Source organism: Herpailurus yagouaroundi, unplaced genomic scaffold (assembly GCF_014898765.1).
Source record: "Herpailurus yagouaroundi ecotype Mexico unplaced genomic scaffold, PumYag 163, whole genome shotgun sequence".
In the NCBI taxonomy this organism is placed as follows: Eukaryota; Metazoa; Chordata; class Mammalia; order Carnivora; family Felidae; genus Herpailurus; species Herpailurus yagouaroundi.
Genome location: NW_024412404.1, coordinates 48,238,030 through 48,310,118, shown reverse-complemented (window position 1 = coordinate 48,310,118; position 72,089 = coordinate 48,238,030). Strand labels below are relative to the sequence as shown.

The 72,089-nt window shown below is 39.2% G+C and overlaps 1 protein-coding gene across 2 annotated transcripts; it reads right to left on the bottom strand.

Moving 5' to 3' along the window:
- Nucleotides 1–20,053: 20,053 nt before the first annotated feature.
- Nucleotides 20,054–63,581, bottom strand: SMC3 (structural maintenance of chromosomes 3). 2 transcript variants are annotated; one of them, XM_040486403.1, is made up of 29 exons: nt 63,433–63,581; nt 62,357–62,432; nt 56,053–56,091; nt 54,364–54,431; nt 52,421–52,492; nt 51,965–52,044; nt 51,618–51,696; nt 48,176–48,293; nt 46,462–46,637; nt 39,791–39,871; nt 39,147–39,311; nt 38,120–38,241; nt 36,896–37,109; nt 33,886–33,989; nt 33,478–33,577; nt 32,894–33,054; nt 32,430–32,571; nt 30,962–31,112; nt 28,717–28,869; nt 27,162–27,313; nt 26,415–26,573; nt 25,073–25,180; nt 24,457–24,565; nt 23,444–23,691; nt 23,147–23,359; nt 22,624–22,815; nt 22,289–22,466; nt 21,063–21,169; nt 20,054–20,466 (listed from the first exon to the last, which is right to left on the bottom strand). In XM_040486403.1, exons 1-29 carry the CDS (start codon nt 63,445–63,447, stop codon nt 20,395–20,397), a joined length of 3,654 nt encoding a protein of 1,217 aa, XP_040342337.1. In that variant the 5' UTR covers nt 63,448–63,581; the 3' UTR covers nt 20,054–20,394. The 2 variants fall into 2 exon arrangements, with proteins under 2 accessions (XP_040342337.1, XP_040342338.1); XM_040486404.1 differs by lacking the exons at nt 51,618–51,696; nt 51,965–52,044; nt 52,421–52,492; ... (2 more) ...; nt 62,357–62,432; nt 63,433–63,581 and adding an exon at nt 49,581–49,605 and having other exon boundaries at nt 20,058–20,466.
- Between the last annotated feature and the right edge of the window lie 8,508 nt (nt 63,582–72,089).

Below are 72,089 nucleotides of genomic sequence, written 5' to 3'. Positions count from 1 at the left end.
CACACAGAAATTAGATTAAGGGGCCACTCCTACTTAATGTAAACAGTCACATGTATTTGGAGTCCTTTTGTTTTAAAAGTCCAGCAGCCTCCTTTGCACCTGTTGGCAGAGTATCAACTTGCTTTATGTCATTCACACTGCATGGGAGAGTCAATCAAAGCTTCAGTTACAAAGTCAACAACATTTGGGAAGCCCTGACAGGCACTTTCACTTAATCCTCACAAAAACTCTGCAAGAGAGGTGTTATTATGCCCCCCCCCCTTTTTTTAAACAAGAGAACTCGGTCTGAGAGAAATTCAGAAACCTGAACATGGAAGAGCTAGGATTCAAAAATGGGGCTCTGGCCTGCTTAGAGCCTGGCTCTTTCTACTACGCCAGAATTTAGACACAAAATGTTGGCCTTTATTTCATTTTTTCTTTTTCTTTTCTTTCTTTCTTTTTTTTTTTTTTCAAGTAAGCTCTATGCCCAACATGGGGCTTGAACTCACGACCCCAAGATCAAGAGTCTTATGCTCCACTGACTGAACCAGGCAGGTGCCCCAAGAATGTTGGATTTTAAGTGATTGCTTTATAAATTCAATACTTCTAAGGCACCGCTGCTTCTCCAAGCACATTAGAATAGATAAAATATTTTAAAAATTAATCTGCTCAAAAGCACAATGAACATCTCCATGGACTACACAAAATGAGTCTGAAAACCAGCATTTTAAGCGCATGAAAATATCTAACCCTAAGAAAGAAAGCTAATAAAATCAAAGAATAGGGGGGAAATTTTAGGACAGAATAAATTAAAATAATGGGATCGTCTGACATAAATTTTTAAATGACATGTTTAGATGGCATTTTTTCTCATTGTATCGGATCCAGGGGTGCATGATTTCAATTTGTCCCATTCACAGTGATGTTCATTTTGATCACTTGATTAAGATGGCATCCGGCAGTCTTCTCTATGGTACATCACTAACTATGTAACTAAGAAGAATTTTGAGGGGAAGCCACTGGGATGCCTTCTGCATTTGTGCAGATGAGAGTCAATGGTGGCTTCAACGGGGATAATGGCAAAATGGCAGAGGAGGGGGCATATGTCATAAAACTCAGCAAGGAAAGTCATATCTAAGCCCTGGAAGTTGCTTGGATCTGAGGAATGAGAAAGGGAGAAGCTAATCACTATAAACATTCCGATCTGATCTATGGCGCATAGGACAGAGAGCAGGCAGGAAAGATGGCAAGTTCAGTCTTTGTGTAGGTTCTTATTTCCAACTTGAGAGTCATTATTCTTATTTTAAATTTATTCTTTATTTTTGAATAGGTAATATATTGGTGTCATAGGAAAACATTAAGAATATACAGAGTATTTAGGGGTGCCTGGGTGGCTCAGTTGGTCAAGTGTCTGACTCTTGATTTCAGCTAAGGTCATGATCTCACCATTCGTGAATTTGGGCCCCTGCATCAGGCTCTGTGCTGACAGAGCAGAGCCTGCTTGGGATTCTCTGTCTCTCTCCTCCTCTATGCCCCTCCCCCACTTGTGGGTCCTCTCTCCTTGAAAATAAATAAATAAACTTAAAAAAAAAGAATAGACAGAGTATTTAGGAAAACAATAACAACACGGACACTTCTAAATAATCCATGAGTCAAAGTATAAATCACAAGGGAAATTAGAATATATTTAGACCTGAATGAAAATAAAAGTACCACACATCAAAATTTGTGGGATGCCGTTAAAGTGGTGCTTAGAGGGATATTTATAACTTTAAGTGCTCGTGTTAGGAAAAAAAGAAATATCTAAAATCAGTTATTTAAGCTTCCATCTTAAGAACCTACTAAAAAAAGAGCAAATTAAATTCAAGGTAAATAAATAGAAGGAAGGAAATAATAAAGAGCAAAAATCAAATAAGAAATGGACAAATGGATAAAATTCAATTAAGCCAAAAACTACTACTATGAAAGGTTCAGTAAAATTGATAAAACTCTAGCTAGAAAAATAGAGAGGATACAAATGATCAATGTTAGAAATGAAAGAGAAGATGTCACTACAGAAGTACAGACACTAAAAGGGTAACAAAAAAACATCGCTGGTGACAGATGGTGACCATAACTATCATGGGGAGCACTGAATAATGCACACTGTTGAAACACGATGTTGTACATCTGAAACTAATATTTTCTGTCAACCATACTTCAAAAAATTTAAAAAACACATTGTAAACAATGTAACGATTTATGACAATAAATTGACAATATGGATGAAAATAGATGAATTTCATTAAAGACACAAATTACTGACTCAAGAAGAAATAGAATATGTAAATAATCCTATATCTATTAAAGAATTTGAATTCATAATGAGACATCTTCCACAAAAGAAACTCCAAGTTAAGATGGCTTTACTGGTTAATTCTAGCAAACATTTAAGAAAGAAATAATATGCAAGCACTTTCAGAAAACAAAGACTAAAGAGATATGTCCAAGCTCATATTATGAGGCTAACATTATTACTCTGATGCCAAAGTTAGACAGAGACATTCCAAGAAAAGAAGACTACAAACATCCCTCATGAATATGGATGCAAACACCCTTAACCATGTCCTGAAAGAAAAAGAAAGGCATAGAAATTGGAAATAAAAAAAAGTAAAATTATTCAAGGGGAATGTGATTGTGTGTTTAGAAAATCATAAATAATCTACACAAAAGCTTCTAGAAGTAATGACCACAGGATACAGGTTAATATACAAAAATAAATTATATTTATATATGCCAGCAAAAAAAATTAGAAAATGGAATTCCAGGGGCTGCTGGCTGGCTCAGTCAGAAGAGCGTGTGACTCTTGGTTTAGGGGTCATGAGTTGAGCCCATGTTGGGTGTAGAGATTACTAAATAAATAAATAAATAAATACATAAATAAATGAAATTCTAAAAATAACATTTGCAATAGTATTGAAAACACAATATACTTAGTGATAAATTTAATAAAATATGTGCAAGACTGGTACATGGATTACTTGTAAAGATTGATGAGAAAAATTAAAGATCTAAATAAATGAAGAGATATACAAAATTCATGGATCAGAAGAACTCAGTATCATTTTTTTAATTAAAAAAATTTTTTAACATTTATTCATTTTTGAGAGACAGAGACAGAGCCTGAGTGGGGGAGGGGCAGAGAGAGAGGGAGACACAGAATCCCAAGCAGGCTCCAGGCTCCGAGCTGTCAGCACAGAACCCAACTTGGGCCTTGAAATCAGGATTGGGAGATCATGACCTGAGCTGAAGTTGGACGCTTAACCAACTGAGCCACCCAAGTGCCCCAGATCAATATTCTTTTTTTAAAAGTATGTATTTATTTTGAGAGAGAGAGAGCACGGGTGCTCTCACACATGAGTTGGAGAGGGGCAGAAAGTGAGGGAGAGAGAGAATCCCAAGCAGGCTCCATGCTGTCAGCATGGGGACTGGAGATCAACACAGGGCTCCATCCCATGAACCGTGAGAGCATGACCTGAGTCAAAATCAAGTGTTGGACACTTAACTGACTGAGCCACCCAGGTGCCCCAAAGACTCAATAGTCTTAAGATGTCAATTATCCCCAAACTGATCCATAGGTTCAATGCAATTCCAATGAAATTTCTAGCAGATTTTTTTGTAGAAATTTCCATTCGGATTGTAAGTTGTATCTAGAAATTAAAAGGACTCAGAATAGACAAAAACAATTTTGACAAAGGAACATATTTGGAGGACCAACACTATAGATTTCAAGAGCTACTGTTTAGTGGCAATAACCATGACGAGGTGTTGGTGTAAGGATAGATACATAGATCAACGGATGAGAACAGAGATAGGCTCATACATCTATGGTCAATGATTTCAGTGGTGTCAAGGTAACTCAGTGAAGGGAAAATACAGTATTTTTAATACACGGTGCTGGATCAACAGGAGGCCGTATGAAAAAAACAAACCTTGACCTTCACTTCATATCCTATGTAAAAATTAATTCAAAATGAGTCACATACCTAAGTGCAATTGCTGACTATAAAACTTCAAGTGGAAAATATGGGGAAAATCTGTACAAATTTTAAAAATTGGTAAATTAGAATTCATTAAAATGAAAACCTCAGCTTTGCTTCAAAAGAAACCATTAAGAGGGGCACCTGGCTGCCTCAGTCGGTACAGCATGTGACTCTTGATCTCTCGGGATTGGTAAGTTTGAGCCCCACGTTGGGTGTAGAGATCACTTAAAAATAAAATCCTAAAAGAAAAAAATTAAAAAAAAAAAAAAAGAATTCTGGAAGAGGCAAATCTAATTTATAGTGACAGAAAGCAGATCGGTGATTCCCTGGGGCTAGGGTTTAGAGGACTGACTACAAAAGGGCATTGGAGAATTCTCTGGAGATGATAAAAATATATTCATTTCTCTGAGGTATAGAACTATGAGTAGAACTGCCAACCATAGGGTGGTTCCTGTTTTAGTTTTATGAGATCATGGGGCCTTTTTCCAGAATGGTGATGCCAGTTACACTTCCACCAGCAACGTGGGAGAATCTCAGCTGTGATCCGTTGTCACCGACACTGGGTATTGTGAATCTTTTGCATTTTAGCCATACTAAAATGGGCGTGCAGTGGTAACTCCTTAAATGATTTTAATGTTACATTTTCTGCAGACTTTGCAGTGTTGTATTGGCTCTGAATATAATAAAAAAAGACTGTTGAAGTCTTTTGCCTGGTTTAAAAACTAAATTTGGGTTGTGTGTCTTTTCTTCTGATTATATTATAGAATTTCTTTGTATATTGGAATTGAGCCATTTCTTGAACATAAGTATCAGTATATCTTCCCTTGCTGAGCCACTCACTAAATATCAATATATCTTAAATTTGTATTATTCCTTTTGTAAGTGAAGTTGAACCCCTTTTCATATGCTTAGGATCTGTTTGTACTTATTTTTTTCTGAGAATAGTTTTCATCGCTTGCCCATTCTAAAATCAGGTTTTGGTCTTTTTCTTATAAATGACTAATTTATTTTTATTTTTAATGCAATTGAATTTTTGTTTTAATGTAGTTGCTTTGGGTGGGTTTTTTTTTTCTTTCTTTTTTTAAGCTTATTTATTTATTTGGCAGGAGGAGGAGGGGGAAGAGAATCCCAAGCTCCCAGGCAGGCTCTGTGTGGTCAGCACAGAGACCGATGTGGGGCTGAAACTCACAAACCATAAGATCATGACCCGAGCCAAAATCAAGAGTCGAATGCTTAGCCGACTGAGCCACCAGGCCCCCCATAATGCAACTGAATTTATCGATCTTTTCTTTTATGATGTGTAGTCGTTTTTAAGTCCAATTTCCCCATTAGATACCAAGGGAAAAAATGATTTTAGACAAGGTCTAGCCATGTTGGACTAAGCCTAAGAAGGGCCTGAGCTAGTGGGGAGGGTTCAAGCCCCTTCTCTGCTACTTATTAGCTGTGGATTCTGGGGCAAGTTACCCTACCTCGCCTTGGCTCAGTCAGTTCTTTCGCCTGCAAACTGGAGATAATGAGGCCTAGTTTAAAGAGTTGTTGTCAGTATGATGCGAGATAGTGTATGAAAAGCACCTGGCACGTGCCTAGCACAAACCTTCCCTGCAGGGTTCTTCTGTCTCTCCAAATGCATGTACCCAGAGGTGTAGGTGTGTGTGTGTGTGTGTGTGTGTGTGTATAACAGGTGTACATATATATGTGTATTTGTGAGTGGGAAGAGGCAGGGCCCAGGGCCGCCTGTGGGATTCAGCAAACAGCTCAATTACTCATGGCCTCAAAATAAAAAAGCTGCTCCAAGGCCCCAGGATGATTATAAATCCCACAGCCCTGGCCCCGGGCCAGAACACTTCTTGCCCACCCTCCGTAACCGCCTCTGCTGATGTCCAGAGCCCTGCTGCCTGACTCTTTCTCCAGGATGGCCTGCACCGTGGATGTCTAAGCGCTAGTAAGCCCCAGAGCATCAAGGGCTCCAGGATGGTCCCGAAGGGTCAGGGGCAGAGGGAGACCACCCTCACCTCTGGGCTGCTTGCCTACTCTGGGGACCTTTTTGGATAAGGAGATTGATCTAGAATCACCGCGTAGATGCACAGCCTGCCTCAGCCACGGGTGCAAATCTCAAGTCCCTCCCACACTGGAGCTCACAGAGCAGTGGGGTACACTTCAGGCCTCAGCTTTTCCGAGAAGGGCCTGGGAATCCCCGTTTTTGCGCACCCATTCCTGTCCTTACACTTGGGGTCTCCACTTTTACAAATCCATTTCCAAACAGACCAGCCACCTCCTCCCTATTGAGGTCCGTAAAGCTGTTTTTCCGTGGCTCTGCTAAAGGTGAGCGGTACACAGACACCTCTGGAGGCCGGCACGAGGCCAGGCAGGTCTCAGTTTCCCCAGCAGTGCCAGTCAGCCCCGCAGGATGTTGATCCCTGGAAAAGATGCCATGGCACCAAGCGCAACCCCCTTCTCACCCCACTGACCAGGAAAGTGGGGTGCTGAGAAGGGAGGTGACTTGCCTGACATCACCCACTTGAGGGGCAGGTCGGGCTGAGGTCTAGAACCCAAAACTACTCTCTTCCTATCTCTGTATTCCTGACATCAGAGCTTAGGCCTTGGCAGTAATAGGAGCTCCAAGGATGGGGGACTGGACTCAAACCCAGGTTTCCTGGTCGTCAGCCCTGGGCTCTTTCCACTCCCCCAAAGTGCCACTGGAAGAGCTTTACACAAATAAATACTTTGTAAGGTCCTATTTTTTAATGTTTATTTATTTTTGAGAGACAGAGACAGAGAGAGAGAGAGAGAGAGAGAGTGCATGTGTGTGTGTGCGTGTGCACACACAAATGGGGGAGGGGAAGAGAGAGAGAGGGAGAGACAGAATCTGAAGCAGGCTCCAGGCTCCCAGCTGTCAGCACGGAGCCCAACGTGGGACTAGAACTCACAAACGAGGAGATCATGACCTGAGCTGAAGTCTGACGCTTAACTGACTGAGCCACCCAGGCGCCCCGGCAAGGTCCTATTTGAGGGTGTCTGTCGAAAAATTGTGGCTCTTCCTTCCGTGGAGAGCTGGGGGCCAGGTCCCTTCACCTTGGAACTGGGCCAGGCTTCATGACTTGCTTGACAAACTGAGTAATATGGCCAGGACTCTCAGGGCTAGTTTCCCCTAACAGCACACCAGAAGCGGGTGCAGGAGTGAAGCCACCTTGGACCCTCCAGGTCAGCCCGTCTGCCAGGTAAATCCCACTTAGGGGACTGCCACTGATACCACATCGGGGCAAAGAATCAGGTAGCTGAATCCCGCTCGAATTCCTGACCCACAAAATCATGAGATATAATAAAACGGTGGCGATTTTAATCTACTGAGTTTTGGTGTCCTTTGTTACACAGTAGTAGATAACTGTGCAATAACTTTGCATCTCAAACGTACCAGCGAAGATCGCAGGTGGCTATTGAGTCCTTCCTAAAAGCAAGTACACACACTCCTGAATTTTACACACTTTGTAAGCATGGATTGCTCTCAAGCTTTTCTTAAGGCTGTTTCTGGCCCCAAATATTACAAATATAACTTGGATGCCAACTGACATAAAAAAAATAAACCTAATTCTTACAGAGAAAGCACTATGTGCAAGGCACTTGGTTCTCCCTTAATTCTAGAACCACTTTTTAAGATAGTTTCATGTGGTGTTTCCATTTTACTGAACAAGAAACGGAGACAGAGGTTAACAAACTTGCCCATGACCACACCACTAGAGAATGGTAGGGCTGGGATTCAAAACCCCTGCTCCTTTCCAGAGCCTACATGCAATGTCTCCCTCGGCAGATGAAGCTTCCCTGGGACCCTCCCCACATGAGACAACATGCCTGGGCTGCCTTGGTGGCACTAGGGACTCTGGGGTCGATGCTGGAGTGAGGGTCCCAGCACCCCGGGGAGCGCTGCCTCCAGGATGATGAATGAGCACAAACCCCCGGCCCAGCCTTCCTCCATCTGCCCAAGCCCCCTCCTCAGGCCCCTGCCGCAGCTGTCACCATCACAGCCCCGATCCGATTACAGACCCCAGAGCCCCTGGCTGCCTCCTCCTCCCCTTGCCAGTGCGCACGAGGGCAGGGTCCCATCCTGCCTGGGAACAATGCTGACGTCGGAGGACGAATCTGTCAATGGCACTGCCAGCTGCAGTCGTCCCTGTGGCCCCCTCCCTCTGAGCTCATTCCCAGAGGTCTTAGGCGGCTGGTGCTGAAGAGGGAAAGGAATGAGGGCCCTGCAGTGGGGATGTGTGGAATCCCGCAGTTGGCTTTGTTTAGACGTGTAAAACCGCACCAGGCCTGGGATCTGCACCTGCTGCTAAAGGAAGTCACCTCCTACCTCCCACCCAGTTCACATGTGCATGTGCGCGCACACACGCACAGAGGAAGTCACCTCTACCTCCCACCCAGTGACCTCCCACACACTTGCGGCTCAGGAGACCCAGGCATGGATTAACTCTGGGCTTCACCAGGCCCCCAGGCCTGTTCCTAACCCAAGCTTCAGTTTCCTCATCTGTAAAACGTCTCATCAGAGCACCTAGGTCATAGGTTTTCATATACCAGGTCCTTACCAGACGCCTGTTGAGAGAAACCTGTCATCGTCCGAATCCATCTATTCATTGCAGGACCGGACTCCCGCTCTCCTCCACCCTCCGCTCTCCTCCAACCACGGGCTCAACTGGGCTTGACCAGAGCTGCTTTTTGTTAGGCCTCCCTTTTTTTTTTTTTTTTTTTAATTTATTTTTGGGACAGAGAGAGACAGAGCATGAACGGGGGAGGGGCAGAGAGAGAGGGAGACACAGAATCGGAAACAGGCTCCAGGCTCCGAGCCATCAGCCCAGAGCCTGACGCGGGGCTCGAACTCACGGACCGCGAGATCGTGACCTGGCTGAAGTCGGACGCTTAACCGACTGCGCCACCCAGGCGCCCCTAGGCCTCCCTTTTTAACCCTGAGAGCCACGTTCCTCGAGGTCACGCTTCTGAGGACTGGGGTGGACGTTCAGAGAGGCTTCGAGTGTTTAGAAAAATGCATCCAATCCTTGGAAATAAAGCAACAAACCTACTGGATGCTTTTTCAAAGCCACATTGGAGCCCTTGGGTCCCCGAAGGGTCATCTGACTCTCTAAGGGCAGGTCACCCATTATTTTCTACTGATTAGGACCCAGACTTGGTAAAATTAGATGCTAACTTACAAAGAAAGAGACGACTGGGAAGTTAGAAATGATTCATGTGGTCAGAAAGATAACCCCGAAGGTTATGGTTTAACTGACCTATAGAAGTCTGGGTGTCCTACTGGTTCCCTCACTAATGAGATAAATAAATCTCTAATACACGCTTGCTTACCTGTGTGTGAGAATCATGTTTCCAGCTTCTCAAAAATCTATGCTTCAACACAGATCTCGTGTTCTGGGATGCGGCCAGAGTCGGGGTGGAAGCACCCGAGGGTGGAAATTGGGAAGAAGGCTGAAGCCACCGTGGACGATGACAGGCCACAGGATGGAGAGGAAGGCTGAGCTAAAGGCAGAGCACCTGTGTCCTGAGTAGCGGGAGTGATTGCAGGACGATAGTGCTGGGGCCAGGAGTTCAGTGGTCCCTCTTCCTAAACCTGAGAGAGGAGGTAAGTGAGAAAATGTGTTCTTCATCAAAAGGATTTCAAGGGTGAAAGATCTCAGAGGAAATCATCAGGGGGTAAAAGGAAGTTTCAGGTGTTATGATTGAGGTTGAAGTTTCTGGAAGGCTTGGTGATAAAAGAGGTTTTTGGAGGAGGTGGGGCAAGTATGGAAGATGAGTTGAGGAATGAGGAGACGGGACGCCCTCTGGACAGGAAGTAGAGCCATAACAAGGTCTGTGACAGACTGGATGGGCCTAAGGGCTTCCTACCAGAACAGAACAGAGCCTGGTATGGATTCAGAGGTCAGGCATGCTCAGGTCTGGATTCTGGCTGCCAGGCATGAGCCAGGAGGAAGGGAGGGGCAGTTCTCAGTGGCCAGACCCACACTGGCTAGGCTAAAGACTATCACTGAACTGGTCCCTTCATCCTGGGTCCTGGCTCTCAGCTTTCAACAAACCCCCAAACCTACCAGTATACAAGGGAGACATCAGGGCGGCGGGGAGTTGTAAGGTCCTCCAGCTCACGTCCTGTAACCCCAGAGCTGCAATTATCCCCCGAATCCCAGAATCCCACGCTCAGAACTGCCGGCAGGCATCAGCCCTCCGCAAGGAGCCTGGAGGTCCCTTCTTAAGGAGGCCGATGAGTCAAGCTGGCTAAGTTTGTAACGACTCTCCCCTCAAGATAGAAATTCCCTAAAGTCCCCAAGTAAAACGGGGGAGGTGGCTCACATGGGGGTGGTGGGTCAGGGTGGAGGCGACTCTGGTTTATTGTCTCTGTTGCCGCAGCCCTCTAGTTTGGAGGCCTTTCTGTCTAAAGTTCTGCCAGTTTCAGGAACTCCTCCCCCCCCCCCCCCGCCCCAACCCCAACCTCCCACATCCAGAGGCTGTACGCTATTTACCTTAGTTCCGATTAAGTTTCATTTTCTGTTTTGGATAAAAATAAAGCCCTCTCAAAAATAAATAAAACGTTTAAAAAAATTTTTAAAGGGGTGCCCGGGTGGCTCAGTCAGTTGAGCATCTGATTTTCGCTCAGGTCACGATCTCACAGTTTGTGGGCTCGAGCCCTGCGTTGGGCTCCTTGCTGACCGCTCAGAGCCTGGAGCCTGCTTCGGATTCTGTGTCTCCCTCTCTCTCTGCCCCTCTCCTGCTCACATTCTGTCTGTCTCTCTCAAAAAAAAAAAAAAAAAAAAAAAAATTAAAAAAATATTTTAAAATACATAAATAAAACCAAAAACCATCTGGTGCTTTCCTTTGCATAGATGCCTCAGGAAGATCTCCCCGATTCACAGACCATCCTTTGTTTCAAAGGTCAAAGGTTTCAACAGGTCTGACCTTTGAGATCCCTGGCTAACAGGTATCACCTGTGGCCCTCCTGGGCCCTGCCCCAGACCTGCTGATGTGGGTTCTCCGCGGGGGATGTCGAGGGAAGGCTGGAGAATGTGCATCTTCAACAACCACCCCAGGTGAATCTGACGGTGAGGTAACAGTTCAGATTGAAGCACGGTTTGCTCATGAGATAGCATACGGGGCCTGCATACATGTCTAGACAAAGTTCCGGTGAAATTATTCTAGATTCTTACCTAGCCACTGTGTTTATCCCGAGGGTAGGGAAAGCAGGCCCCGGGACACACAGCTTCTCTCGAACACCCACCGCTACGGGGAGAACCTCGTCAGAGAGAACGGCGGTGAAGATAGAAATAGAGTCCGTGGGAGAAGTCGCTGAGGGCCAGTGTGGGCTGTGGCAGGAAACGGCCCCTGGCAGGTGGCAGGCTTAGTGACGGGGAGTGACCACGTCGCTGTGGACCCAAGAGGAGGAAGGCCCGCTGGGGCCCAGCTGCCACCACTCAGGGATGAGAGGCCATGTGTGGGCAAACAGCTTCTTTGAGGCTCGGTGGCTTTCTTTGGAAAACCAGGGCAACAGCTTTTCTCTCGGGGTCGTAAGGTTTCAAGGTTCGTCTGCCGTAATGAATATAAATCACTCAGCACAAAACCTGGCGTATAGGAAGCACTCAGTAAGTGCCAGCTGTGTATGTCATCAATCATTCACTCAACAAACATTCACTGGATAAAAATGACAACAAAACAAAAGACAGACATGGTCCCAAGGCTCATGGCTCTTACAGAGTAAAAGGTCTTGAATAGATTTCACTTTAAGATAAATAAAAGTTTTCGTTTTGAACGTGACAGGGGGAAAAGAAACAATGGGCAAGAGCACAGCTTTCAGAGGACAGAGTTCTCTGCTTTAGATTCAGTCTGTTGGAGCAAGAATGGACTGTAGAGGTTCCCAAAAAGGGGATGTGACTTCCTGAGACCCCAGAGCTTTCAGCCTTGTAGAACAGACTCGTCACCTTCTCCACCTGCCCCTGCACTACTGTATTTAACAACTTGGTGACCTGGAACTATATTCTTAGTTCTAACAACTTCCATATCCTTCTCTACCTCAAATGTCTCAAGTTTCTGCCTAAAACCCCTCCTACATCTGCAAACCACAAAGTGAGGAATAATTAAATGGATTTGAGGACCAAAAGAGAAAAGGGATGGTGTGGTGGGGGTTAAGGGGTCAGTATCACAGTTCTGCTCTTCAGAACTGGAGGGTGAGAACTGAACCCAGGCTCTTCTTTGGGAAAGCTGAGCTCTAAGCAGCATGGTCAGGGAAGGGGGGTGAGGTAGTGGCATCATTCAATGTGCAACCTTTGCCTTTTAGAAATTGGGAGCAGAGGATAGGGTTGTGGGAGGTGAGAGGAGTTAAAGGTTAATGCTAGAGAATTCCAGAATCAAAAGCCCTCAACCAGCAGCATACTCTGTAAAAATGCACGTGGGTCATGCAGAGTGAGAGGAATAAGGGGGCACCTGGTTTGGGATTTGCAAATTTGGGTACCACCTGGAAGAGCCTGCATGGCCCAGGATCTTGTTGCAATAAAGCCTTCTGCTTTTACAGCCTGGCATTTCTGGGGGGCAGAGTGGGATGGAGGTTGGGGGGGGGGCTGCAGGAAAGGACAAATACTCCACAAATACTCCTCAGACTTGTAGACAGCTCTGAAACCAACTGGTTAAGAGGTGACTCTCACTCTGTATTGTGGCTGGTCAAGCTGCAAGTTTTGGCATCAAATTCATTTTGAGTTTTTCCTCTTTCAAGTAGGCTCCACACCCAACATGTGGCTTGAACTCATGACCTCGAGATTGAAAGTCACCGACTGAGCCAGCCAGGAACCCCCTCATTTTGAGTTTTAAAAAGGAAGCCAGAGAGATCTGGTGGACCCTGGATAGACCAGGGTTCCTATTCTGAGCTCCACCACTTTGTAACTGGAATTTTTAGGCAAGTTACTTCACCCTCACGAAAGCTCAATATCCTCTTCTGGAGGTTGGGGTTAACGCCACCCACCTCTGTCCTTAAGCGAGATGATAAAAGGGCCTGTTGGGTACTTAGTAGGTAACTAGTAACTATTAAGTCACACAAACAAGATTAGCTTGTATAAATCAATATGCAGCAAAGACACAGTCTCTGAAAGACTGTGATCTTCATGCTTCTGCTCAAGGGATCAAGACTGCCACCTGAAATCAAACGTCTCAGCTAAAGGCAGGGGTTAGACAGACACCCCAGGAGCATGTCCACAGGAAAAAGAGAACAAAGGGTCATAGGAAAGGCCTCTTTGGCATCCACGTCAGTAGTTTCACTATCTTGGAGGTTCCTCAGAACCTTCCTCAGAACTCTCCTTCTCAGAACTGAAACACCACGCTGCATATTTATCTACTTGTACCTTAAACTCCCATCCATCATAAGGCCATCCATGCTCAGTGCCAGTATTCACAGCAAGGGCAGAAAGTCAGCATCATGCGGGATAAGATTTAGGCCACTGTGCGACCCCAGGTGAGAAACAGAAGGCAGGGCTGTATGTGCACATTGTGCTCCTGAACACCGTTCGTAAGTGGTATAGAAACTGAACTTCTGGAACAATCCTAAAGATAGGATTTTCTCCCGGGCTACAGGGGTTCTAATAAGACTTCTAACAAGAAACCAAATCAGCAAGTATTCCCTCTGTGAGTCACTCTGTGAGCAAATTAACAGACCCTAATTCGGACTCAGTCTTGTCAGGAGAGGATTCAGAAATGGTAAAATGAAAAGCAACATAATAAGTGAAGCCGTTTCAATTCAGGGATGCCAGGTGAGTCAGAAACAGTATGTAAGGAACACTAAGACGATCTCTTTTGGGTGTATATGAGATTCAGAAGGAATGGGCGGAAAAAGTGCTGTTCTGAGAAACAAAGAGGGACTGTTGAAGAAAGGGTTGCCATTTTGTTAGAAGGTCCCGTTAAACAGCTGCTGCATACCTTTCAAAAATAGCAATACAACCTGTTGTAAGTGCTAGGTACCTTGGCTAAAACATCCAATTTATGACTGAGCTGCAAGCAGTTATCACTTAGCTCATAAACTCCTGTAATAGAGAAATCTCGGGAATATCACATCTCGACCCTCTCATTGCTCCTGGAACTCTACTAATGAGGAATCAGAGAGGAAACTGGTTTGAAAACTAGACTGAGAAAGGCCAAGGAGGGGCTGGCATGTGTCAAGGGCCCCCTCTAGCGGTGCTGGAAATAAATGAAGTAACTCGGGATTCGAGACCTTCGAGAAGAAAATAGCAGCATAGACCACACTGACAAAGCCTCAACCTCACCAAACTTTGCAGTCCTCGTTCTACTTCTGAGGTGGTCTGACAGATTCCTGTTGGGAAATTCTCTCCTAGCAAAGGCTTCTGCCTTAGAGGTGGCATGGTCCTTTACAATGTTACAGATGGTCTCTGTGAACTTCGTCCCAAATGATTTGGCCTTAAACCCATGTCCTTCAATTTTCCTTTTCTTCTCTTTCACCTGTATGTACACTTCTGTTAGCCATCTTTCTAACCATCATTGTTAACGACTGAGTAATTTCAGACTTTAATTTCGAGGCTAAGGCTGGACTTGGTATCACTGCACACTTGAAACGTTTGTGTATTACATAATCAACATACCAGGCACTGGCCTGAAACCACATGGAATCCATAAAAGAACACTCAAATGCTAATAATGTTCTCTTTGCAATAGACGTTACCAACCAATGTGATGACTGGAGTAAATATATCCACGTTCCCTTTGCAAACCTAATCTCTGTGCTGCCTCGTATCCCTGTGTGGTTTACTGGCTGCCACAAGGGCTCTTACACCCAGGAGACTCTCTGTCTCTAGGAAGGGGAGACTGAGTGCCACATGGTGGCAGATTTATGGAGCAACACTGGCATCTTCCATGCAGAAGACTGGCAGCTAGGAGTAATCCAGTCCCCCTAGGACATTAAGTGAGACAAATGATCAGACTCCACCTAAATAGGTGAAGTCTAAAGAAAAAGGGAGGAGGGTATGGAGGGAAAGGGTAAAGAAAATAAAAGAAGGTGGTGACTCACTCACCCTTAGAATCTGTTACTCTGTATAACGTAGAGGATCAATCAGCACTGTACAAATGTGATACTTCATTTTCATAGTTAACTAGGGAGAACTAAGTACTCACTTACCGGAAAGTCTGCTCTACCGAGGCAGGCAAGTCAGCTGTTGTGTGTCTTCAGTCCTTTGGGCCCCACTTACCTGGGTGTTAACCTGGGCTTCAAATTTTCTCATCTACAAAATTAAAAAATCAGACTAAAAATAAAAAATCTTGTGTCTTTTATGTCTAAATAATATATCCTATGTGCAAGGTCCTGGTATTTTTGGCTGAAAGTGTTGACAAAAAAAGCTATATTTAAGGCCAAATGCTTTACAAAATCTTCAGCTCCTGCCATACTCAATATCCCTTCTAGAAATGTTAACTGAATCAATCTACTTTGTTGAAAATTTCTTCACATGACCAGAACAAAGGCCATAACACATTTGTAGGCAAAAGACCAATGAAATAGATCCCACCATTTTTCCCAGAGGGAAAGGAAAGCTACTGTTTTCTCCCCAAAAAGTATGAAACCTAGGGAACAAGGCAATCACTATTGCTTAATCTTCACACAAAACTAGAGGATAATTTCTAGCTGATTTACATACAATTAAAAATAAAAAAGGAGAGATCCTCAAACAGGGAAAGAAAAACCTATTTCCTAGGCATTGGGTTAACAGTGTGTTGTCACCAATTTTAATTGCATCGGTTTTAATGCATCGGTTTTCCATTTAGCCTTCCCCTGCTTTATTAACAGGGCAGACTCAGCAGAAACACACAAACTTGGGTTGTTTGTGTTCCAGGATAAGAACTTATGCCTGAGTAAAAGGTAAAGATGAAGAATCCTTAAGACAGAGCATACTTTCCACACCTTTGTGGCAAGCCTCCCAGCAATGCCATGCTGCTCCCTGTGCAAGGAGACCATCTGCTGGTGACAGTGAAATCTTAATACTGTTCTCTTTTCCTCAACACTGGTATTCTCCCTTTGTCAGAAGCTGACAGTCCTCTATCCAGTTAGGAGAGAAACTCCTTTTAAAAATTAACCAAATGTGGTTTTTTTTATTTGTTTCAAGTTTTTATTTAAATTCCAGTTAATACATAGTGTAATATCAGAATTAACCAAATGTTTTTTTTTTTTTTTAATTTTTTTTTTCAACGTTTATTTATTTTTGGGACAGAGAGAGACAGAGCATGAACGGGGGAGGGGCAGAGAGAGAGGGAGACACAGAATCGGAAACAGGCTCCAGGCTCTGAGCCATCAGCCCAGAGCCCGATGCGGGGCTCGAACTCACGGACCGCGAGATCGTGACCTGGCTGAAGTCGGACGCTTAACCGACTGCGCCACCCAGGCGCCCCCCAAATGTTTTTAAAAAGTTATTACTTGGTTGAAAAAAAGAAATCCTTCAAAACTCATCTTTCATCTTTTCTATACTTCTATTATAAAACATTATTCAAAGTAAACTCAGCTTCTATAAATTCCATCATTTTCTTAGAAAATCAGTATTTTCCCACATTTTTCTATTCGTTAGAATTAGTGGTTTCTATTCATTAGAATCTTATGTCATCACTAAGATTTAGCAAAGAATATGGATTTTAAAAATATTTACATTCTATGTTCCATTGTTTAGGTACTTATTGTTACAAACTCACTGGAGTTTCATTATATATTGGATATCCTTGGGGAGATGCTTAAGAACATTAAGTTCTAGAATGATGCTATACATGTAACATCCCTTGCCAAAATCTGTATTATGGAGGTTTCCCATATCAAAGAACAAAGCTATATATCATAAACTATACACCAACCATTTCAACCTCTATATGTAGTGACTCATAATGAATATAACTGGGGAGATGGCTAAGGAACATTTTAGGAATATTGGAAAGATACTATGCCTACATAACCCTTTAAAAAAATGTTTATTTTTGAGAGAAAGAGAACACACACAGGTTTGCACATGAGTAGGGGAGGGTCAAAGAGAGGGAGAGAGAGAATCCCAAGCAGGCTCTGGGACGGAGAGCCCGATATGGGGCTCGATCTCATAAACCATGAGATCATGACCTGAGCTGAAATCAAGAGTCCAACACCTAATGGACTGAGCCACCCATGTGCCCCTTACATAACCCTTTGAATGGGGACCTACACAGAATATTTCTTACACCCAATTCTGTCAAGGAAGATCAATTATATCATAGCAAAACTATAAACAATATACTCAACATTTAAACTCTAGATTAAGCTAGTCAAAATGAAAACTCAAAGTGAATGTAGATTTTTAATTTAAATTCACAAAACTACTTCCTCATTTTAAAAATGCCTCTTTAGGGGGCACCTGAGTGGCTCAGTTGGTTAAGTGTCTGACTTTGGCTCAGGCCATGATCTCACGGTTTGTGTGTTTGAGCCCCGCATCAGGCTTTGTGCTGCCAGTTCAGAGCCCGGAGCTTGCTTTGGATTCTGTATCTCTCTCTGTCTCTGCCCCTCCCCGCTCACACTCTGTCTGTCTCCCAAAAAATGAATAAACGTTAAAAAAAAAAAATTAAAAATGCCTCTTTAGGGATTTCTGGCTTCCACTAATGGGAGGAGTAGCTCCTAACAAACCAACCCTCCTGCAGATGACTATAAACTCTAAGGGGAAAAAAAATCAGCAAGGAAAAATACAAGGTATATATATTGAAGAAGAAGAACTAAAACTGTCTCTATTTACTGATAACATGATTTGTCCATGTAGAAAACCCCAAAGAATCTACCAAAAAAACTCTACTAGAATAATGGGAGATTTTCAAGGTCATAGGAATAGCCTTGACCGAACTCGAGCGGGGCAGGAGCAGAGAGAGAAGGAGACAAAGAATCTGAAGCAGGCTCCAGGCTCTGAGCTGTCAGCACAGAGCCTGAGGCAGGGCTCGAACTCATGAACCATGAGATCATGACTTGAGCCGAAGTTGGATACTTAACTGACTGAGCCACCCAGGTGACCCTCAAGGTCATAGGAATATCCTAATGTGGACTGCACTTAGTGAATTGCTTCCAAAGAATAGAGTTAAATAGAAAAAAGAAATGTGACTTTACAGGGAAGAAACTGACACATGATCTTAGGAAGGTGATTAAGGTAAACATCAAGGTAAAACATGTTAATAATAGGCACCACTGATATGATGTGTTGGGAACACTTCACCCCTGTTGTATTATTTAACACCAGTCTATCTAGGAGAAAAATAATCACAGAAATCCCAAATGGGAGACATTCTATAAAACACATGAAAAGTACTCCTGAAAACTGTCAAGATGGGAAAAACAGACTGAGAAACTGTCACAGACCAGAGGAGATATGACAACTAAATGTAATGTACTGTAAATCCCCCTGAGGAATCAGAGAAAAAGGGCATTAGTGGAAAAACTGGCGCAATCTGAATATAATCTGGAGCTTAGATGATAAACTAAATGCACCCATGCTGAGTGACAAATGTACCATGGTAATTGTTATGGGCTGAACTGTGCCCACCCCCCCTCCATTCATATGTTTAAGTCCTAACCCCCAGTACCGCTGAACTAATGGATGGATAAAACATGGCATATATTCCTAAATGCGATTTCACTCAGCAATAAAAAGGAACAAACTATGGATATGTGCTACAACATGGATGAACCTTAAAAACACGCTAAGTGATGAGGCACCTGGGTGGCTCAGTTAGTTAAGTGACCAACTTTAGCTCAGGTCATGATCTTGCCGTTTGTGAGTTCGAGCCCCGCACCGGGCTCTGTGCTGACAGCTCAGAGCCTGGAGCCTGCTTTGGATTCTGTGTCTCCCTCTCTCTCTTCCCCTTCTGTCTCACAGTCTCTCTCTCAAAAATAAATAAACCTGTAAAAACAAAACAAAAACACATGCTAAGTAAAACAAGTCAGTCACAAAAAGGCCCCACGCTATAGGATTCTATTTATATGAAATGCCCAAAACAGGCAAATCCATAGTATCAGACAGAAACTCGATTTATGGTTGCCAGGGAATGCAGGCAGGGGGAGGTACAGAGTGAGTACTAATACGTACAGTTTCTTTTTAGGGTAATGAAAATGTTCTAAAATTAGACTGTAGAGATGGGTGCACAATTTTGTGAATATACTAAGAAGTATTCAATCACACAATTTTAACAGGTGGACTTTATAATGTATGAATCTTAGCTCAACAAAGCAGTTTAAAAAACATAATAAAAAAAAAAAAGACCTCATCTGAAGGGGGGAAAAAAAAGTTTCAAAAATAAAGTTTCCCAAACTTTTACTTAATCAGTAAAACAAGAAATTTTATGGCTCAATGTTTTGGCTTTAGTGTTCTTAGCTACTCTTAAAACTATGTTCCCCTGGGTCGCCTGGGTGGCGCAGTCGGTTAAGCGTCCAACTTCAGCCAGGTCACAATCTCGTGGTCCGTGAGTTCGAGCCCCGCGTCGGGCTCTGGGCTGATGGCTCGGAGCCTGGAGCCTGTTTCCGATTCTGTGTCTCCCTCTCTCTCTGCCCCTCCCCCGTTCATGCTCTGTCTCTCTCTGTCCCACAAATAAACATTGAAAAAACAAACAAAAAAAAACTATGTTCCCAAATTCTAGTAAATACATTTTCCTCTTAATTTAAAATAATTTTTAAAGGACTGTTACAATGAGTTAAAGCAACTGTTCTAATCCTCACCAAAGGTCATAATCACCTCGGAGAACTTTAGAACCAACAATGACCAGAACCCCACTCCATAAAGATTTCGATTCAACTGGTCTAGGGAAAGATGTCAGTCAGCAGTGTTACTCCAGCAGTTTAAAGCTCTCCCATGGATTTAAGCATGCAGCCAGGATTGGGAATCGCCGATGTATTTTATTTTAACAGAATATGAAGCCGTGTTTAAAAAATCTTTTAGGTGAAGGCAGACCTTTTCTTAGGCAAAATAAAAAGCAGATATTTAAGAAAAATTTGTTTCTAGTCACACAACTATAAATAAGAAGCCACATAAAATACTAAATTAGTCATAAAACCAATTTAATTGAAGCTATAAAAAAAGAGGCAATATAATTGATAAAATAATTAGCAAAGAATATTTAGCATGTTTCAAAAGATTTAAAACGGGAGCAAGACACTTTACAAAAAGTTGTGTGGGAAATAAAATTCTTAAACTATAAGTAGAAATGTAACATTACAGAGTATCTTATAAAATACAAGGACAGAAATATAAAAGGGCTGTATATGCTCTAAATCTGAAAACTATTAATAGTGACTAGATATTTAGGTTTAAATGTACAGTTCCTGGGAATCAGAATCATATTACTATACACATCTTCCAAACCAGTAGGCAATATTTTCCAATTAACCATGAGTAGTATCATCTTCTACAAAGTCTTTGGCCATCTCTGCTGTGATCACATCAATATGACTAACCTGAAGAATAAATGTTAAAAACAAAGTCTGTTAAATCTTCAAGACAAAAATCAATGTTCTCACTGTATAGAGTAATATTTAAAACACATGGCCTATCACCTATAAATTTTATAAATCTAGACAAATGATTCTAAAACACTGACGGTAAGACTTTTTATAATGGTGTTTGTTCAGTACATTAGTTTATAAAATATTCTTCATTTTAATACTCTGAAGATCCAGGTAAGTACTAAGTACTACTGAGCCACATTTTTTCAGTTTTTACTATTTTGCTATTTCAAAGAATCTTGAGGCTGAAGAGATCAAGAAGAGCTACATGGGCAAAATACAAAGGAGTGTATCTAACTGTAAAAAGCTGTGCACTAAATAGACAAGACAGGAAGATACTGTCTCTTAATGCCAATGAAAATAAAATCAATGTAATGAATGCTATAAAACTAATTGCTAAACTTCGTAGGCATTTGAAGGAAAAGCTTTTTCTTTACAAACTCACTGTAAGAGAAGCAACAACCTTCTAGGTTTTCTTTCATGATTTAAGTAACGTAAAACAAGAATTTGACAAATATGAACTTAAATTTCATGTAAAAAAAATTTACCTTATTTCTAAACTTTACACCATAGAATTTGTCAGCTGACTCAAGCAGTTCAGGCCTAAAAGTAGTTGTAATAAATTGTGCATGTACGGCAAGTTCCATAATCATATCTGTAAAAAAGAAATAGTAACTTAATAAAACCCTTTTCTCAGTAGATCTGAACATTTAAATATTATTTGATTTTATTTTACGAAAGAGAGAGAGAGAGAGAGAGAGAGAGGGAGGGAGGGAGGGAGGGAAAGGGTAGGAGCACATGCGTAAGGGGGGAAGGGGGGCAGAGGGAGAGAGAGGGAGAGAATCCCAAACAGGCTCTATGCTCAGCGTTGATCTTGATGCTTGGATCATGACCTGAACCAAAATCAAGAGTTGGATGCTCAATCCACTAAGCCATCCAGGTGGCCTTAAGCAGATCTGAACATTTAAAAAACAACTATCTTTACTCTTTACCTAAAATCCAAAACAGCCTGTGATTTTATTTTTCATGCATACATCTGCAAACATTACCAACTTAATCTTTTAAATTAGGGGTAAATCTTTAGTCCACGAACTTACAGAATATGAAGTAGCAGCTACTTACCAACACAGTATTAAAAACATCAGAGCAAAACAAGCTTTCTCACAAAAAAAGAACAACCAGGGCACCTGCGTGGCTCAGTCCGTTGGGTATCTGACTTTGGCTCAGGTCGTGATCTCGTGGCTTGTGAGTTTAAGCCCAGAGACGGGCTCTGTGATGACAGCTTGGAGCCTGGAGCCTGGAGCCTGCTTTGGATTCTGTCTCACTCTCTCTGCCCCTCCCCTGCTCATGCACTGTCTCTAACATGAACAACAATAACAACAACAACAACCAAAGAACAACCTTCCCCTGCTGCCCACTTCTCCAAAGAGGTTTTGAGTTTACTAAAGATTAAATTTAGGTTTTTAAAATACAGAATCAACACTTTATGCCAGGGGCTATTCAAACATTAAGAAAAGCAAGTTTTAATATAAGAGACTTCTGTGTAAAGTTTAACTGAAGTTAGGATTTTCAACAGACTCCAAGAAACACGTTGGCTTTTCACAAAACTAAGCTTTGTAAAGTAGTCTAAAACTAAATTTTTAAAAACTTTTAAAAGAAATTTTATTTACTGAATATATACCCTGTCTAGTCCCAAGTATGTTAGGCAACAAGAAGTCACAATCAAAAGAGGCAAGCTATCATTAAGTTCTCGTCCAGTATAACCCAAAATTACCTGACACAGCCTTTCTGTGCTGGGCATCCAGAGCCTGGTCAATCTCATCAAACAGGTAAAAAGGAGCTGGGTCACATTTCTGAATGGCAAAAATCAGAGCAAGAGCTACCAAGGATTTCTGTCCACCGGAAAGCTGTTGCATTTCTCTCATTTCGCCTTGTTTTCCTGTAAATGATACCTAAAAAAAACCATTTAATTAGTAACCAAAAGGGGTAAAATCATAATCACCTCCTAAAATTAGGTCACATACAACAATGCACCAATTTAATCTATAAAACATTCTACAAATCCCACTATGGTAGTACTGAGGGAAACTGGATATAAAGGTTTGTTACCCTAATTCCAACTCCAGTGAACTGGTCGACTGATGGGACACTGCTTTGTGACCCAGAACCCCTCTCACTTTCACCGCTTCCTTCTCCTTCATCCTGAGACTGACTGCCCTCCACGTCTCCTTTCTTCATCACCAAAGTAGCTTTGCCACCAGGTACCAACTTCTGGAATACTTCACTGAAGTTCTTAGATACCTTAAAATGAAGGAATGAATAAGTGTCAATTCAAATATAAATTCTGCTTAGGTGGAACTGCACGTATTATTTCTTAAAGCAAAGACAAATATTTAAAAACAATCATAAATACTGTTTAATCTTAAAAACAAGAGTAACAAACTAAATTCTTTTAAGAGCTGCAGGATATTCTAGTTACTATGTCAGAAAACTGTATGCGGGGATTTGTTCATGTGTATTAGATCCACCTATCAGTGGAAAAAAAACCTTTAAAACCTTTGCAAACCGAATAATAAACTAAAAGCTGAAGTTTTTGTCTTGTGTACATATTAATTACAAAATAGAAACATACCTGTTTGAAAGTTAACTGAATAGCTTCATATTTTCGAAGTTCAAGTACATTCATCAGTTCCATGATTGATTTGTATCCCCTATCCAATTCTTCTTGTCGTTTTATTAACTTTTCTTTTTGCTCAGAGAAATTTACAAACTGATCTAAAGCTTTTTTGTTAACATGGCTGTACTTCTTCAATTCTGTGTTGCACTGTTCAAGTTTTCGAAACAGCTATAAAGAGGAAAAATGTATAAATAAATTCACATGCAGAGAAATCTGCAACAAGACTTCAAATTTAAAACCAAGAAGATTTACCTGTTTGAGGCTCAGCGTCTGGTACTTTTCAAATGCTTCCTGGGGAAGTGACCCAAGTTCACGAATTTTCTTCATGCACTCTTCTTTCTTCTTCAGCAGCATGCCTTGTCTATTTGTCATCTTTTCCAGTTCCTTAGTATCATGATTTATAGCATCCATGTGTTCTTTTTCCATATTTTTCCAGCGTTCCATACTCTTCTGAAGCTCCTTAATTCCAGCTTCTGTTTTATCAATGGAATTGTCCAAATCTAAAATGGGGGAAAAAAACAAATTAGGCCATAATACCTATTTTAAAGCTAGACTGTTATTTAACCAAAGATTTTAATGGCCAAATTTATCAAAATAAGTAGATTTTAGTTTTTCATAACGTTTGTTTAAATTTTACTGTGTAAATCTATGAAACACTTAATTCAGGACAAAATAGGAGTATACATTAGTCACTCAAGTATATTATTTCACATTATTGAATGTTTATAAAAAACTAAAAAAATAATTTTCTTCTCAGAAACTAGGTGATAAGAAACTAGTTCGGCTATTTCACACTTCTGGCAATAAAATTAATAATTACAGTCTCTCATAAAATTGTCACAAACATTTTCCAACAAAACAGAGATTATGATTTATAACCAACCCACTAAATTCCATCCACTATAAATTATTTATGCTGATGGAAAACAGAAAAAATATTAGTATATGCTTTTGCCTATTTGGGTATTTCATTGTGTAGTAAACAATTTTATCAAATAATCTAAATTTAACAAACTACAAAAAATTTTAATTTTTTAAAATGTTTATTTATTTTGAGAAAGAGCATGTAAGCAGGAAGGGGCAGAGAGAGAGAGGAAGAGAGAGAATCTGAAGCAGGCTATGTGCTGTCAGTGCAGAGCCCGACAAGGGGCTCAAACTCACGAACCATGAGATCATGACCTGAGCTGAAATCAAGAGCTGGATGCTTAACCAGCTGAACCACCCAGGCACCCCCCCAAAAATCTTTCTACTAAATAAAAATTCACCTTCTGATCGTGCCATAGTATCTTTTACTCTTTTATTGATTGCTTCAAGTTCTGAAGTTGTAGCAGTGAGAACAGTACCCCCTTCTGTCTCTCTCAGTTCATTAAGTTCCTGTAACATAAAAGGAACTTAAAACCATTAAACCACAAAATATGAATTCTGTTAGTTTCAAAATGTTATGACTTCAACAGTTTCTGATAGCGGTTATGTTGAATAAACATTCAAGAGAACTAGAAAGTACACTCTGTATAACTACAAATATTTACAATATCCATTAAAAGGGGGAAAAAAGTAATATAATTAGAAAATTTCTCAGCATGGGACTACTACTGAGAAAGCATTAATAACTAACATTTACTGATCACCTAGAATGTACCAGGATAATCATACACAACAGGCATTACTGTTATGCTTATTTTTCACGAGAGGAAACTGAGGCTTAGTAATATTAAAGTACTTGCTTGCACAAGATCATACATTAGATGGCAGTGCTAGAACTCCAACCCAGGGTAGGGGGGTCTTTCTGTCCCCAAAACACATGCTCTCAATCAGAGCCACTTGTGTGTAAGTACTTTCAAAAGGTTACAGTCATCAAAGAACCCTCAAAAAAGAATATACCTGTTCCACTTGGTCCAAGCGTTTTCTCAAATTCTCATTCAGGTATGTCTCCACTCGAGTAATAATACCTTCTAATTTAATTCTTTCATTCAGCAACTGTCTGTTTTCCTAGAAAAAAAAAAGTATTATTTGTCTACATAGGAATTCACATTTCCCACACAGGAATGCTGTTTATTTGCTGTCCTCTCCATTACTTGTGTTCAAATGAGCTGCAATCGAGTTTTACATCCTTCTAAAAAGCCCTATATTTTCTTCATTTTTCTCTCTTATCTATTCAGAATACTAAGGTTGTGTGCTTGGTTCTTTTTTCTTTTCTTTTTAAAGATTTTATTTTTAAGTTATCTTTATACCTAACATGGATTGAACTCACAACTCCAAGATCAAGAGTTATATGCTCTACTGACTGAGCCACTCAGGCACCCCAGCTTGGTTCTTTTTATAAGACATCTGCAAAAAATACTTTACCTACTTTTCATTTTTTGGACTTAGTGTTTACATCTCCATATTCAAAAATCAAATGCTATTAAAATGTTTAATCAAAACAATATTATTACATGTGTAGAAGTGGTCACATCAATAAGGACAGCAAAACTAACAAGTCAATCTTACTAATAATAACTGTACATTAAATAAGATGGAAGAGGGGGCGCCTGGGTGGCGCAGTCGGTTAAGCGTCCGACTTCAGCCAGGTCACGATCTCGCGGTCCGTGAGTTCGAGCCCCGCGTCAGGCTCTGGGCTGATGGCTCGGAGCCTGGAGCCTGTTTCCGATTCTGTGTCTCCCTCTCTCTCTGCCCCTCCCCCGTTCATGCTCTGTCTCTCTCTGTCCCCAAAAAAATAAATAAACGTTGAAAAACAAACAAACAAACAAACAAACAAACAAATAAATAAATAAATAAATAAGATGGAAGAAAATGAAGATTTCTTGCATAATCCTAACATATCCAGAATGCTTCAGAAAAACCTATTTACTCTTATGGATATTAGAAGTCCAAGTCTCACATACCTATCTTCTCAAGGTTCCTTTTTTTACAATCCCTTAGTAGCAAGAAACTTTCACAATAGCCAATTATTTTTTTTTTAATTTTTTTTTTTTTTAATGTTTATTTATTTTTGGGACAGAGAGAGACAGAGCATGAACGGGGGAGGGGCAGAGAGAGAGGGAGACACAGAATCGGAAACAGGCTCCAGGCTCTGAGCCATCAGCCCAGAGCCTGACGCGGGGCTCGAACCCACAGACCGCGAGATCGTGACCTGGCTGAAGTCGGACGCTTAACCGACTGCGCCACCCAGGCGCCCCCACAATAGCCAATTATTAATTAAAATTTCGTCAGTTGTACTTGCCTGCTGAAGTTGACGAATTTCATCATTGAGTGCGTCTACTCTCTTCTGATCTTCCAGACTAAGTTGAGAAAGCAAGTCCGTTCCTAGTTCTGCTTTCAATGATTCTCTGGTGGACTCCATAGCATGCAAACTTGCCTCCAAACTTTGTAAGCTACGTTGCTATGTGACAGATCATACATTTATTAATAATGGTATTAGTCCGTATTACTTACAATAGTGAAAAACTGAGAACAATCTATATTTGATGTTAAAGTGAACTAAATCATATCAACTCAAGTAACTATTAGGTATCCATTAAATTTGAATAGAACTAAATAGCAGTAAGAAAAATATTTATCATACAATACTATCAGGGTATGTGGAATAAATCATATTCCATGACCAAATTGTATAAAAATCTTCTTGAATATTAATAAGAACAAAAAGAAAAGACTGCTAGAATGTGTTAGGGTGGTATTGCTGGAAAAATTTTTTAAAAAACTGTTTAGTACTATTGATCATCTGAGCAGTTTTTGTCAAAACTGCTACAAGTTTCTGAGACATACATATTATCACTTGTAATTCAACAGTAATAGTTTAGTTTCTACCCTGTTTTAATATAATCTGGATAAAATGCAACCACATATTCAACTTCATAAGCAGTGCTTAATAGACAAAAATGATTACTGACGGGACAACCAATATAACACGTGGTCCACCCCAATTTTAAATAATTAAATCTGTAGTGAATGGGACATACTTACGAACCTTTGGCATAAAGGTTTTCTCTGACTGCTGCCTCTTCTCTTTGAGCATCTTCATTTCTGATAATATGCTATCTCGAGATGCTTTAAATTTCCTTTGCTGGGTCTCTATCTGCTGCATTTGGTTCATCAACTGATCAATTTCATTATTAATCCATATACAAGGCTAAGGAAAATGCGCTCTAAAAACATCTCTTAAAAACACTGTATCCCCTTCCTTTTCTTTACCTCCAAATAAAAGTTATTTCCTCAGATTTACGGACCATAACAATGCTGAATTAAATACTACACCAAACGTGTTTAATCATAAAGAAGCTTAAAACATTTCACCCCATGATTTCTCTCTCAAAATAACTTAGGTTTTCCTTAAAGTTACATATAAAATATATATATAAATATATACAAATTTATATATAATTTTACTTACATAATGTTTATAAATTTTATATATTACATATATGTATTTTATATATATTTCATATATATATTATATATGTTACATATATACAATAAATATATAAATTCTTGGGAAATCCGAGGAGAATCTAAATATTATCTTTTACATCTTTCATTCAAAAAATATTTACTGTGTCATCTATTATGTTTAAATCACCACATAAGGTAGTTATGTATGAAGAGGAGGCCTTGCCCAATGTAGACAAATAATACCACCTCACTGGATTATTAAATACAGAAGGTAGTGGATGTATGCTGTCAATATCCTCCTTTCTTAGTGTTTCCCCATGTTTTCTTTGTGCCAACATCTTACCAAATTTGGGCAGTTCTAAAGATGCTCTACAGACCCTTGGAGAGTCCAGACTAACATGTTTATTTACCTTTTTCTCTGTGCTGCTGCTTGCACTGATGACACAGAAGCTATAAAATCACTTAAAAAAACTGCCAGTTTCATTGAAGAATATCCCAATGATTCACTCACTCAGTAAAAATGATTGTTCTTGATGCTGGAATACCTATATACATATTTTTAAGTAATCTCTGCACTCAATGTGGGTCTTGCTGTTATGGAACAGCAGCTTTATTTAAAAGAACGGAAAATACTGTTTACTAAGACTTGGACTTTGACAGCCATTTCCTCCACTAATACTAAATCTGTATCAAATGATTCTGAAGTAGTAAAATCGAATGCACATTTTCAACCCCTATATTTAACTTCTTTGCAGTATAATGGTATTACTGATGCCCCCAACCCTTCTTCTTTGAAGCAATAACCTGGTTTTCCTTCTACAATTCTGATTGATCTTCTTCAGTTTCCTCTGTCCCCTTAAATTTTAGTGTACCTCAGGTTCTTTGCTCTCATAAACAGACTCACTGCTATTACCTATTTAATAGCTAATCAAAGAATCAATGTTAAAATAGTTTTTTCCCCGTCTTCAGGAGTTAGTAAGTTTTGACAAACAAGCTTCTATGCTTAAAGAAAAGTCAAATATGAAGAATCTTTTTCTCACTGTATGTATGTAAGAAAACACACCTAACATGCAAAAGATTATATATTCTAACCCAAACACAGTTCTCCATAGCAACACAGGACAAAAAGATATTTTCAATATTTCTGCGAAGGTTTTCATTGAGCTTTGCTTCAAGCTCACCTAGTTCTTCTTCTGCTTTTCTAACATCTTTCTGCAATTCAAGTCTAGATTTCCTTGTGTCGTAATAACCTCCAGTGAGAGCACCCCGATGACTAACTTGGTCACCTACAAACAAAGCATAAGAAAGGTAGATATTCTGTACAACAACTTCTTTATTCAATGATAAATTGATTTATAATCAAACAACTATTCTAAAGCTTTGTTTATTTAATGAAAATTAGAAGGGATTTAAGTCAGCCTGAAAAACTTTTCCTTTCCAACTGTTAAAATCTTTGTTTAAAAAATGTGCCTTCTAGGGGCACCTGGGTGGCTCAGTTGGTTAAGCATCTGACTTCAGCTCAGGTCATTATCTGTAGGCAGTTCAAGGATGTAGGCCCTGTCTCCGGTTCTGGGCTGACAGCTTAGAGCCTTGGGCCTGCTTCTAATTCTGTGTCTCCTTCTCTCTCTGCCCTTCCCCCACTCATGCTCTGTTTTTCTCTCTCTCTCAAAAATAAACATTAAAAAAAAAAAAGTGTGCCTTTTAGATGAGTCTGAACATCTGCCAGAAAGGAAAGAAGTGCTAATAAAAACTAATGGGGACATGTCAACAGGACACAGGACTTGGGAGCTTGGAATTCCTACTGGCCATATTTGGGAAAATTTGAACATCAAACAATAATGGCAATGCAGTAACACAATTAAAAAAAAAAAAGTCACGAATCACAGTGCTACTTAAAAAATAAAAAAAAAAAAAAGGGAAGGGGTTCTTCTTTACAGAAGAGTGACAGTTAGTAAATACAGAAACCTTGACGGAATTTAAGAATCCCCATTTGGAATCCCCTGGTGTATTAACTGAGTCAGGCAAGGGCTAGCAAAGGAAGCTAAACCATTAGAAAAAAAGTTGTCAAGGAACCTGATATTCATGTTTTCTTAAAGGATAGTCCCATATATCACTTACTAATTATGAAGAAGAAATGGTACCTTTATAACTCAGAGATTGCTACTGGTCAAACTTAGCATGATTAACAGTGGGACATTGTGTGATGCAAGAAGTATACACCTTGAATGTTTAAATTGAATCTAATGATGAGGAAGCAATAAGACAAATCCAGAAAATGGAAGATTCTATGAAAAAGTCAATTTCCTGAGGGTATGAGAGAACAGGAGGAGCTGTCCTATATTGAAAGAATCCAAACAGAAGACATTCCATGCATCCTTGATTAGATCCTGGACAGAAAAATATTTTGGGACAACTGGGGAAAATTTTACTGTAGATACTTTTTAGAGGATATTATTGGGTTAATGTTAAATTTCTTAGGTGTAACAGTTACGATACCTGTGGTCATTAAGGAGAATATCCTTACTCTTAGAAGATACACATACTTAACTTTAGAAATAAAGTATCATAACTGTATTTATTTTAAAACTTATTCTCAGAGGTAGTTCAAAATGAAAAAAATTGTCTATAGAGATAAAGCGGGGGGGGGGGGTTACTTTCTTTCATTAACATATAAATTATAAAGAGAAGGAAAAAAATTAAAAAATGAAGGCAGGTAAACTTATACACCAGAGGTTCGTAACCTAGACCCTAGACTTCATGGATAAAATTCAGGAAATCCATGACTTGGTAGGAAAAAAAAATTTACTTCTTTATTTTTATACTAACTTCAAAATGAAATTTACCAATTCCCTCTGTAACAAGAACTATAGTGCTAGTATCAGTACTTGTAACTTTGTTACCAGGAGAAATAACAGCTATTTTCTATATAACAGCTATAAGATTATACTTGCTGGAAATCTCAAAATATTGTTTACATGTATCAGTACTTCAAAATTAGATTCACTCACTGCTAAATCTTGTTTTTGAATACCTTCAAGAATAAATTACTATGTCATATTTGAAAAAATACTGTGATTACCATGCCAATACAGTTTCTTTAGTGATCCAAAGTATTTTATGCACTTAAAAACATTTTGAGAAAGGGTTCACAGACTTTACTCAAGAGCCAAAGAAGTCCACAGTGCAAAAAAGGTTAAGAACCCCTACTATAGACCAAATGATTACACTTAAGACAGACATCAACTAAATAAAATTGTGGAAACTGTTTGGACTCTGACTTAAACCAACTATTTAAAAATGACAAAGGCACATGATTTTGAAATACTTAAAACTAAAACTGAATTTATTTGTTCAAAGCCAAGAATTACTATTACAAACCTTCCAGGGTAATGCAGTCCATAGTGAAAGCACGTGCTAGCTGGGTTGAAACTTCCATGCTACGACAAATAAGTGTTTTCCCAAACACGTGTTTGAAAGCTTTGTCAAATCTGGGATTGTACCTCAGTTTACTTATCATAGGAATAGCATCCTAAAAATGAATATTTTGGTCAGCAAAAAGATCACAACACAGTTAATTAAAACATGCTAACAGAATTATGAATTACATCTTTATGAAATACAAAGAAACATAAATGCCTATTTGAAAACTATTTTCACTCTGAAGAAGTTAGAAAAATCATTCTACTGAAATATCTGGGAAACTGCATTCATGTACAGATTTTCAAGATCAGGGCATAGTGACAAAGAATTTAGTGGTTCCACAGTCAGTGGCACAAGTTCAAATCCTAGTTCTGACACTCACTAGATGTATACTTTGGACAAGCTGCTTAACTTCTCCATTTAATAGTTATTTCACCTACAAAACTGTGATAATAGTACCTTCTTAAGTTGTTAAGACCAGACAAACTAATAATATGTAAAACACACAGGACAGCATCTGTCACACAGAAAGGCCAAATAAATGTAAACTAATAGTATTTCCTCAAAATGCTTTCATTATATATATGTCTTAGATATTCAGAAAACAAAATTTTCTTTTACACTCTTCTAAACTGTTAGAAAAAGACTTATAATTTTCACATTAGGAAATATATCCTATACACAGAACAATGCAACAAATATGTTAAGCTTAAATCAATAATTATAAAGAGAACACCAATATAGCTACCATGGAAAACAAGAAATAAAACACTGCAGACACTTAGTAGTGTGGACCCTTTAAGAGAAGAAGAAAGAAGAAGAAAAAGCTGGACCCTTTAAGTAGCTTATAAGATTCTCACTGTTCCACCTAAGTTGTTATCATTCTCATAGACTTTCAGCTTTAACGTTAGGATAGAACCGTTGCGAATACATCAACATTCCAAAACCAAATAACCTCAAAGCAATTACATTTTTTTTTTTAAGAATTCTATCTGAGGAATATTTTTAATCCATTTATAAACGTATACTAGCAAGTAACAAAAGCAACATTATGCTTTCAGGTCCTATCATCTTGGTAGACATTTTTATTTTATTTATAAGTCATTTAAAAAGCATATTCAGAAAACTTAGAATATATTCACTTCAAACAATAGTTCCTCAGGAGTTTCTTCTTAATTTTGTCACCTGGGATACTCTCTCACAGTATCCTGTGCTTATGTATTTTAACATTTTATACATTTGCAATGATTTGTTTCATGTCTTGGCTGTGACCTGTCTCCCTTCCCATCCCTATGCTATATGGGAAGAAACCATGCTTATCTCACAGATCAGTGAATCCTAATGCACTGTGCCCGTGCACTAGCATGGACTAACCATGAGAAAAAATGACTTATTGAAAGGTAGACCTTCACACACACCAACTCACATTGGTCTCAGGATAGGCAGTATCCCTGACATCTAACTTGTTAAGAGGCAGAAAAGTGACCTCTCCAGGAAGATTCATTTTATTGAACTCCATCAAAATCTTCGTGCTGACTTCATCCGAATCAACAATGTGATAAAATAACCTTACAGGTAAACAAAACAAAACACATTTGTATTGCTAGACTTTAAAGTGCTATAAACATTTAAGCAAACAACTCAGTTTTTTTCTATGCAACCCAATTTGAACTGGGGTAGGGTGGGAGGGAAACTACTTAGAAAATTCCAATGGGGTTAGGGAGAGAACTACAATTAGGAACACTTAACGCCTACATCTTTAACCAGAAAGTTAAATAAGCAACTAGGATAAAAGGCAATGGGAGATATATTGTACTAAAACTCCAAAAAGCTTTTTATTCTTATTCCTTCTTTCCTTTAAAAATTCAAAATACCAAACAAAAACCTCACCTGTTGCCTGCAGTGACTTCCACGCATGTGTAGAAAGCAGGCTCACATTCGAAGTTATTCATCACAATGCCGTGATAGCCATTTTGAACATGCTGGTTTATTCCTTTCCTACGAAAGTGGTCCAGTACTTTGTTTATGCTGTCTATTCCATTTAAAATAGCCTGTTAAATTGTCAGAGGTAAAAATTTTTTAAATAATACTGCCAACGGCACCCCTCTGGTAAGAAATAAACCCATTACTCTACACGTTAAAAAATATTCCAGAGATTAAACTGAACACCCTCCCCAACAATACCTCACCCCCTTGAAAAATGCCAACTACATGAAATACTTTTATATTATGGGTTCTAGTCTATGATACTAATATTAAAAATAGGCTCTTCATCTAAACATCAAAAGTGCTAGAATTAATAGTATGGGTGGTAATAAGGCTGCTTAAACAAGACCCATCATTTCAAATTTATAGGACAAGTGATTTGCACTCTTATTTACTACCTGGAACCAATGACTTACAGCTTGAAAACTAATATTCTTGTGTAATAACTGGCTCATTGTAAAGTGAAGTAATGAAAAGAACCTGCCCACCTTTCCTGTTGCTGCTCTAAGAAGTTGCTGTTTCTTTTCAAGATCTTCTCTTTTAGCAGCAAGCGCTTGCTGTTCTGCATTCTCCTCTCTCCACAAATAACTGATCAATAAAAATTAGACTGTCTTTAATTATAAAAGCATTAAGAATAGGCACCAACAGTATATAATTGAGGATAAAATACTGAAAAAAAAATCAAACTTGAATAGTTCATTTATAACTTTTTTTTAGATTTTAAGTAATCTCTATACCCAACATGGGGCTTGAACTCACAACCCCGAGATTGAGTCACATGCTCCACCGACTGAACCAGACAAGGGTTGCTAGTTCATTTATGACTTAACGACCATTTAACACCCAGTAACTTGCATTACTCAAAAAAATTAAGGCATATTTTAGTCTATACTAACTTTCTTTCACTTTGTAATTCATCTTTCTTATTTTTTACTTCATAGTATTTTCTGTCCAGTTCTTCTACTCGAGCTTTGACTTCATTAAGATCCTGATCCAGTTTCTATGGAAATAAAAATAATTCAAATTTAAAAACCAATTTCATGAAAACTAATCCACAGCGACAGCAAGATCAGTTATTGTTGCTAGGGGATAACACAGGAGAGAGGAATGGGAGACATTTTGGGGTGATGAACAGGCTTGTTATCTTAATTGTCGTGATGATTTCATAGATGTAAACACATATCAAAACTTATCAAGTGGTACATTTTAAACACATGCAATTTATTGTATGCCAACTGTACCTTAATGAAGTTGTTAAAAAATCCAACTCTATTTTTTTAAAAATGTGTTTAGACAAGTGCACATCAAGAGAAAACATAAACCACAGAATGAATTACTCTATAAAATACTGCTAAAATAAACTTGCTCACTAATGATCTAAACCTTTCTACTTGCATAGTATACACCGCAGAATTTCAGAAGAAAAAATACATTCACAAATTCTCAAAATACCGCAGTCCATACTTTTCACACTACTCCCTCTACACATATACAATAGAACACAAGAGTTAGGATTATACTAAGAAGCAAAAAGTTATTCTACATAATGCAATCAGCACTATAATATTATATCTAGTATAAAGGTCAGACTTCATCAGTGGAAGGAGTGGCTGAAATACTGGAAAATAATGAAGTTCAAGCTTGAGAAAGAATGAATAAAAACTGAAAAATCTTCGCTCATCACCAGGCTGTTTCAAAAAGGCATTTGTTGAGGTTGTTTCCATGAACTCAAGAATAATACATTTTCTTCATTCCAAGAAAGGACATGTAGCTATCACAGCTAAAAACTATACTAATCAATTTCCAAATAACTAACTACTGGGATCAACTTGTGCTTTCCATTCCCTCCATAAAGTATCCTGACACTGGAATTTTGAGCCTAAGAGATATTTTCTATTACCCCTGATCACTTTTCTACCAGTTATTTGAAGTTTGTTTATTTATTTTGAGATAATGTGCATGTAAGCAGGGGAGGGGCAGAGACAGAGAGGAAGAGAGAGAATCCCAGGCAGGCTCTGTACTCTCAGCACAGAGCCCGAAGTGGGGCTCAATCTCACAAATCCATGAATCCAGAGATCATGAGCTGAAATCAAGAGTCGGACGCTCAACCTATTGAGCCTCCAGGGGCCCCACTACCAGTAATTTATGATTACAGAACCAGTTGTGTTTGCTCCCACTATGTTTTCATTTTGTTGTTTATGCTGTGATTACATTAAATATTAAACTGAGGATATGAAGACAAAGGAAAGAGCTGTTTCTTTAAAAACCTGATTCAGTTTTGGATATACTTAAAGATGACTCCCTAAAAACTGAATTAAATGGGGAAATTAACTCTAAAAGACCAGGGTAAATAACTATATAACACATAAATGCATGTATTAACATGTAATATAGTAGAATACATAGCAGAAATATAGCAGAAATAAGACTAGGGAACTGATCCACATTAAAAAAGAGAACAGAAACATGACATCTAAACGTAATGTATGATCCTAGACTTAACCCTGAATTCTGTTCTCATCCAACTTTAAGGAGAACTATATTTACATGTGTGGCTCATAACAAAAAAGTCCCTGGCAACTCCAATCACTACTCATACTCAAACATTGTGGACTCTACATCAAAAGACTGGTACGTACTCTGGTGGGGCGTGTTGATAATGGGAGAAGCTACTCGTGTGGGGCAGAAGGTACATGGTAAATCTCTGTACCTTCCTCTCAGTTTTGCTGTGAACCCAAAAATGCTCTAAGAAAGTAGTCTTAAAAAAAGAAAGATTGGAAAAAAAAAAAGATTAGTACATGAGCATACATTTGCCTGTTTAAACAAAATACTTAAGATATATATAAATATACGTATGTTTACATGTGCATAAATATGTGTATTACTCATAAAATATAAGTATACATATGTATTAAAATTTTACGGATTTATGGCTTTTCTGAAAAATCAAAAACCAATTGGGTGCAGATCTCATGGGTAAGAGGGTTCTTCTGTGTATGTACAGATATACCTATCTCACCCTATACTTACTTGTCCTAAACACTCCCTTCTCATCACTTCTATCACCCTCAAGTTATCTATATATAGCCACACATAACACTTACCTAAGCGTTTTCCCCCTTTCTCATTTTGAATGTCAGATCTTTTTTACTCTAGAAATGGTTTTATCTTCTACTTCAATTTTTAAGGAAATACTAAGTAAATATGTAAATAATGTTTAATTCATTTAGAAAATGTTGTAAAATCACCATTGCTTTAACAAAAAATATATTCTGTAGTAATTTTTAAATTGAAAGAGAACTGTGAAAGAATATAAAAATGGAAAAAAAATTTAAGTTATTCTGAAGTTGCATTTTAGACTTACCATGTTAAAATTAAGGGTAGTTCAGGTACATTCTACCAATTCATAAAAATATATTTTAAAATACACTCAATCTACATGAATACTCACGGATATGGAAAAAAAAACTTCCTTGAAAAGGAAAATTACCATATAAATATTAATTTATATGTATAAATATTGTTATACGTATAAATGTTAAAAAGTGCTGGTCTCTTTTTTTTTAATGTTTATTTTTGAGATAGAGACAGAATGTGAGAGGGGGAGGGCAGAGAGACAGGGACACACTATCGGGGCAGATTCCAGGCTCTGAGCTGTCAGCACAGAGCTGCATGTGGGGCTTGAACTCAGGAGCTGAGAGATTATGCCCTGAGCCAAAGTCAGATGCTCAACCAACTGAGCCACCCAGGCACCCCTGTGCTGGTCTTTTCTAAGTAAGTACCTGTGTCTTGTATATTTTAAGAATAGCAATGTAAACTGTTTGAAAATAAAACTTAACTAGATGAAACTTGTACACGTTTAGGTCTTCTGAAAGATTGTCACAAAGCAGCTATACAAGTTCTTACATTGTATTGCTCCAGGTTTTTCTCTTTATTTGCCTCAGTGTCTTCCAGATCCTTATGGATAGCAGCAATCTGTCTTTTCTTGTCATTAATAGCCTGATCTAACGACTTGAGTTCCTTTTTAATCCATTTATCCCTTTCTTCTTTTGATGTAAACTGGCTTCCTCGACCTTGCTTTGCATAAAGATCTGTTCTTTCCTGGGTAGCTTGGGCCAATCTATACAAGACAGAAGAAAAGAATGATTAAAAAGAAAAATAGGAAATAAGCAAGTTTAACTGCAATCGATATGTCAAGAATACATGGAGACAATAACCATTTTTTTAAATTCTATAAAAAAAATATAAAAAGGAACTGGTATCTAATAGAGCTCCTCGAACTAGTACTATATAATATACATTTTATTTTGAAAAGTCACAGTTAAAGGTGAAATAGCCCATATCCTAAAGATTTCAGGCAATGTATTTACTCCAGGTCTGAGTTAGTCACTAAATCTAGAGACAGTTCTAATAGCCTATCTCAGGAATTTTAAAAAATGCTCCAACTATATGTAACTATAGAAACACTTCCAACTCCTTACAATAAGACACTATCCAAGGTTAAGAGGCAAGGAAAAAAAAGGTTAAAAGGCAAGAGAAAGACAAAACATTTAAAACAAGTAAAATACAAATGTCTAGATTACATACAATCCTACCAAACGGCAGGGGGGTGTGGGGATCAGAAAAAAATGGGCAAAAGAAATAAATAATTCAACAAAATATAGGTGGCATAAAAACATACTAATGCCCTAAACCATGAAATGAGCAAAAGCTGGCATGTCCAACCTACAGCTAGATATGAAAATGTCTAGCTACTAAAACAACAGTGAAAAAAGGAAATAGGATGAAACATAGAATAAGATGTTGAGTGGGTAGAAAAACAAAAACAAAAACAAACATCATTCATGTTTTAAAAAGCCCAACAATATCTCACTATGTTGTCTCAGGTGAGTTAACTTCTCAGAGCCTCAAGTTTGTCAAACCTACAGCGATCTCCTAAAGTTTCTGAATAGAAAACAAATGTATGCAATATGTATACAATAACGCTTGGCCCACAACAGTTTTTTAATATAGCCTATTACTTTGAAATGGAATTTAACTTTTGCCCTCACTGTCTTAACTCATAACTATTTAGGTTTTATAGAGGAACTATGTAGAAAGTTAGAAATGTTGGTGAAAGAAATCCCATACCGAGCAATTCCTCGCTCTTCTTTTTCTTTCACACTGTTGAATTTAGGTTCTGTTTCTGCCAGTTCTTTCTGCTTTTCTTCTATTTTTTCAAGCAGCTTCTGCCTCTCTTTTAATAAGCGTTTCTGTAAATAAAGGAGAAGTACAAATGTAATCTTTTTTTAATTAAAAAAATTGTTAAGGTTTATTTTTGAGAGAGAGAGAGAGAGCGAGCAAGCAAGTGGAGGAGGGGCAGAGAGAGAGGGAGACACAGAATCCAAAGCAGGTTCCAGGCTCTGAGCTGTCAGCACAGAGCCCAACATGGGCGCGAACTCACAAACCGCGAGATCATGACCTGAGCCCAAGTCAGATGCTTAACCAACTGAGCCACCTAGGCACCCCAGTAAAAATGCAATCTTAAATTTTTAAAGATTTTGTGCTTAAGTCTAGCATAAAATATTTTCTCGTGAAAAGAAATCATGAGAAAACTGATCCTTCAACACAAAACTAATATTTATTTGCCTGTTTATTTAAAGATTTTATTAAGTAATCTCCATACCCAACATGGGGCTAGAACTCATAACCCTGAGATCAAGAGTTGCAGGCTCCACCAACTGAGCCAGACTGGCCTCCCACAAAGCTAATTTTTTTTTTTTTTTAAGTTTATTTATTTTTGAGACAGAGAGAGACAGAGCATGAACGGGGGAGGGTCAGAGAGAGAGGGAGACACAGAATCGGAAGCAGGCTCCAGGCTCTGAGCCATCAGCCCAGAGCCCGACGCAGGACTCGAACCCACGGACCGCGAGATTGTGACCTGAGCTGAAGTCGGACGCTTAACCGAATGAGCCACCCAGGCGCCCCCCACAAAGCTAATTTTTAAATGAAAGAAACAAGGAGACAGTACAGAGTTGCCACTTGAGTAGAAATTATTTTAATGTGCCACATCTTTTACAAAAATTCAAGCATACATCCTTGTCACAGAAAGAATGGTCTTCTGTAATTCCTATTCAACTGAATGTTTATGTCTTTAATTTTTAGTATTTTAACTCACCCTTTGTTCACTATTGCCAGCCAATTCATCTTGTAAGTCCTTGGCTTTAAGCTCCAACTTAGTCCTCTGCTTAATTTGTTCTTGTCTTTCAGCACTGAGCTGCTCCTTTTCTTCTTTCATAGCTGAAATTTTTGTTTTCAGCTCTCTAACTTGACGTTCAATATCCTAATCAAAAAGTATCAAATAGAAATGAGTCAGACAATTGAAAGTACAACAGCAGAGTTTGGACACCATTAGTTCTATCCCTTCTTTTTCTTTCAATTACACTTTCAGTACTATTCTGTCTTTCCAATACTCAATCTCAATGACATTCACTTCAAGTTACCATTTCATAATTCTGTTAATTTTGTTTAATGTTTAGAGAGACAGAACTTGAGCAGGGGAGGGGCAGAGAGAGAGAGGGAGAGACAGAATCTGAAGCAGGCTCCAGGCTGTCAGCACAGAACTTGATGTGGAGCTCAAACTCATGAGCCATGAGATCATGACCTGAGCTGAAGTTAGATGCTTAACCAACTGAGCCACCCACGAACCCCTTTAACTTTTTGTTTTTGTTTTTTTTTAAACCATTCCATAATTCTGGTACAAAAGGGGGTTTACTGTGGTCGAAAAATATAAGCTAACCTAAGCCTTGTTTATAATCTTACCTCCATTTTATCTCTCGCATCCTGCTGGGCATCTCTTAATTGTCTGGATTTTTCCCCACTAGTCTCTCGCTTAGCAGAAAGCTGGGGGAAGAAAAAAAAGCTGTAATTTCTAACTCATTTTATATTTGTTTCATACTTCACAACATAATAGTAAAATTTTAAAATATCTTCTAAAATAAAATCATTCACTTAAAGAGTTTTTATAAAACAATTTTTAGTGGTTTTAAGTAAAAAGTCCTTTAAGTATTACCTAAAGCAATTTCTGGACAAAATATCAGCAATACTATTTACAAAATACATTTTAAAAAGCCAACAAAAAAATTCTGAGGCTTTTTCTTTTTATTATCAAGTAAATCCTACCCACAACATGGGGCTCGAACTCACAACATGAACTCCAAGATCAGGAGTCCCATGCTCCCCACTGACTGAGCCAGCTAGGCACCCCTTCTTCATGAAGCTTTTAAAGGTGGCTGCCCTCATTTTGGTTTGTCTTGCATCACCACCTGATTATATTTCAGATGCAACTACAGCAAGGACCACACAGACCTAGGCATTTTCCTTGGAATAATTAAAAGAACAAATTCACTGACCAGGGGAGAGGGAAGATGGCGGCGTAGGAGGACACTGGGCTCACCGCGCGTCCTGCTGATCACTTAGATTCCACCTACACCTGCCTAAATAACCCAGAAAACCGCCAGAGGATTAGCAGAACGGAGTCGCCGGAGCCAAGCACAGACGAGAGGCCCACGGAAGAGGGTAGGAAGGGCGGCGAGGCGGTGCGCGCTCCACGGACTGGCGGGAGGGAGCCGGGGCGGCGGAGGGGCGGCTCGCCGGCCAAGCAGAGCCCCCGAGTCTGGCTTGCAAAAAGCGGAGGGGCCTGATGGACTGTGTTCCGACAGCAAGCGCGACTTAGCGGCTGGGAGGTCATAAGTTAACAGCTCTGCTCAGAAAGCGGGAAGGCTGGAGGACAAAGGGAAGGAGAGCTGCTGAGCCCCCTGACGACAGAGCTCAGTTTGGTGGGGAACAAAGGCGCTCGCCAGCGCCATCTCCCCCGCCCATCCCCCAGCCAAAATCCCAAAGAGAACCAGTTCCTGCCAGGGAACTTGCTTGCTCTGCGCAAACACCCACTCTGCGCTTCTGCGGAGCCAAACCTCCGACAGCGGATCTGACTCCCTCCTGCTGCCACAGGGCCCCTCCTGAAGTGGATCACCTAAGGAGAAGCAAGCTAAGCCTGCCCCTCCTGCCCCCGTGCACCTTGCCTACCCACCCCAGCTAAGACGCCAGATCCCCAGCATCACAAGCCTGGCAGTGTGCAAGTAGCCCAGACAGGCCACCCCACCCCACAGTGAATCCCGCCCCTAGGAGAGGGGAAGAGGAGGCACGCACCAGTCTGACTGTGGCCCCAGCGGTGGGCTGGGGGCAGACATCAGGTCTGACTGCGGCTTCCCCACCAACTCCAGTTATACACCACAGCACAGGGGAAGTGCCCTGCAGGTCCTCACCACGCCAGGGACTATCCAAAATGACCAAGCGGAAGAATTCCCCTCAGAAGAATCTCCAGGAAATAACAACAGCTAATGAGCTGATCAAAAAGGATTTAAATAATATAACAGAAAGTGAATTTAGAATAATAGTCATAAAATTAATCGCTGGGCTTGAAAACAGTATAGCTGACAGCAGAGAATCTCTTGCGACAGAGATCAAGGGAGTAAGGAACAGTCACGAGGAGCTGAAAAACGCTTTAAACAAAATGCATAACAAAATGGAAACCACCACGGCTCAGATTGAAGAGGCAGAGGAGAGAATAGGTGAACTAGAAGATAAAGTTATGGAAAAAGAGGAAGCTGAGAAAAAGAGAGATAAAAAAATCCAGGAGTATGAGGGGAAAATTAGAGAACTAAGTGATATACTAAAAAGAAATAATATACGCATAATTGGTATCCCAGAGGAGGAAGAGAGAGGGAAAGGTGCTGAAGGGGTACTTGAAGAAATAATAGCTGAGAACTTCCCTGAAGTGGGGAAGGAAAAAGGCATTGAAATCCAAGAGGCACAGAGAACTCCCTTCAGACGTAACTTGAATCGATCTTCTGCACGACATATCATAGTGAAACTGGCAAAATACAAGGATAAAGAGAAAATTCTGAAAGCAGCAAGGGGTAAACGTGCCCTCACATATAAAGGGAGACCTGTAAGACTCGTGACTGATCTCTCTTTTGACACTTGGCAGGCCAGAAAGAATTGGCACGAGATTTTCAGTGTGCTAGACAGAAAAAATATGCAGCCGAGAATCCTTTATCCAGCAAGTCTGTCATTTAGAATAGAAGGAGAGATAAAGGTCTTCCCAAACAAACAAAAACTGAAGGAATTTGTCACCACGAAACCAGCCCTACAAGAGATCCTAAGGGGGACCCTGTGAGACAAAGTACCAGAGACATCACTACAAGCATAAAACATACAGACATCACAATGACTCTAAACCCATATCTTTCTATAATAACACTGAATGTAAATGGATTAAATGCGCCAACCAAAAGACATAGGGTATCAGAATGGATAAAAAAACAAGACCCATCTATTTGCTGTCTACAAGAGACTCATTTTAGACCTGAGGACACCTTTAGATTGAGAGTGAGGGGATGGAGAACTATTTATCATGCTACTGGAAGCCAAAAGAAAGCTGGAGTAGCCATACTTATATCAGACAAACTAGACTTTAAATTAAAGGCTGTAACAAGAGATGAAGAAGGACATTATATAATAGTGACAGGGTCTACCCATCAGGAAGAGCTAACAATTATAAATGTCTATGCACCGAATACCGGAGCGCCCAAATATATAAAACAATTACTCATAAACATAAGCAACCTTATTGAGAAGAATGTGGTAATTGCAGGGGACTTTAACACCCCACTTACAGAAATGGATAGATCATCTAGACACACGGTCAATAAAGAAACAAGGGCCCTGAATGAGACATTGGATCAGATGGACTTGACAGATATATTTAGAACTCTGCATCCCAAAGCAACAGAATATACTTTCTTCTCGAGTGCACATGGAACATTCTCCAAGATAGATCATATACTGGGTCACAAAACAGCCCTTCATAAGTTTACAAGAATTGAAATCATACCATGCATACTTTCAGACCACAATGCTATGAAGCTTGAAATCAACCACAGAAAAAAGTCTGGAAAACCTCCAAAAGCATGGAGGTTAAAGAACACCCTACTAACGAATGAGTGGGTCAACCAGGCAATTAGAGAAGAAATTAAAAAATATATGGAAACAAACGAAAATGAAAATACAACAATCCAAATGCTTTGGGACGCAGCGAAGGCAGTCCTGAGAGGAAAATACATTGCCATCCAGGCCTATCTCAAGAAACAAGAAAAATCCCAAATACAAAATCTAACAGCACACCTAAAGGAAATAGAAGCAGAACAGCAAAGGCAGCCTAAACCCAGCAGAAGAAGAGAAATAATAAAGATCAGAGCAGAAATAAACAATATAGAATCTAAAAAAACTGTAGAGCAGATCAACGAAACCAAGAGTTGGTTTTTTGAAAAAATAAACAAAATTGACAAACCTCTAGCCAGGCTTCTCAAAAAGAAACGGGAGATGACCCAAATAGATAAAATCATGAATGAAAATGGAATGATTACAACCAATCCCTCAGAGATACAAACAATTATCAGGGAATACTATGAAAAATTATATGCCAACAAATTGGACAACCTGGAAGAAATGGACAAATTCCTGAACACCCACACTCTTCCAAAACTCAATCAGGAGGAAATAGAAAGCTTGAACAGACCCATCACCAGCGAAGAAACTGAATCGGTTATCAAAAATCTCCCAACAAATAAGAGTCCAGGACCAGATGGCTTCCCAGGGGAGTTCTACCAGACGTTTAAAGCAGAGATAATACCTATCCTTCTCAAGCTATTCCAAGAAATAGAAAGGGAAGGAAAACTTCCAGACTCATTCTATGAAGCCAGTATTACTTTGATTCCTAAACCAGACAGAGACCCAGTAAAAAAAGAGAACTACAGGCCAATATCCCTGATGAATATGGATGCAAAAATTCTCAATAAGATACTAGCAAATCGAATTCAACGGCATATAAAAAGAATTATTCACCATGATCAAGTGGGATTCATTCCTGGGATGCAGGGCTGGTTCAACATTCGCAAATCAATCAACGTGATACATCACATTAACAAAAAAAAAGAGAAAAACCATATGATCCTGTCAATCGATGCAGAAAAGGCCTTTGACAAAATCCAGCACCCTTTCTTAATAAAAACCCTTGAGAAAGTCGGGATAGAAGGAACATACTTAAAGATCATAAAAGCCATTTATGAAAAGCCCACAGCTAACATCATCCTCAACGGGGAAAAACTGAGAGCTTTTTCCCTGAGATCAGGAACACGACAGGGATGCCCACTCTCACCGCTGTTGTTTAACATAGTGCTGGAAGTTCTAGCATCAGCAATCAGACAACAAAAGGAAATCAAAGGCATCAAAACTGGCAAAGATGAAGTCAAGCTTTCGCTTTTTGCAGATGACATGATATCATACATGGAAAATCCGACAGACTCCACCAAAAGTCTGCTAGAACTGATACATGAATTCAGCAAAGTTGCAAGATACAAAATCAGTGTACAGAAATCAGTTGCATTCTTATACACTAACAATGAAGCAACAGAAAGACAAATAAAGAAACTGATCCCATTCACAATTGCACCAAGAAGCATAAAATACCTAGGAATAAATCTAACCAAAGATGTAAAGGATCTGTATGCTGAAAACTATAGAAAGCTTATGAAGGTAATTGAAGAAGATTTAAAGAAATGGAAAGACATTCCCTGCTCATGGATTGGAAGAATAAATATTGTCAAAATGTCAATACTACCCAAAGCTATCTACACATTCAATGCAATCCCAATCAAAATTGCACCAGCATTCTTCTCGAAACTAGAACAAGCAATCCTAAAATTCATATGGAACCACAAAAGGCCCCGAATAGCCAAAGGAATTTTGAAGAAGACCAAAGCGGGAGGCATCACAATCCCAGACTTTAGCCTCTACCACAAAGCTGTCATCATCAAGACAGCATGGTATTGGCACAAAAACAGACACATAGACCAATGGAATAGAATAGAAACCCCAGAACTAGACCCACAAATGTATGGCCAACTCATCTTTGACAAAGCAGGAAAGAACATCCAATGGAAAAAAGACAGTCTCTTTAACAAATGGTGCTGGGAGAAGTGGACAGCAACATGCAGAAGGTTGAAACTAGACCACTTTCTCACACCATTCACAAAAATAAACTCAAAATGGATAAAGGACCTGAATGTGAGACAGGAAACCATCAAAACCTTAGAGGAGAAAGCAGGAAAAGACCTCTCTGACCTCAGCCGTAGCAATCTCTTACTCGACACATCCCCAAAGGCAAGGGAATTAAAAGCAAAAGTGAATTACTGGGACCTTATGAAGATAAAAAGCTTCTGCACAGCAAAGGAAACAACCAACAAAACGAAAAGGCAACCAACGGAATGGGAAAAGATATTTGCAAATGACATATCAGACAAAGGGCTAGTATCCAAAATCTATAAAGAGCTCACCAAACTCCACACCCGAAAAGCAAATAACCCAGTGAAGAAATGGGCAGAAAACATAAATAGACACTTCTCTAAAGAAGACATCCGGATGGCCAACAGGCACATGAAAAGATGTTCAGCGTCGCTCCTTATCAGGGAAATACAAATCAAAACCACACTCAGGTATCACCTCACGCCAGTCAGAGTGGCCAAAATGAACAAATCAGGAGACTATAGATGCTGGAGAGATGTGGAGAAACGGGAACCCTCTTGCACTGCTGGTGGGAATGCAAATTGGTGCAGCCGCTCTGGAAAGCAGTGTGGAGGTTCCTCAGAAAATTAAAAATAGCCCTACCCTATGACCCAGCAATAGCACTGCTAGGAATTTATCCAAGGGACACAGGAGTACTGATGCATAGGGGCACTTGTACCCCAATGTTCATAGCAGCACTCTCAACAATAGCCAAATTATGGAAAGAGCCTAAATGTCCATCAACGGATGAATGGATAAAGAAATTGTGGTTTATATACACAATGAATACTACGTGGCAATGAGAAAAAATGAAATAGGGCCTTTTGTAGCAACGTGGATGGAACTGGAGAGTGTGATGCTAAGTGAAATAAGCCATACAGAGAAAGACAGATACCATATGGTTTCACTCTTTTGTGGATCCGGAGAAACTTAACAGGAACCCATGGGGGAGGGGAAGGGAAAAAAAAAAAAAAAAAAGAGGTTAGAGTGGGAGAGAGCCAAAGCATAAGAGACTGTTGAGAACTGAGAACAAACTAAGGGTTGATGGGGGGTGGGAGGGAGGAGAGGGTGGGTGATGGGTATTGAGGAGGGCACCTTTTGGGATGAGCACTGGATGTTGTATGGAAACCAATTTGACAATAAATTTCATATATAAATAAAAAAAAAATTCACTGACCAATGAATTTATTAAGATTTAAAAATTTTTAAGTTCCTATTTAAAAACCATTGAAAAGTATAAATATAGCATGAGCTTAACTTACTCATTCAAATAAAATCACTCATGAATTTAAGTGACAAAAGTATTTTACCTCATCAAGTTTAGCACGAGTCTCATTAAGTTCCTGATTGTAAATGGTATATTCCAGGGCTCGTCTCATTTTATCCCACTTCTGATATTGAGCCAGTTCTTCCTTTTCTTCTTCTAAGGTATGTAATCTCTCTTCAATGTATTTTAACAACTCATTGATTTTTTCGCGTTTGCCCTCTTAAAAAATGAGAGAGGAGTGAAGAAGTTGAATGAAATTTTGATGTAATATCTTCTCAAATATACCATGAGTTAAAATTAACCTTAAGAACTATAGCATTATTTGAAAGTATGTGGTAACCAAATCTAAAACTAAAATGACACGATGCTTCATTATGAAAAGCATCAGAGAACAGTTACACATGGTGACACTTTAAAACTTTTTATTTTAGTTGACGTACAATGTTATGTTAATTTCAAGTGCACAATAGTGATTTCATAATTTTATACGTTACACAATGCTCACCGTGATAAGTCTAGTTACGATCTGTCACCATACAACATTATTACAATATCATGGACTATATTCCCTATACTATACTTTTCATCTCTGTGACTTATTTTATAACTGGAAGTTTTTCCTCCTAATCCCTTTCATCTGTTTCACCCATCTTCCCCCTGCACCACCACCTTGGCAACCACCAGTTTGTTCTCTATATTTATGAGTCTGTTTCTATTTTGTTTGCTGTTTTTTTTAGATCCTGTATATATGTGAAATCATGTGGTATATGCCTTTCTGTCCGACTCATTTCACTCAGCATGATACCCTCTAAGTTCATCCATGTTGTCACAAATGGTAAGATCTCATTTTTTAAAAAATGGAGTAATATTCCCTTGTATGCATATACCACATCTTTAAACATTCATCTGATGGACACTTATGCTGCTTCCGCATCTTGGCTACTGTAAATAATGCTGCAATGCACATACATACGGGGGCATATATCTTTCCAAATTAGTGTTTACTAATTCTTACAATACATGTAGTAAGTCCTCTGTTTTAACATCCTTTAAAGGCAACTGTGCCTTCCCACAACATTACAAAATTAAAAACCATAACATCATTGGTGTCACTGATTCTCAACTTTTACTATAATAGCATTATCCACAGGTGCCGTATATTGAACACCTACTATATTCCAATCATGGTACTACTTTGCTCCTCTATTTATCACCATAAACTATGAAAAAGAATTTTACAGATGGAGAAGCTTTAGACCAGAGAGATCAAGTCTAAAGTCACATCGTCAGTTAATTATTAGTCAGATTTTGAACTCAGGACTATCTATGGAATGACAAACCATAGCAATTGAAAAGCAAAGTAGGGTTTCCATCATAATGTACTAAGGAAAATTCTTAAAGTTTTCCATTTACTTGCTCCTGAACAACTTAAAACCTAATGCCAGCTGATACTTCCAGAAATGCTTTTTGAGGTTTGCATCCAAATCTGTTATCCTCACTAACAATGAGGACGTTAGAGGCACAAAACAGTTGACCTATAAAGGCATCATTATCTAACAGTAATTCTTTATTTAAAGAGAGAAATCACTGGAAATCTCAAACCTTAAAATGTCTCAAACTAATTTTCTCTCCATTCAGTACACAGGCAAACTATCAAACAGTATACTCTTGAGAACAGATTGAACTCCCCTCAACCATCACAGCACAATGAATATGTAATTCACAACACAAATAAGGCAGAATCACATTCATTTTACCTGTTTCTTTCATTAAAGATATGCTTTCTTCTTTTCGTTCATCATACACTCTAGTACCAGCTACTTCTCTCAATAGTTTTAGTCTCTGAGAATCTGGTGCTGTGGCCATCTGGTTGATCTAAAAATTTTACAAAAATAATTATTACGTAGCTATAGACTGTTCTTTAAGAACTCTACTTTGAAAGAGTACTCACATGCTAGGTTTTAAGTAGAGCATAACTTCAATAATGCAATTCGTACAGTGTATTTACTTACAGACCTCTATCTCACTTAAATAAAATTTATTAAATAAAAATCCAAATAGGATTGATACATTCATAAGTCTAATTTATGAATAAGACTCTCTAAATTAAAAATGAAGGAAAAAGTGGCTCCTGGGTGGCTCAGTCAGTTAAGCATCCGACTCTTGATTTTGGCTCAGGTTCTGACCTCGCAGTTTTGTGGGTTTGAGCCCCACATTGGGCTCTGAGTGCTAGCTTCCTGAAGCCTGTTTGGGATTCTCCCTCTCTCCTTCTCTCTCTGCCCCTCCCCTACTCGTGCTGCCTCTCTCAAAATAAACTTTGTAAAAACAAAACAACAAAAACAAAAACAAAGGAAGAACATTACATCACCATTTTTCCTCAGTCACTATGATAAAATATAAAAGATGAACTCCAGGGGTGCCCAGATGGCTCAGTTGGTTAGGCATCCAACTTTGGCTTAGGTCACGATTTCAAGGTTTGCGAGTTCGAGCCCTGCATCGGGCTCTCTCTGCTGTCAGCACAGAGCTCGCTTCCAATCCTCTGTTCCCCTCTCCTCCTGACCCTACTTCGCTTGCATGCATTCTCTCAAAAATAAATAAACATTAAAAAAAAAAAAAAAGATGAACTCTGTTCTAAAGGAACAGTATTTTTACAAGGGGAAACTATCACTCTACATTTTTAAAAAGTTATGATACTATTAAAAGTATAGCAAAAATGGTATGCTTTATTATTATTACTATTTAAAAAAATTTTTTAATGTTTATTTATTTTTAAGAGACAGAAACAGAGCATGAGCTAGGGGAGGGGCAGAGAGAGAGGGAGACAGAATCTGAAGCAGGCTCCAGGCTCTGAGCTGTCAGCACAGAGCCCAATGTGGGGCTCAAACCCACAAACTGTGAGTTCATGACCTGAGCTGAAGTCACATGCTTAACTGACTGAGCCACCGAGGTGCCCCATTATTACTATTATTTTTTAAGTAAGCTCTATGCCCCCAAGATCAGGAGTTGAATGGTCTACCAACTGAGCCAGATGAGTGCCCCCAAAATGGTATTCTTTAAATATAGATAGGTAAAAATAACTGTCTATCACAGGTAGTAACTTACATTAAATAAAACAAGCAAAAGCATTTTAAAAATCTTATTTAAAAATATATGGTGGGGCACCTGGGTGGCTTAGTCGGTTGAGCATCCAACTTCAGCTGAGGTCATGATCTCTCAGTTTATGAGTTCGAGCCCCACATCGGACTCACTGCTGTCGGCACAGAGCCTGCTTTGGATCCTCTGTCCCCTTCTCTCAGACCCTGCCCTGCTTATGCTCTCTTTCTCTCTCTCAAAAACAAACAAACATCAAAAAAAATTTTTAAATATACGGCAAAAAAACACAGAGTGGTACAAACTAAGTGCCATGCAACTTTAAACAACAAGCGTGAGTTTAACATATTCATAAAGTTAGCCACTAAATGCAAAAATGCTGTCATGGCATTAAAAAAGTGAAGTTACTCTAACACTTTCACATAAAGACAGAAATCAACTCTGGAAAAAATGTGGTCTATCAAAAGTATAGACATCAAAGAATCTCCTTTCAGATCCTTATCACTGGTTACCCCAATTATGCATGTTCATTCAAGTTGCTCACTTCAAAAATATTTAATAAATGTTTACAACATATATGCCACTCTGCTGGGCACTGGGAAAAGAGCAATGAACAAAACAAAGTCTTGCCTTCATGGAACTTACATTCTAATGGAAGAAGAAATAAGTATACCAATACAGTATAATTATTATGAAAAAAATCAAATTAGAAAAAAGTGAAGTGTCTTCACTGGGGTGAAGGCAACATTCTTTTAGATGAAGTAACTTATGGATGGCTTAATATGAAATGACATGAATAGAAACTGCAAGTATAGGGGCCTATGCTGTATGTTTGCAGGGAAGACTCAGATTAATTAGTCTTTCGTAATCAGCCTCTTTAAATTTTTTGTTTATTTTTGGAGTAGAGACAGAATGTGAGCGGGCGAGGGGAAGAGACAGAAGGAGACACAGAATCCAAAGCAGGCTCCAGGCGCTGAGCTGTCAGCACAGACCCCAATGCGAGGCTTGAACCCACGAGCTATGAGATCTTGACCCGAGCCGCAGTCAGACACTTAACCTACTGCGCCACCCAGTCACCCTGTAATCAGCCTCCTTTTAAAAAAATTCCTTGCTTCTAAAGATGGTCTTCAAAAACTTGCTCTGCATTTCCCAAATGTGAAACACCATACGTACTCTTCCTACTCAGTTCAGAATGCTAAGTTTTCGACACATATCTAAAAATGTCTCCAATATGAAATAAGTGGACATTTAAAAAGAACTTTCCCCTAGTTCAAAAAAACACTACAGCAAACTATGTGAACAATGCAGGGTATGTTCTAAGAAAAAGAAGTTATCTTAGATAAAATTTAAAGTATATGAGGAAACAATAATCAGCTGAAGTATGCAACTACTAAAAACTATAAAGAATATAATCTCTACAAGCAAAAACAATATACAGCATTATGGTAGATTTCTGGCAATGTAAGCTTTCCACCATTTTAACTCTGTGATATATTAAATAACAGAGTATTACTTTTAGGAAGTAATTTTTTTCAAATGCTATTTTTTTTTCAACGTTTATTTATTTTTGGGACAGAGAGAGACAGAGCATGAACGGGCGAGGGGCAGAGAGAGAGGGAGACACAGAATCGGAAACAGGCTCCAGGCTCTGAGCCATCAGCCCAGAGCCTGACGCGGGGCTCGAACTCCCGGACCGCGAGATCGTGACCTGGCTGAAGTCGGACGCTTAACCGACTGCGCCACCCAGGCGCCCCTCAAATGCTATTTTTAAAGAATTTCTACAATATTCTTAAATATTTCCATGTGACTTTCACAAACCAAAATGTCTTCCAATATAGGACACCTTATTAAGTGATACAGGTCACAACGAAAACAACATCCACTAACTGCTGAAAAAATTGAATCCCATTACACAGTGGATCTACTTTGTAATTTTATGGCCACATAAAAGGTAATACTAATATCTATACAAAATAAATCAATGAAAACAAGAGACAGTAAGGTCCATTTTTGCTTCAACTTAACCACTAGAATCTATAAGCAAATTCATCATTCAAGTGAATATACTCAGAAAACATTCTATAAAAAAAGGACATACAACATTTTTACCTTTCCTTGTTTTACAATATAATAAGGATTGCTTCGAGAAAAACCAGCACTTTCAAGGAGATTCATCACATCATTTTTCCTGTTAATAAACATTGAAAATATTTTTTCAGATTAATCGCCCAATAATAAGCAAAAAAATGAAGGGTAACTGCTGGGTTAAGGAACATGAGGGAGTATAGAATAGTCATGAAACCATTTATTCTACTGGCCTCAGAGAATCTTGATTCTTCTGTTAATGCTCTAAATTTTGGTTTGTTGACCACGAGGCATATATAACCCATATAGGAGTTAAGTAAAATACTTTTACTCTTTCATAAAGAAATTATAAATGTAAAGAAATTGCTTACGTGACCATTTTCTTGTCTAAGAAATACTGATCCTTTTTGGCACCAATAACTCTTCGAAGTGAAACTTCTTCTTTATCAATCTAAGAAAGAATGTAAAAGCCTGAAGTTAATTTCATAGTAAAAATGGAAAACTTTTCAGTTAATAAGGTCATTCTAGAGTCTGTAACCATAACACTTATTTTGAAATTTCAATTCTCACTAAAGATTTGCTATGAATATCAATTCTTATGACAAAGATATTTTTTCACAACAACTTACACACCCTATTTGCTAGAATGTTCATTATAATTTTAGGACAAAATGAATATGTAAACCATATAGCTATTTTAACATAAACTAAATTATAAGAATTGTATTTAATACAGTTATGAATGTTTCAAAGGCTGGGAAAAAAATCAGCTGCATCAATAAAATTCTCAAAATTGTGACTAGAAAAAAAAAAAAGCCATTACTCACTGGCAACCGGTTGTCCGAATTATCAAAAATAATCTCCACGAAAGCAGAAATAACACGAGGACCAGTACCCTCCTAAAACATGTAAAAGATAAAATTGTCATTTAAGTGGTATTTTCATATTCTTTTTTTTATTTTTTCTTTAAACACCTTTAAAGTTTAGTGCATGGCAATAAGCCTAATTCAATGGAAAAAAAATTCTATTGGGCTAGTATATATCCTAGAGCAAAGACACTGGATGAGGATAACAATACTTGTCAACCAAATGGTTTTAGATTCTGACTAAAAAAATGAAAACTATCCAAGAGATATCAAAGTCAGATGTACTTAGGTCTTGTTCTGAAAACCACTTTATTAGAACATAAGACCCCATGCCCACCTAATTCTACTTATTTGCTAATATCAACAACACTTTGAGGCTTTTCTCTTACAGACTCACTTAATGCTGGAAAGGAACCCTAACAAATCATATAATTACTGGAACTCGGCTTTTTTTAATTTTTAAGTTTATTTATTTATTGTTGAGAGAGACAAAAAGCGCAGGTGTACAAGAGAGCAGGGGAGGGGCAGAGAGGAGAGAGAATCCCAAGTAGACTCCACACTGCCAGCGTGGAGCCCAACGGAGGGCTCGATCTCACAAACCAAAGATCATGACCTAAGCTGAAATCCAAGGTTGGATGCTTACTGACTCAGCCACCCAGCTGCCCTGGCTTTTAAAACTAATTATTTATTTCCATTTACTTGTTTAAATTTGCTATATCCTATATAATTTTAAATCTGCTATGAAAACACACACAGTTAATATATGTCACATATACACCAATTTATGATGCTGCCACTCCTTTACCAAGTTCAGATAATTTCCAGATTCTAGAAACTGTTACTACACAGTGATTCAATATAATAAAGAATGATACCTAAAGAAGTTATTCTTTCAATGCCTATCTTAGAAACGTAAAAAAAATTTTTTCTATAGGCAACCAGTTGATAATGGTAAGAAAACAAACAAAATAAACCACCTTCCTAAGTGTGAGAGATTCTGTTAAGATATACTAAGCAATCTCACTTTCTCATTTTAAAACTATGTCATATTCAAACTGACAATAAATTTATTATTTTGTTATAGCCTTTTATCATTTTTTATCCTAAAATTTCTTTAGTTCATTATTCATAATGATCCAATGAAAAATTCTAATAATTTTCATTACTATAAATACACTTATCTTTCATATTGGGAAATGATGTGACCACTTGAGTTACAAATATGGATAAAATTATAACATGTTATGCTGTTTAGTTTGTAATGGTTCCTTCTCTATGCTCCCAATTAACTTCTGGTTCTGAGTCTCAAAGTTCCTAATTCCCAATTTCGAACTCTTTTCTCTTTAGCAAGCCTGTTTCCAGAGCATCACCAGACCATACTCTTAATAAAGAATTTGTATTTATGGGGTGCCTGGGTGGCTCAGTCAGTTGAGTGTCCAACATCAGCTCAGGTCATGATCTCATGGTTTTTGGGTCCGAGCCCTGTGCTGGGCTCTGCGCTGACAGCTCAGAGCCTGGAACCTGCTTCAGATTTTGTGTCTCCCTCTTTCTCTGCCCCTCCCCTGCTCATGCTCTCTCTCTCTCAAAAATAAACACTAAAAAATTGTTTAAAAAAGAATTTCTATTTATATGGAAGACACACCCATTTATAGGAAAGTCCTACAATTTTATTACCATTTACATAAAAATTAGGCCTTTATCTTGCATTAATATAGTAGGCTAAATTCCATAGTAGAATTAACACACTTAAGAGAGACTGTACCATGTTTACTAAGAAAGATTATATCATGTTTACAAAAGATCTGAAACTTGAACAAGTGATTTTATTTAACGGAATTAACAATATAGTTTTAAAAATACATAATGTCAACATGTATTGACAATCTCAAAGCAATCTCACTCACATGCAACAAAGCCAATCGCTGTTCCGGACGAAGATGACTGAACTCATCACTAAGAACAAACTGAATTGCTAAAAATACAAAAACATTAAATATTAGTATAGTCTCAAAGAAGCTTTATGCCTTAATTTATAATTTCCCATACCTCTATCAGGTAATGAACAAGGCAGATAAAACAGATTATCTATTTCATATATGCAAAAAATTGCTTGTATTTTAGACTAATCAGCTTAGAAATGACAAGAAAAATACTAAGAAGTTTGCACTGAAACATTTAAGGGAAGAAAAAGAGAACACTGAGGTAACAAAAAGAGGTAAGCAGAACTAAAATCTACCTCTTGATCAAAGTACACACTGAGTGATTAACACTTTGCTTTTATCCACTAGAAGTAAATAATATACATCAAAATATTTATTAACAAAATAGGACATATTCTTACCATATCCTTAGCAGGATAGTTTTGTCAAAAGAAATTAAACTAAGTGGGAAACACAGGGAAACAGTTCAGATTCCCACATTCTAATGCACTGTTTGCACTGCTCTTATCTTCTGTAAGAAGTCACTGCTGCTTCCATATAAATTACCTAACTGGACCACCCTGCCCTAGAAATGAAACTCTACTCAGCTGTCCTGTTACCAGTTCACCCAAGAGACCTTTGACATTCCAAGAGTTGAGTACGCATGTATGAATATGTATGTTGAGGGGAGAGTGGTTATCTTTCATAATCACATAATCACCTTAGGGGAACAGATTCAAACTGCCTTTATCCGCCTGGAGATTATGAAATACTTCTACTCCAATCCCACTCACTTATCATCACCAAATTACAACCACTGAAGGGCTATAGATTTGTGAGCACAGAGGGATAGAACCTTTGCTCCTGCTAAGCCCCACCCCCTTTCCCTCAAGCACTACTCAAACAAGAGGTTCAAAATTTTTTCAATCTACTTCTTGTATAGTTCAAACCTGTTCAGATGTTTTCTCTCTCCAAAGGATTTGTTAACAGAGGCATTATACTTAAATGTATTTTATCTTTAGAATTTTCAAAGCTATTTACTATCTTCAAACTGACAATAATCTTTGTTGAGTCTCTAATTTTTTACACCCCTCTATCTTTCATAAAAATGATTTAGAAAACATTTTTTTAAAAGAGGAAACAGAGGGATGCCTGGCTGGCTCAGTCAGTAGAGCATGCAGTTCTTGATCTTGGTTGGGATTATGAGTTCAAGCCCCATGTTGGGTGAAAGGCTTATTTACTTACATACATACATAATGAAACAAGAAGATGAGTCATTTTCCAAAACAATATTAACTATGTTGTTGCATTTACACTTGTATAAATATGCATCTGCAACATTTACATACAGCATTCAAGTTTAAAAAGCACTTCCATTATTATTATCTCATGATTCCCATAACCCATCAAAGTAGACAGGTCAAGTACACTTTTAAATTGCAAAGAGTACCCTGAAAGATTGTTTTGCCCAACCTCTCAGCTACTTAATCACTAGGTATAGAGTAGAACTCAGATCATTATACTCTACACTCCCTACACTAAACTGCAACCCTGTACGAAAAAGTATTTCTTGAGTTTCATACAGACATAATCTCAGAAAACCAATCTTTAAAATAAACTACGCGAAGATACCCAGGTCTTAATATATTTAGAATTGAAAAAAACAACACTTACCGTAAAAAAAGTTACTTTTTCCAGATCCATTTCTGCCCACTATAAAATTTCAAAAAGTACATGTTACTTTCTATAAAAACCAATAAAATTAAAACTTTACCGTAAGTATTAAAAAATTTATATTCAATTTTCTAACTTAACATCTTAATATCTGAAATTAAATACAAAGAACAGTGAACAAAAGAAATCCATAAACAAAACAGCTTTAATCACCAAATGAATGCAATTTTTGTAGAGACTTCAGGTATTTTTTTTTTCTTAAATTTACTTCATTGTTTATTCTTTTGCTTTTTCCTAACAAATAATATTTGGAATAACTAATATGTTACTAGGTTTTCATAATTTACAATCATTACTATGGACACGCAATTTTTTTTTAATTTTTAATGTTCGTTTATTTTTGAGACAGAGACAGACACGAGCAGGGGAGGGGCAGAGAGAGAAGGAGACAGAATTCAACGCAGGTTCCAGGCTCTGAGCTGTCAGCACAGAGCCCGACAAGGGGCTTGAACTCACTGACTGAGATCATGACCCAAGCCAAAGTTGGACACTCAACCAACTGAGCCACCCTCCCACTACTTGTACATGCTCTCTCAAAAGAAGTAAATTAAACAACAACAAAAAAAGTAGACATCATTCACTTCCAGATATAATATACTCAGAAGGACACATCATTTATGTAGTATTTTTTTAAAAACAATGTTAAAAAAGACAAAGAAAGGCTATGGAAATGATCCAGATTAAAGAGACTAAATAGATATGACCACCAAAAGCAATACCTGACCTTAAATTAGGCCCTGTACTGGAGGAAAAAATACTATAAAGAAAATTTGGGGGTCAATCAGTACAACTGAAAAATAAACAGCAGATTATCGTATTAATGTCAAATTTATGGAAATTTACAAACTCTACCGTGATTATGTAAGAGAATATCCCTATTCTTAGAAAGCTTACATTGAAGTCAACGGTAAAGGACAAAGACCTACATAACTTATTCTAAGAAAAAAAGTGTGAGAGTGGGTACAAATGATAAAGCAAAAGAGGAAAAAGTTAACAGGTAGATTTGGGTAAAGGAGATCAGCGTATTCTCTGTACTGTTCCTATTTATACAACTTTTCTGTAAATTTGAAATTATCTCTAAATAAAAGTTTAAAAAGAGAATTTAGCATTCAAAGAATTACATATAGTTAAAACCGTAATCTATTCATAAATAACTTAAAACTTTAAATTTCCCTTTAATTACTCCTACCCATCAGTGGAATACTGTAAAGCAATTTCAAGGATGTTGACTAATAAGGAAAGAGATCAAGACTTATTCTTAAAAAAAATTTTTTTTTAAATGTTTATTTATTTTTGAGAGAGAGAGAGAGACAGAGCATGAACGGGGGAGGGTCAGAGAGAGAGAGGGAGACGCAGAATCCGAAACAGGCTCCAGGCTCTGAGCCATCAGCACAGAGCCTGACGCGGGGCTTGAACTCACGAACCGCGAGATCATGACCTGAGCCGAAGTTGGACACTTAACCGACTGAGCCACCCAGGCGCCCCAAGACTTATTCTTAAGTAGAAAAAAACAGATTATCAAAAGATTATACTACAAGCCCACTTTTATTTTATTTTAAAAGGCTTATTGTGGGGCGCCTGGGTAGCTCAGCTGGTTGAGTGTTCAACTTCAGCTCAGGTCAGGATCATCCTCATGGTTCAATTTGGGGATTCCAGCCACCGGGCTCTCTGCTGTCAGCACAGAGCCCACTTCACATCCTCGGTCTCCCTCTCTCTCTGCCCCTCCCTGTTCTTGTGTGCACTCTCTCAAAAATAAATAAAACATTTAAAAAATTAAATAGGGGCGCCTGGCTGGCTCAGTTGGTTAAGTGTCTGACTCTGGCTCAGGTTGTGACCTCACTGTTCTTGACCTCTAGCTCCGCGTTGGGCTCTTGTGCTGAGAGCTCAGAGCCTGGAGCCTGCTTTGGATTCTGTGTCTCCCTCTCTCTCTGTCTGTCCCTCCTCCACGCATGCTCTGTCTCTCAAAAATAATAAATGAAAAATATTTTAAAAATTAAAAAAATAAATAATTAAAAATTAAATTAAAATGCTTAGGGGGAGCCTGGGTGGCTCAGTCCGTTAAGCGCCTGACTCTTGATTTTGGCTCAGGTCATGATCTTACTGTTCATGGGAATAAGCCCCACGTTGGGCTCTGTGCTGACAGCTCAGGGACTGCTTGGGATTTTCTCTTCCTCCCTGCCCCTCCCTCACTTGTGGTTTCTCTCAAAATAAACTTTAAAAAAAAAAAAAAAAGGCTCATTTATGTAGATGTACATACACAAAGACTGGAGGCATATGGGGGTAGATCCAGTTTATATGTGCCCCAGAATCACCTGCCCCAACCCAAGCCTTAACTGCCTGTCAATGGAGAGATTCAGTATTCCATCACCTTTAGGTTGTTTCAGCCTACCCTGGGTGTGCACTCAGGTCAGACCTGTGAAAATCCAAAAGACACTGTATAGTTCCCTGACTACTTTAGGGGGTTAGTCCCCAGAGTAACACAATCCAAAAGCATGGAGGAATTAATTAATGCCCTGTGTAGTAAACTCTGACCAATCAGAGAACAGGAACTAGCAGACAAAGCCGTCTCCATTCCTTTCCAATCTGATCTTTCCCAGGCGTGGTGGGTTCACAAAGACTGTCTGGAAGTTATCCAATATGACCACAAACCAGCTGAACCTTCTTTATAAAGCTATGACCAACTTTCCGTTTTACTCTTGCCCTCAGACTGAACCTTCCCATTAAAGTCTTATTAGTTGCTGAGTGGGCCTTGGATTCTGTTTTCTAGGAAACCAAGGCTAATACAAGTATAGGTTGTTAATATTAAGAATGGCTATTGCTGGGCAGGATTACAGTTTAGTTTTTTCCTTTCAGCTTTTAAACTCTTCCATAACGTTCTACAATTAACATATTTCTTTTGTTAAAAAGCTAGAGACAAAGTAACCTTAAAAAGGTGTATGTTTGGTAATTCAAACATCATTCAACTGTTCAAGCAAGAGATTAAAACACTGAAGATCACCAGAAGATATAGTTGCCTTCAAATCTTTGTTTAAGGTCAAATCATTAAATAATCAAAGTACTATGCTTTCACAGGATATTTTTAATGTCAATCTCAGTCTACACTACTTTGGGTCTTTCCTGTCTTTAAAACATGTTTAAGCAGTGGGGTGCCTGGGTGGCCTACTTGGTTAAGTGTCCAACTCCTGAGTTCAGCTCAGGGCATGATCTCACAGTTCCTGAGATAGAGCTCTGAGTCAGGCTCTGCATTGACAGTGAGGAGCCTGCTTGGGATCTTCCCTCTCCCTCTCTCTGCCCCTCCCCTGCTCATGTGGGTATTCTCCCTCTCTCTCACTCAAAAAATAAATTTTTTAAAAAAGCTTAAAAACCTTAAAAAAAATGTTTAAGCATAAAATCATATTAGGTTTGTTAAAACAAAAGAAAAACCACTTAGACAATTTACTCTGTAACTGTTACTGTTAACAATACTAATGTAAACAAAGTAGTAAAACAGTGGTCTCTTAATAGCTAAAACAAAAATACTTGATAGATTCTACAATCTAATCATCATAATAAAAGCCATCATTTTACAGCTCATAAAATTATACCATTGATCTAATTAAGATATTCATCTAGTTTAACCTGTAATATAAATCTAGCAATTATATTTTAATAGAATATATAATTTTTAAATAATTGATATCTAGTAATTATTCATTTTTTTCCATTTCCAAAGATTTTCTGATTGATGAAAATCAGAAGGTACTTGTAATCAAAATATAAATAAAATACCAGAACAATCAGGCTATCCTTGTGGCACTTTAATTAAATTAACTATTCAACAGGTACAGCAGAGGGTAAAAAGTGGTTTTTTTTATAAGTTTATCTTGCACATGCGCATGGGGGTGGAAGGGACAGAGAGAGAGGGAGAGAGGATCCCAAACAGGTTCTGCACCATTAGCTCACAGCCCGATGCGGGGCTTGAAACCTCCAACCATGAGATCAAGACATGATCCAAAACCAAGGGTCAGATGTTTAACTGACTGAGCCACCTAGGCGCCCCCAAAGTGTTTTCTTTATTCCCAACTACAAGGCTGCAACTAATGTACTGAGGTCAGGTTTTGTTTTTGCCTCAATTTTTATTATTTTTTTAATATGAAATTTATTGTCAAATTGGTTTCCATACAACACCCAGTGCTCATCCCAACAGGTGCCCTCCTCAATACCCATCACCCACCCCCCATCAACCCTCAGTTTGTTCTCAGTTTTTAAGAGTCTCTTAAAAACTCCTTTTTTTTTTCCTTCCCCTCCCCCATGGTCTTCTGTTAAGTTTCTCAGGATCCACCTAAGAGTGAAAACATATGGTATCTGTCTTTCTCTGTATGGCTTATTTCACTGAGCATGACACTCTCCAGTTCTACCCACGTTGCTACAAAAGGCCATATTTTATTCTTTCTCATGGCCACGTAGTATTCCATTGTGTATATAAACCACAATTTTTTATCCATTCATCAGTTGATGGACATTTAGGCTCTTTCCATAATTTGGCTATTGTTGAAAGTGCTGCTATAAACACTGGGGTTCAAGTGCCCCTATGCATCAGTACTCCTGTATCCCTTGGGTCAATTCCTAGCAGTGCTATTGCTGGGTGGTAGGGTAGATGTATTTCTAATTTTTTGAGGAACCTCCACACTGTCTTCCAGAGCGGCTACACCAGTTTGCATTCCCATGCCTCAATTTTTAAATTTTATTTCAAAGTATAGTTGACACTTTTGCTCTCAATTTTTAAAATTTATTATTTATTTCAAAATAAAGTAGATTCTCTGGGAACATCAGCATTTAGTGTTTGCCTATTACTGATCTCTATATAAATCTCACCTTATCCCATGCCACAGAATGAACTGTGTTACTCTCTCATTCATATGTTGAAGCCCTAACCCCAAATGTTATGGTATTGGGGGGGGGGGGGGAGCTTTGGGAGGTAATCAGGATTAATGAGGTTGTGAGGGTGGGGCCTTCATAATGGAATTTGTGCTCTAATGAAGAAGAGGGAGAGAGAATCAAACAGTCACACGATCCTGATGACAAAGATGGTGACTTTCAGGGGATGCCTGGGTGGCTCAGTCAGTTGAGCGTCTTGATTTTGGCTCAGGTGATGATCTCACTTGTCACGGGTTCGAGCCCCACGTCAGGCTCTGAGCTGTCAGCAAAGAGCCCGAAGCCTGCTCTGGATTCTGTGTCTCCCTCTCTCTCTGCTCTTCCCCCACTCATACTCTGTGTCTCTGTCTCAAAAATAAACATTAAAACATTAAAAACAAACAAACAAAAAAGATGGCGACTTCCAGAATGTGACTATGCTGGCAGCCTGATCGTGGATTTGAGCTACCAGAGCACTGAGAAGATAAATTCCTGCTCTTTAAGCTACCCAATCTCTATTTTATGGTGGAGTTAGCAGTCTAACATACCAATATACCCCTCAAGGAAGACAATGTATAGCTTAAGTCTATTTACAGCACATTGTTTCATCTAGCCTTTAAAAATTCAGCAGAATGTCAGAAAACACTTTTGCTGGCTGTATCAGCAAAAAATGGACACTATCAACTGAAGAGTCTTTAGACTAAATACTGTGCTGCAGGACAATAATCGTTTCAGTCCTTTATCCTCATACATATACTTCCTCATTTAATTTTCCCAACAGCCCCTATAAGATAGGTATCATTAGCTCTTCATTATAAATAAGAAAACTAAAGCCCCTCAAGAAGTCAAGTTTGAAAAAGAGTATGAGTCAGAACTGGGATGTGAAACCCATTCTGTTATGCTCCAAAGTTTATGCTCTGCCCACCAAGCTGCATGGTCTGACCTTAAATATTGGGAAAGAAAAAACCCAAGAACAATCAAATTTGTGAATAAAGAATGGTCATCTCTGAAATTAGACAACAGTGGGCGTTTTAACCAGGAAATGACATATCAAGAAGAGTATAGCTCAAATGTTAACTTTAGTGTCATTCACTATAAACGTAAAGCTATTAAAAGACACTTTCACACCTACCAGGCTACCCAAATGAGTAACTTGTGCAAACGTTTTAAATATATAAAGTAAGCAATTCATCAGTGCAGACTAAAAAAAAACAGAAGTTATTTCATATAGAAGAAACATGTATAAATTCATAGAATATTCAAAGCCAATTCCCATCTCAAGCCTAAATATAGACCGAATTTAAATGGCTCTATAAATATAAATCTGATCTTGGAAACCATGAACACTTACCAATAACATTATGCTTTGAACTGAAGGGATCTACAATTGTTTGATCTCTGTAACTCCGAAAACCCTGGATGATAACCTAATAAATAAAAGATACTTTTAAGAGAACACACACTACCAGAAGACTAACTCCTAAACATTCTTCCTTGGCACTTCTCTCTCTGGTTTCTCATTTAATGCAAGATAGAGAACTTTCCATTTCATAGAAGAAAAATTCATTTTGGAAAGTGGCGATTAAAAAATCTTCTAAAACGTCCGCGTTTATCGGTAGCCAGGGCCAGTGTTGTAAGTCACCTGTTAAAGAACTCTCAAGAGCAAGTACATTGTGTAAGTAAGGTTCGCTGGAACGCTGAACATCCCCGAGCTACAGCGAAAAAGTGTGTCAAGCAGGCCGGTCGGCCCCAAGCTTTCCTGACTCCAGGAGCAGTGGGCGCTTCTCTCGGACACGCCGACCGGCCAGAAGGAGCAGACGTTCCAAGAAAGGGGTGCTGAGAGTCCAACACATCCAACAGAGAAACTTTTCCAAGAGTGCGGATGGGTTCATCTTTGGGGTGGACTCTTGCGCGGGAAGACCATTTTGACAGAAGTAAACAAGTGAACGAGGCGGCGCTACATACTCTGCAAGGAGGAGGGTCCCTTTCCCGTCTCCTGTAATTCGGGGACAAAGACCCCGGGCTAAGCTGACACCCCAACCTGAGCCCCCCCAGGGATGCCCCCGGGCCCGGGGGACCACCTTTCCACACACCCCGCGCAAAGGGCCCACGCGGGGCTGGCCCCGGCAGGACGACACAGCTTGCCCGCCCCGCCGCTGCCGCCCCCAGCTCGCCCCCGACCCACTGGGAAGGCCCGGTCCCTCCAAACCTCTCGGAGATGCTACTCCCGCGGACGGGCGCCCGGCGGGGGAGGCCCGCGCCGCGGCCCCGCGCTGGCGGGGCGGGGCCTCTCCCCTCCCCCGCAGCCCGCGTCTTGGGTCCACCCTGCCGGGAGGCGGGAGGCCACGGGTCGAGCCGAGACACCCCCGCCAGACGGAGCTGTCCTCACAGGCCCGCGAGGGAGTGGGCGAGACGCACAGGCCTCACCTGTTTTATGTACATGATTCCGCGCCCCTCGCCGGGGAGAAGGCCTCCCCACCGAGAAGCGACAGCGCTGCCGTGGGGTCCAATGAGGCGCCTACGAGACCCCTCCCCCAAAGCGCCGCTCGCTCCCGTCCAGCCAAACAAAATGGCGGCGCCCGCGGAGGCGGAGTCCGCGCCTTGAACGGAACCATACTCGCGGTCCCCGCAGAGCGTAGGGGGAGCCGGGGTCCCGTCTTCTCTTTACTTTTGGCAAAAGAAGCCTTCTAAGGCTCTGTTGAGTGGATTTCATTTGATTGTTGAATTTTCAGCTGAACATTTCCGGAGAATCAGTCTGAAGCTTCACTCGAAAAAGCCTTGATCGTGAGATTTGCGCAGAGTCCCTCCGAGCGCGGAGCCAATGGTTGTGCCCACATGGGGGGAAAGGTTCGGCGCCAAAGCCAAGTGTTAGAGTCGGGGGGCCAATAGCGGAGCTTGCCGGTGGCCACGTGGTCTCGGGCTGTTTAAAAGTGGGCACTCCCGTGCTGCCGCAAGGGTCCCGAATTGGTGTATAGGATTCGGCTGTCCGAATCCCGGCTGCTCTATTATTCTCCGTCGCCTTGGGAACTTGTGTAAATTTAGAGTGGCTCCTCTTAGCTCTTGACTGGACACTCGTAGGACAGCCCATAAGGAACTTGGCGCAAAGTTTGTTTTAATAATGTGATCATTAATAATCCTGGAGCACTTACTATGCCATTTGCTGTAAATCTAGGCTGACTTGAACAATTGCAACAAAAAGAGGTTTAGTTAAAATTAAAAGCTCTTTTTTTTTTTAAAAACAGCCTGAAAGAGGTGCTAGTAGCCCCCTAGATGATTCTAATCTAATCAATTTTAGGGGAAAAATATTTGTTCGAAATTGGTAATTAAAATTGCCTGCCATTTAAGTCGGTAGGTCCTTGCTTCCCCTCCTGCTGCCGCGAGCTCTTCCAGCCCTAATTATTTCTAGGTTGAACTTTTTAATAGTCTGCTAACTTCATCCTTGTCAGTACCCCTTGGTGCTGGCAGAGTCAAATCCTTTCCAACTCTTGGTGTAAACAAACAAAAAATCCCAAAACTTTTAAAAAACTTTTTTCTTTTTAATGTTTACTTATTTTTGAGAGAGCGAGGCAGGGGGGGGCGGCCGGGGTGGAGCAGAGAGAAGGAAACACAGAATCGAAGCAGGCTCCAGGCTCTGAGCTGTCAGCACAGAGCCCAATGCAGGGCTCGAAATCACTGACCATGAGATCGTGACCTGAGCCAAGGTCAGACGCTTAACCGGCGGAGCCACCTAGGCGCCCCCCAAAAACCCCAAACTCTTAAACATTTCTCTGGGATTAGTGTCTCTACTCTGGATTTCTAGCTGTGGGCTTATAGGCATAATAATATTGAACGTTTGAAGCCTCTACTTCCTATTCTATAAAATGAGGATAATAAAAATCACTTCATGTTTAGAATTAAAAACAGGATGCATAAAATCTATTTGCCCAAATTATAGAGATGGATGCCCCTTAGGCTAAAAGAAAATTGCAGCCTGACTGACATCTTGATTTTAGCTACATGAGACCTGAGGAGAGGACCCAGTTATGCTGTGCTGACTGCTGACCATATTTCTAAGAATTCTGAGGCTGTAGACTTTCTCACAAAAATTCAACCTGGTGTACAGTACCTGAAGTAGTAAAGACTCTAAGGACAATGAAAGTGAAGTACAGGACAAGGGCCAAGTTACCACGTAAGACCCCGGATGTTATAGTTTCTCATTCTCCTCCTTATACCCCTCTATTGTTAAGACATTCCAAAATAAAGCTTTGTCTCTAAGCTATTTTCAATTCACAATCTTTTACCATCCCAGGAAGGGATCACAGACTGATTTTTATCTATTTCTAAGTTATTCCTCCCCACCTCTTAAAAAGATTCTTTTTTAATGTATGCCCTATCTATCTTCATTCTTAAGCTAGGCAGATTTTCTGTGGGTATCTCCCAGTCCAGTGATTAGGAAGGAGATTTCTCATTATCACTCAGTTCATATTCTTTAAGTTTTTTATTTTGAGAGAGAGCGCTCACACGGAACATTAGGAGGGGCAGAGAGAGGGAGAGTGAGAATCCCAAGTAGGCTCCGCACTGTCAGTACTGAGCCTGATGTGGGGCTTGATCTCATGAACCCTGAGATCATGACCTGAGCCAAAATCAAGGGCAGACACTTAACCAACTGAGCCACTCAGGTACCCCTCATATTCAATTCTTACGGTCCCCAAGAGATAGAATTGGCACAATAGGGATGATCCCAAATTATAGTTTTCTCTTGGTGACTCCTGGGACTTTCAAATGCCAAATCACTTAAGAGGAAACCTAGAAAATTCTCATCCAAGCAGGATAGAACAATAGCACTGTGGGAAGATGAGGCTCACAAAAGACAAAATCTTTTCTTGCTTCCCTCATGGATATAAAGGAGACATTGCAAAACTTTTTTTAGGGAAGCTTAGGGAAAAAACTTGGGAAGAAGCCTTTTCAGGTACCAAGCCCTGAAAGCTAAGACTAAAACCCTTAGTCTCTCAGGAAGTAAAGATGCTCATCCCTCTACTGGATGATGTTGGGGAAATTGTTATTATTGGAAAACCCATTCAAAAAACAACTGCCTGAAAAACCACCAATAACCTTCACTTTGCTTCCCTATTTTTATTATATTTATGCCACCATACTCTTCATGTTATTTTTTAAAAAACTCTAGTTCTCACGTAAGCTTGTGTCAACATTGTATTTAATTCATTAAGGAGTTGGGGCGCCTGGGTGGCGCAGTCGGTTAAGCGTCCGACTTCAGCCAGGTCATGATCTCGCGGTCCGGGAGTTCGAGCCCCGCGTCGGGCTCTGGGCTGATGGCTCAGAGCCTGGAGCCTGTTTCCGATTCTGTGTCTCCCCCTCTCTCTGCCCCTCCCCCGTTCATGCTCTGTCTTTCTCTGTCCCAAAAATAAATAAATAAATAAAAATAAAAAAATAAATAAAAAAAAATTCATTAAGGAGAGATTTGGTAAAATGACAAAGCTGACTTAAAAGATACAAGAAATTGAAATTTAGATAGTCATTGGGGGAAAAATGCTAAAATATTATTCCTAAATTAGACACAAAACTGATAAATACTCTACCAGCTGATAAACTATAACCTTTAAGATGATCTAGTCTAGGGGTACCTGGGTGGGTCAGTCGGTTAAGCGGCCGACTTCAGCTCAGGTCATGATCTCACGGTCTGTGGGTTCGAACCCACGTCAGGGTCTGTATTGACCGCTCGGAGCCTAGAGCCTGTTTTGCGTTTTGTGTCTCCCTCTCTCTCTGTTCCTCCCCTGCTTGCACTCTGTCTCTGTCTCTTTCTCTCAAAAATGAATAAACATTAAGATTTTTTTAAAAAGATGATCTATTAGTCAAAAGAGATTCATCACATATCAGTTTTCTTCCAGTTTTTACAGAATAGTAAACTGTTTGGGCCCTAAACAATTGTGAATACCAAGTTGTTAGTAACATTAAAAGGTCCTGCAAATTTGTAGCTACAAGTTTGGGGGCATTTTTCTGAATAAGGACTCTGAGAATAAAAAGAAGAGATTAGTTTCCTTGGGTACCTTAAATATTCCCAACAAGTTGAAGACCAAACTCTTACACCTTAGAAGAGGTACAGTCACTGTCCCTCCATAGAATCAATCATGCTGGGGAATTTGGACCTGTTATGAAAAACCTGATCAGTGGAAAAATAACTTCCTGACTAAGCCTTGGTACACCTCCGTAAGCTGTTTCTACACTTGCACCGAATCCCCACGGCCTCCATATTCCGTATAAATCGAATTACAAAATATGTGGCCTTTTGTGTCTGGCTTCTTTCATTTAGCATAATGTTTTCGAGGTTCATCCATGTCGTAGCCTGTAGCATACAGTAATGGTGCAGGCTATATTCTCTTTTATGGTTGAATAATATTCCATTGTACGGGCAGATCACATCCTGTTTGTCCATTCATCAGTTGATGGTCATGTGGGTTGTTTCCACTTTCTGGCTATTAGGAACAAAGTTGCTACGAGCATTCATGTTCAAGTTTTTGTGTGGATATGTTTCCAGTTCTTCTGAGTATATTCCTAGGTGCTGAAGGGATGAGTCATATGGTAACCTTCTTTCACTTTTTTTTAAAAATATGATATTTATTGTCAAATTGGTTTCCATACAACACCCAGTGCTCATCCCAACAGGTGCCCTCCTCAATACCCATCACCCACCCTCCCCTCCCTCCCATCCCCCATCAACCCTCAGATTGTTCTCAGTTTTTAGGAGTCTCTTATGGTTTGGCTCCCTCCCTCTGTAACTTTTTTCCCTCTTTGACTTTTTGAGAGAGTGCCAAAGTGATATCCAAAGGGGCTGAACCATTTTATCTTCACATCAGCAATGTGAAAGTTCCAGTTCTCCTTGGCAAAGCTTGCTATTGTTGTCTTTCTTATTTTAGCCACCTAGTAGGTATGAAGTGGTATCTCATTGTGGTTTTGATTTTCATTTCCCCGATGACTAATGATATTGAGCACCTTTTCATGTCTTTCATGTTAGTTTTTTTTAAGCTTATTTATTTTGAGAAAGAGAGAGAGATAACGAACTGGGGAGGAGTAGAGGAGAGAAAGAGAGAATTCCAAGCAGGCCCTGCGCTTGCCCAATGCGGGGCTCTATCTGATGAACTAAGAGATCCTGACCTGAGCTGAAATCCAGAGTCAGACACTTAACTGACTGTGTCACCCAGGCCCCCCTTTCATTTTAATTTGTATATTTTATTTGGAGAAAACACTTTGTCCATTCTTAGACTTGTCTTATTGTTGCATTGTAACAGTTGTTTATATATTCTGGACACTCGACCTTTAGATCGAATAGATGATTTGCAAATATTTTCTATTTCTTTGGGTTGTCTTTTTACTTTCTTGATAATCTTCTTTGAAGTACACAAGTTCTATATTTTCAGATTATCTGATTTATCTATTTTTTTATTTGGCTGCTCGTAGTTTCGGGGTCATATCTAACAAATCATTGCCTAACTTTTAGAAGTTAGGCAAATTTGAGAAGTGGTATCTATGAAAGGAGTCACGTGACTACTTCACACTGCTTGGAAAACACTTCCATCAGAAATCTCCAAAACTCACCCCTCATCTCATGTAGGCCTTTGCTCAATTGTCAACTTTCCAGGAAGTTCTCCTTTGACCAGCTTCCCTAAAATAACACTACCCCTTGGTCGCTTACCATACTTTATACTGCTTTCTTTTTCTTAGAGTACTTCCTGACATTCTTTCTCTCTCTCTTTGTCCCTCCTCTTGTTTATTTTCATTTATTGTATGCCCCTGCTCTCACATTGGAATGTATGCTCCTGGAAAAAAGGAATTTTTGTTTGTCAACTGCTGGTCACTCAGTGTCCAGCATAGACTTGTCATAGGTGCTCAATAATAATTTGTTAAGTTAATGACTCCCCAAATCTCCGACAGAATATTCACAAATTTTTTTATCTTTGCCAATTTGAAATATGAAAAATGATATTCCAACATTTTAAAGTTGCATTTTTGTATCTGTGAGTGAGGTTTAGCACTTTCTCATACATTAAAAAAATCACTGGGGTGCCTGGCTGGCTCAGAGCGTAGAGCATGTAACTCTTAATCTTTTTTTTTAAGGAAAAAACCTCAATAAAAGAATTAAACAAAAATAAACGATATGCCAGATAAAGAATTTAAAGTAATGATTATAAAGATATTCACTGGGCTGGAGAAAAGAGTGGAAGAATTCAGTGAGACCTTCAATAAAGAGATAGAAAATATTTAAAAGAACTAATATTACAAGAACCAGTTTGTGGAAAAATACAATAACTGAAATAAAAAATACACTAAATGGAATAAATAGTAGATCAGAGAATGCAGAAGAACGTATCAGCCATCTGGAACACAGATTAATGGAAAATACACAAGTTGAACAGCAAAAAGAGAACAGGATTTTTAATTTTTTTAATTGTTTATTTATTTCTGAGACAGAGAGAGAGGCAGAGCATGAGCAGGGGAGGGGCAGAGGGAGGGAGACACAGATTCCGAAGCAGTCTCCAGGCTCTGAGCTGTCAGCACAGAGCCCGACGCAGGGCTCGAACTCACGGACCGCAAGATCATGACCTGAGCCAAAGTCGGACACTTAGCCGACTGAGCCACCCAGGTGCCCTAGGAACAGGATTTTTAAAAATGAGGATAGATTAGGCTTAATCTGTTACGCCTTTGACTCTTGGTTTCAGCTCGGGTCATGGTCTCAAGGTTTTGTACGTTCAAGCCTTGTGTATCAAGCTCTGCGGTGACAGTGTGGAATCTGCTTGGGATTCTGTCTCTCCCTCTCTCTCTGCCCCTCTCCAACTCACCCTGTCTCTGCCTTTCTCAAAATAAATAAAATTTAAAATAATTTTTTAAAAAGAAAGAAAAAACATACTTTTCCTACCATGCAAGCAGCAGCAATAACAAAACAAATGATGACAAATGAAAGTGGTTCTGAAGAAATTAAAACCAAAAGAATTTGTACTAGTTTTACTTGGGAGTATGATTCTTCATGTTTTGAGCTCAGTTTTGTTTTTCTTTTAACTTTTAAATGTTCATTTATTTTTGAGAGAGAGCATACGTGCGATTGGGAGAGGGGCAGAGAGAGAAGGAGACAGAATCTGAATCAGGCTCTAGGCTCAGAGCTGTCAGCACAGAGTCTGATGCGGGGCTAGAACCCAAGAAGCCGTGAGATCATGACCTGAGCCAAAGTGGACACTTAACCGGCTGAGCCACCCAGGCTCCCCTTGAGCTCAGTTTTGTAGCCATAATTGATACTGAAGTACTAAAACCATAGTGTGTTATTTGCAGAGATGTGCTAGCTGATCAAGCTCATAAATAAAGCCATCAAACTTAGGTAACCCTTACATAGAAAACAAAAGAAGTAAGTTCAAAATCTCTTCACTTTAACAGAAATACCATTGAATTAAAAAAATTATAGAAACAGAGGTTCACTAATTCACAGATAAACATTTGAAATTTGTGTCTTACAAAGTAGCGTTTTCAGCTGTGAAAATTAAAAAAATAACAGACGTTAGTGAAGACCATATTAAAGATCTTGGAAATTATGGCTGAATCTGTGGCAAAGAAGGTAATGCAAATATCATTTTTTCATAGCTAGACAAATTCATCAATTAGCTAATGACACGGAAGATTAACTTACAAAAGAAATACAGCCGTCAAAACCACAATGAGATACCACCTTACACCTGTCAGAATGGCTAACATTAACAACTCAGGCAACAACAGATGTTGGCGAGGATGCCCAGAAAGAGGATCTCTTTTGCATTGTTGGTGGGAATGCAAACTGGTACAGCTACTCTGGAGAACAGTATGGAGGTTCCTCAAAAAACTAAAACTAGAACTACCCTACGACCCAGCAATTGCACTACTAGGCATTTATCCAAGGGATACAGGTGTGCTGTTTCGAAGGGACACATGCACCCCCATGTTTATAGCAGCACTATCAATGATAGCCAAAGTATGGAAAGAGCCCGAATGTCCATCGATGGATGAATGGATAAAGAAAATGTGGTATATATATACAATGGAGTATTACTCGGCAATCAAAAAGAATGAAATCTTGCCATTTGCAACTACGTGGATGAAACTGGAGGGTATTACGGTAAGTGAAATTAGTCATAGAAAGACAAATATGCTATGACTTCACTCATATGGGGACTTTAAGAGACAAAACAGATGAATATAAGGGAAGGGAAACAAAAATAATTTAAAAACAGGGAGGGGGACAAAACAAAAGAGACTCATAAATATGGAGAACAAACTGAGGGTTGCTGGAGGGGTTGTGGGAGGGGGGATGGGCTAAATGGGTAAGGGGCCTTAAGGAATCTACTGAAATCATTGCTTCACTATATACTAACTAATTTGGATGTAAATTTTAAAAAATAAAAAATAAAGTTAAATTAAAAACAAAAAAGAAATACAGCCAGTAAAGTGTTTTTCATTGCAAGCTTTGAATGTGCACATATTGCTAACATGACAATTAATTTGGTATATATGCAATTTGAACATGGTGGAGAGATGAGGAAGATTTTTTTTTTTTTCAGTTTCATTGATGACAAACACAACGAGCTCTGAACTGTAGACAACTATGAAGAATTACGTTGTTAGTGAATGCGGTTTCAGTTTAAGTTTGGTGTAGGAATACGCTCTAATGGTGCAGCTGCATTGACAGAGAAACATCCTGAAATTATTACCCAAATTAAAGAGCTTGCACGAGAATGTAAATCAACACGCCACTTCGTTCATCAAGAAAGGTTTGCAACGAAAACATTTCAGCCGAATTACAGTGTCTAGCTCATAGTAAAAAATTATGAATTATGCAAAAGCTAATGTACTAAATTTGAGATTCTCCTCTTTATTACGTGATAACATGGAAGCTGATGCTCAACAACTGTGGTTGCATACTGAGATGAAACTTCTGTTAGGAAAGTTTGAGTATAAAACAAACTTTTAGTGTTTCTGGAAAGTAAAAAAATCCACCTTCACAAGGGCCCGGCATTTTGAAAATGTGGTTTGAACAACAGACTCGTTTATCTGTGTGATTTTTGGGGGTGTTT

What these genes read in the sequence shown, in the direction of transcription:
- SMC3 (XM_040486403.1), bottom strand. An exon ending in CTCGTGCTAAACTTGATGAG is followed by an intron (nt 39,872 to 46,461) that starts GTAAAATACTTT and finishes TTCTTCCCCCAG; the next exon opens with CTTTCTGCTAAGCGAGAGAC. An exon ending in ATGCGAGAGATAAAATGGAG is followed by an intron (nt 39,312 to 39,790) that starts GTAAGATTATAA and finishes CTTTTTGATTAG; the next exon opens with GATATTGAACGTCAAGTTAG.